Source organism: Peromyscus californicus, unplaced genomic scaffold, assembly GCF_007827085.1.
Source record: "Peromyscus californicus insignis strain IS unplaced genomic scaffold, ASM782708v3 Scaffold_19__1_contigs__length_69161282, whole genome shotgun sequence".
In the NCBI taxonomy this organism is placed as follows: Eukaryota; Metazoa; Chordata; class Mammalia; order Rodentia; family Cricetidae; genus Peromyscus; species Peromyscus californicus.
This window is the reverse complement of record NW_026294491.1, coordinates 2,042,004-2,102,951: the sequence shown is the minus strand read 5'-3', so window position 1 is coordinate 2,102,951 and position 60,948 is coordinate 2,042,004. Positions and strand designations below refer to the sequence as shown.

The window sequence follows — 60,948 nt, the reverse complement described above, 5'->3', positions numbered from 1 at the left end:
CTTGTCATTTGCCTCGAGACAACTTAGGATGGAAAGTGTATGCTGAGAATGCGGAGCCAGTACCTCTATGGGGACGGATGGGGTTGGGACTGGGGGTCCCGTGGTGAGGAGCCTCTAGAGTCTGGAGGACTGGGCATGGAGTGTCAGCCCTGTCCTGCCTGCCCCTTGTCCCCGGAGACGTGGAGGAATACTGGGCTTCACCAGGACCTAGAATCTAGAATTCTAGATGGGTAGTGCACTCGTGGAGGTTAAAGAACTGAGCGGTGGGCCCCAGAAATGCCGGGGGCACGACATTCAATAAATGAGGCTCTGAGAGGATGGCTGGGTGAGCCGCAGCGACAGGCAGAGGGGACCAAGAGGCTTTGTGGACGGATGAGGAAGCCAAGCACTTGGTTCCTGAGGAATGTGGAGGTGTGGAAGGGATGGTGGTCCGCTCTGAGGTGTTCGGGGGGCCCGGTAGGGGTGGGTAGACGTTGAGGGTGGAAAATGAAGACCCCCCTGGGGTCCTGCCCTAAAGTTGGCCCCCTCAGGCTGTCCCCCAGCCTTCCGCTTCCAGACACACGCAAACATCTTTCGCCTCAGTTTCTCCCACCCCCCATTGCCTACTTCTCCACCCATCCAGGGGGCGGGGCCAGAGGTCAAGGCTAGAGGGTGGGATTGGGGAGGGAGGGAAGGAGAGGGGTTAAGCAGTCCCTGGGTGAGCCCTCCTTCCGTCAGGCCCCCGGCTTGGGGTGCCCGCCTTCCCCATGGCTGGACACCTGGCTTCAGACTTTGCCTTCTCACCCCCACCTGGTGGGGGTGATGGGTCAGGAGGGCTGGAGCCGGGCTGGGTGGACCCTCGGACCTGGCTAAGCTTCCAGGGGCCTCCAGCTGGGCCTGGAATCGGGCCCGGGGTCGGACCAGGCTCAGAGGTGCTGGGGCTCTCCCCTTGCCCGCCGCCGTATGAGTTCTGTGGAGGGGTGGCATACTGTGGGCCGCAGGTTGGACTAGGTCTGGTGCCCCAAGTTGGCCTGGAGACTTCGCAGCCTGAGGGCCAGGCAGGAGGCGGAGTGGAGAGCAGCTCAGAGCGGGCCTCCCCTGGGCCCTGTACCGCCCGCCCCAGTGCCGTGGTGAAGGTGGAGAAGGTGGAACCCGCTCTCGAGGAGGTGAGTGAGATGGGCCTGGGACCGTCGAGGGGACGTGGCTGTGCTGGAAGGGGCAGCTGAGACGGGAATTGGGAGCCTGCATCCTAGCAAAGGAGGGGCTGTGGTGGCTGCCTATTTCTGGGAAGCAGGACAAGGTTTGCACCAGAAGCCAGAATTGCAAGAATCGGAAACCGGCCTGGATTGTTCCGGCCTGGCCCTTGTCAAGTCGCTCGCTATCTGGGCCTCACTGTCTGTGCACCAGTGTTGGGGTTCAGTTCCTTTTCCCATCGCGCTTAGCCCTTCTGGGGACTTGGGTCCCTGTCAGGACCTTGGCCTTAGGGTTAACCATGGCCGAAGAGTGAAACCACTGCTTATCCTGGAGTTATTGTTACTCCAAAGCTTGGGTGTGACTGGCTGCTGATAGGAGCTTTGGGCTGTGTGTTGAGTTGGGTCCACCTCCAGTCAAGTTTACCGTCTGCCTGTCCTCACCCATACACCGAGTGAACACCCTGGCACCTCCTTGTAGAGAGCTGGAGGTGCAGATTTGGTTCATTTCAGCTTACCTCCTTACGTTGTAAAACAACACAACCAAAATGGTAGGGGAAGTTATCTCCAGGCCATTTCTAGATCATTCTGTGGGTGCACAGGCTTTGCTGAGCGGCTGATGGCCTCCAGCCAGCCCTGGAAGCAAGTGTAAGCAATTAGCCATCTAGACTCGAAGGTGTGAGTGGACACAGATGCCAGCCTACCTCTTAGCAATTAGTGAACTGGGAGTCCCCTCCCTAAGTGCCTGTTTACTGCATTTTCTCACGTCCCCTTAGCTACCAGGAGTCCCCTACGAAGGCAGTATAGTTTATCTCATGTCTTAAGTGGCTTTACTGAAGCAAGGAACTTGAACCGTACTTTACCTTATTCCAAATCCACAAAACAGGATTTAGAGAAGCTGAGAGCACTTGGTCTTTGAGGAGCGGTTGGAGATAAAAATCAGTTTGTTTGAAGCTGATAAAATCTCTTTCCATTGAAACACCTTCCGGAAGGATTCGGAACTGCACTGGGCGTGTGCCTCGCTGGCTGCTGCTTCTGTCCCGTGGGTTGGCCAGCCTTAACTGCAGCATCTAAGACAGATCTCAGCCCTGGACCTTCGCTCTGCCAACCCGCTCCGGCCCCTCTCCTCCCCTCAAGGCTCACTTGCATCACCAAAGGACCGCCTCCTTTTCCATCTCCGGGTAGAGATAGCCTGCAATGCCTCCCGCCATTTTTGTTCTGTTCACTCACAGGCTGTATCTGCTCCTTAGAAAGGACACTTTAACCAACCATCCATTGCGCCCTCCCCACCTGGTCCCAACCACCCCTGTCTGCCCTAGCCTTAGCCACACACACCGGCGAGTGCCATTCTGTTGCTAATACATCAATTGGAATCCATGTTTTAGCTTTTATTTACTCTGAACTCACTTTGTAGACCAGGCTGGCTTTGAACAGGAGATCTGCCTGCCTCCGCCTCCCAAGTGCTGTGATTAAAGTTGTGCGTTACCACTGCCTTATCTTTAAAAAGAAAATCTGTTGTGTGCTGCTGTGTGTGCATGCTTGCCACCGTGCACCCGTGGGCGCCAGAGGCCTTCTCTCCACCGCGTTTGTTCTGGGGGTCAAACTCAGTTTGTCTGGCTAGCACCAGATCCGTGTTTTAAAACGTGAGTCAGATGGTTTTGTTTGCTAAGGCCTCAGCTTCTAAGGCCCACCTGGCTCGTTAACTGCCGTCGTCACCTGCACACCCTGCCCTCTTGGCTTCCTCCACAGCACTCCAGTTAGCGAGGGTTTTCCCTCACATATTGAAATGTCAGCTCATGAGACCAGGGCATTTGTCTACTTTGTGTGGTGTGTGGTTTGTAAAGCAGCTGAACAGAGTGGTGGATCCTGCTATCCCAGGGCTGGAGAGACTGGGGCAGGACGGCGGCTACCAAGCCAGTCCCTGTTTCAGTATCCCCACGTGTACTGTGTCATAGTTTGGGAACTTCAAAGCAAGCTGGAGAGGGTATTGAGTTTAGAATCCCATGGATCTGATGCTCTTCGGTTCTGTTTTGAGCTAGGAACTATTAATGTGGTCCTCCTGCATGTTTCTTTTTTTTTTTTTTTTTTTTGGTTTTTCGAGACAGGGTTTCTCTGTGTAGCTTTGCGCCTTTCCTGGAACTCACTTGGTAGCCCAGGCTGGCCTCGAACTCACAGAGATCCGCCTGGCTCTGCCTCCCAAGTGCTGGGATTAAAGGCGTGCGCCACCACCGCCCGGCCTCCTGCATGTTTCTTGAGTGCTGGGATTACAATGCTGGCTCTGCAGTGCCTGGCTATTTATGTCGTCTTAAAACTTACTGAAACTGGGGTAACAGTTCACCAATGGGGCTGTTTTGAGTAGTTTGTTAGCAGATAGGAATTTGCTGGGGTACTGGACAGGTGTTCTAGTGCATGGAACTCTGGGTAGTGATGTGGCCAGTTGCTGGGGAAGGAGCCGCCCCTGTCCCCTAGGGATAGAGTGAGTGACATTTAATTTTAGTGGGCAGCCTGGGGTGCTGGGATCCTTTCAGCGACCACGGGGGTTTGGGGTGTGTGTGTGTGTGTGTGTGTGTGTGTGTGTGGATATCTCAGAGGCAGAGATTGACAGCTGGTATGACTCACAAGCCCTCTCTCACCGCAGTCCCAGGACCTGAAAGCCCTGCAGAAGGACCTAGAGCAGTTTGCCAAGCTGCTGAAGCAGAAGAGGATCACCTTGGGGTACACCCAGGCCGACGTAGGGCTCACCCTGGGCGTTCTCTTTGGTGGGTTTCCCTCAGCATGTTCTGACCTCACACACAGCTGGCACAGCTCTCAGTGTAGGTGGAAAGGGAGGGTGTTTAATGGGCTACTTCTCCCTCACCTCTGTAGAGGGGGAGAGGATTAGACACTTGGACTGCCTCTGGCAAGAGGTCGAGCTCTCGAGGAGGGGGGTCTTTGGGGCCCTGCATGCTGCCTCACTTTCCCTGTCCGTCTCCCCCTCAGGAAAGGTGTTCAGCCAGACCACCATCTGCCGCTTTGAGGCCCAGCAGCTCAGCCTCAAGAACATGTGTAAGCTGCGACCCCTGCTGGAGAAGTGGGTGGAGGAAGCCGATAACAATGAGAACCTACAGGAGGTGAGGGCCCCCTGGGGTGGTCACAGTGTCTCCCAGGTACAACCCCATCTACGGCTTCCATTCCTCCTTTGAGACCCCTCTCTGGCCAGAGGCAGCGGTTCTGTGTCTTGTTTTTTTCTTTTTCTCTTTTTTTTTCTTCTAGGGCTGAGGATTGGAACCCAAAGCTTTAACATTTGCTAATCAGGTTCTCTCTTCCTGGGTCACTCTCATCCCAGGCTAGCAGCCCAAGCGTGATGGAATATGGTGTCATGGTCCCTCCCCCAACCCCCTTCTGCTGAGATCTAGGTCTCACCCACCCCTTCCAGGATTCTTTCCTTGTAGTAATCCCTGCCTCTGGGGCCACATCCAGTCAATATCCCTTAGCAATTTGCTCTTGAGTCACACCTCAGTGTGGGGTTGCTGCCCAGCCAGGTCCTAAGCTTGCTCTTGTCAATCCCTCTACTCCTCCTGCCCAGATTTGCAAAGCAGAGACCCTGATGCAGGCTCGCAAGAGAAAGCGGACGAGCATTGAGAACCGCGTGCGGGGGAACCTGGAGAACATGTTTCTGCAGTGCCCCAAGCCCACCCTGCAGCAGATTAGCGTCATTGCCAAGCAGCTTGGGCTGGAGAAGGATGTGAGTGCCCGCATCCTGACCTGTGGTACCTGCCTCCTCACTGAGGGCGGCTCTTTCCCCCGACCTCGTCTGGCTCCAGCATCCCTGAGCTCATCTCCTCTTTACCATCCATCCTAGGTGGTCCGAGTGTGGTTTTGTAACCGGCGCCAGAAGGGCAAACGGTCAAGCATCGAATATTCCCAACGAGAAGAGTATGAGGCGGCCGGGTCTCCTTTCCCAGGGGGGCCTGTATCCTTTCCACGGCCCCCAGGGCCCCATTTTGGTGCTCCAGGCTATGGGAACCCACACTTCACTACACTCTACTCTTCAGTCCCTTTTCCCGAGGGTGAGGCCTTCCCCTCTGTCCCTGTCACTGCTCTGGGCTCTCCCATGCATTCAAACTGAGGTGCCAGCCCTGCTGGGGATGAGGTGAGCTGAGGCGAGGGGAAAAAAGATAGAGAACCCAGAGCCACCACAGCTTTGGGGTTAAGTTCCTTTACTGAGGAGGGATCAGAACCACAAAAAGGGCGGGGGGGAGATGAAGTTCAGTGATGCTGTTGATCGTGAGCCCATCACTCATCATTTTGTTTTTAAATAAAAAGCTTGGGACACATGAGCTAGCTAAACTGTGTCTTCCTTTAGTTACTAGAGAGCCTGGGGATAGAGAAACCCAGTAATGGATCCTCATACCCAGAGTCCTCCAACAGAGGTGCCATTTAAACAGTTGGAGGTTACAAAATGCCCAAGGGATAGTTGGGATTGGAACCTAACCTATAGAGGAAGACATTACCTACTGGCCGAGGCTTTACTTGATCATATCTGCCAGCAGATGGAATAGTCACCTCATAGCCACCCCTCACCAGCAGTGCGCTTCCCCATGTCACTCTGGAAGTCCTAGTGGGCTCAAGCTAAGAAAAGCTAAGTCTTCAGAAAAATTGTTTTTATTTTTCTTTCTTCAAAGCAAGGTTTCTTTGTGTAGCCCTGGCTGGCCTTACACTCAGAGATCAGCCTGCTGCTGACCTGAGTGCTGGGATGGATTAAAGGTCTCACCATGCCCAGCTAAAAAAAAAAAAAATTTTTAAATTCTATCTGTATGGGTGTCTTTGGGGCTTTTTTTTTTTTTCTACATGTATGTCTGTGCACTGTGTGTAAAGGGACAGAAGAGGACATTGAGTTCCCCTGGAGTTCCAGGTTGTGAGCAGCCATGTGGGTTCTGGGAACCAAACCTGGGTCCTCTGCAAAAGCAGCCATTGCTTTTTTTTACGCCCCCTAGACAAGGTTTCTCTTGCATAGCCTGGCTATCCTGGAACTCTGTAGACCAGGACCACCTCTGCCTTTAGAGTGCTGGGATTAAAGGCTATCCATTGCTCTTAACTGCCAACTGCTGAGCCATCTCTCCCACCTAAAAACTAAGTCTTGAAGTGTTTTTTGGTGCATGTCAGCCCCACCAGAACTCTACCCTTTGTATGTGGTGTTTTGTTTTGCTTTGAAGACAGGACCTCCTGTAGACCAAGCTGGCCTGGAACACACAGTAGTATGCCACCACACTCAACTTTAAAACAGTATGTATGTGTGTGAATATTTGAGTGAGTGCCACAACATGAAGACAACTTGTGAACGTTGCTTCTCTCCTTTCGTAACGTGGGTCCTGTGGATTAATTAAGCACAGGTCATCAAGCTTGGCAGCAAGTGCCTCTACACACAGCCGTTTCTTTCATTCCCAGCCCTGTGCTTTCTCGACACCAAGGTCCAGTTGGTTCCCACAGGGGCTTCTGCTGTGGGGAATTCCATCTGTAGACCACAGCAAGCCTAGGCTTCCCACCGTTTGGAAAGCAGACTTAGACTCGTAAGAATAAATACTCCTATGTGGATGAAGCATTTTATTCTTTATTTTGATATAAAGGCAAAGCTCTGAAAAGCCAGTCACGGAGACTCAGTCAGCGGCAGCAGTAGCCATGGCATAAGGCAGTCTGGGGCGGTTTCTGTGATGGTTGCTCTAACTGCGAATACTCCGGTGTCCATGGGAACAAGGCTTTATTCCTGGTTACTGGGCATCCCAGCTCACTGGTAATTTGGCGGCAGGCAGCCACATCTTTGGCAGGAACCATCTTTTTTTGCCACCTCAACGATCATGAGGGTTCTCCAGCCTTGAGTCAGTCTATAGCAAGGCACTTTCCCCTGTGGTCATTCCCTCCTTGGGAGAAAGGAGACATTTCTTAAGATCTATTCTTTTCTAAAAAATGAGTGTTTTGCCTATATATACATATATATATGTATATGTATATATATATGTATACATGTGTGCCTGGTGGCCAGAGGCCAGGAGAGGTGGTTGGATCTCGTGGGACTGGAGTTGAACATAGGTCTTCTGTGAGAGCACTGAGCGCTCTCGATCATTCTACCATTCCAGCCCTTAAGATCCATTCTCAGGGTCCTCTGGTCTGGAAACCAACATGGCATCCTTGGGTGGCCTGGATGCTACAGTCAATGCTGGCCACGTGGTACCAGCCATCACATCAAACCCAGACTACTGTCTTCTTGTAATGGGCAGCATCAAGGGGCTGTACAGGGGTCCCCACTCCTAACTCCAGGGAGTCCTGGGAGTGTTCCTGAGTAACTTGAAGTCTGGCAGACCTTGCTTCTGGGTAACTGCTACACCTAGCTAGCACAGCCTTACAAAGGGGGCTAAAGGCCAGCGGGAAGTGGGAACTTGGGGCTCAGGATGCATGACGAGCACACAAAACGACACCTGTAATCCCAGCTGAGGAGTGACTGGTCCCCTCAGCTTCCACTCTGAATGCCCTATCCTGACTTGTTCCTTTACCTGGGGAATTTGAGGCTATCCTGGGCTACACAGTGAGACCTTGTGTCAAAAACTAATAAGCAAATAGGATTAGAAAGACAGCTCAGAGCTGCTCTTCCAGAGGATTTGGGTTTGAATCCCAATACCTATATAGTGGCTAAAAACCATCCCCCTAGTTCCAGAGGACCCAACGCCCCTCTTCTTGCCTCTGAGGGTACGTAGGGCATCCTGAGTTGACCTGCTCACTCTAGTTTTTGAGACAGGGTCTCCGTATGGGCCAGGTTGGTTTCATACTTGTCAATCCTGTCTTGTGCCTCAGCTACAAAGAGCTGGGGCTAACGGTGTTTTATGTACACAGCTGGACTCAACCCTGCTAAGTCAGGTGCATGGTAGACAATGCTCAGGACTCAACTTACCCACTGGACACCAGAGCGGCCTTCTCCACACGGAGCTTCTTCCTGGGCTCCATAAGGACTGAGAGAGGGCCCAGGGAAGCCTCGCTCTCATCATCTAGTTCTGCCAACACTCTATGAGCCGATTTCCTCCGGTTTCTTGTGGGTGGAGCGGGCGAAGCCCCCACTTCTGCAGGCTGGGTGGGAACAGCCAGGCTCTGTGGTCTGCCACCACCCCGGGAGAAGGTGAGGGGCTGCGGCTGCAGCTTGCTGAGGCTGCCGATGGAGTTGAGGATCAGTGTGGCCTTGGGGGCAGAGGACAGGGTGCTGAGTGGCCGATGGGGAGCCCCTTGGGGGGGCAGCATGGGTTGGAAACCAGTCCCAGCTTCTCCCCGAGACCGAGGGACAGTAATGGCAGCAAAGTCCTGAGGTTTGACCCGGACTTGTTGGAACATGAAGTAGAATTCCGAGGAGCTGGTTCCTGCTTGCCCTTCAGGGCCAAAGGTCAGAAGGTCACCATCGCTCAACTCCAGCCTGTGGCCTCTTGGGAGTCGGACATTATTGACCAAAGTCCCTGTTGATGGTGAGGCACAAGACAACAGAAACATGTCTAGTGAGAAGTACCGTGATTCTGCCATTTGGTTTGCAGGGGAGCATGGGGGCGGGCATTAAACTTGAGGCCCCACAGTGTATATTTCTCGCCCAGAAATGGATGGAAAGCTTCCTTGCTGTGCTCCTACTTGAAGCAGATCTACCACTACGCAACTCTGGTTCTTTTTGAGGCAGTCCGAATCTGTATCCTAGATTGGCCCAGAACTCAGAATTCTCTTGCCTCAGCCTCTGAAGTGCTAAGATCACAAGGTACATCACCACACTTGCTTCCTGCTGTCATCCTTGGCTGTAAACATCTACACACTGTAGGGCCTGTCCCCTAAGAGTAAGCCTCACTAATACCAAAACACCTCAGGTTCTCCAAACCTTGTGTCTGACCTGATAGGGAAACTAGAACTGGAGAAGGAAGAACTGTGGACCCCAGCCTCTTGAGGCTGCTTTGAGTTGGGACACAATGCCTAGGTCACTAGAACACCGCCTTAATGGGAACAAGGTGCTTCAGCAAAACTGGAAACTGTCAAGTCTGAGCCGAGTACTAGAATGTCCCACAGTGACACTTTACTGATGGCACCTCCCTCCTAGCCCTGTGTGAACTAAACCAGCCAGGCAGGTTAGTCCTGTGAAGAGCTGACCAGAATTGATCTTGCTTGTCTGCTCTCCAGAGACTGCCACGGACCCTGGGAGGCAGGTAGCAGGGTCCCAGAGGCTCCCACACTTGTTGCCAGCCCGGGGCTGCCTGCTCACCCTTACCTTGGCTGCTGTGGTCCTCCAGGCTGACCCTCCAGTCGTCTCCTTGGAGCTCAGCATGCAGCTCTGCATGGACCCCAGAGATGAGGCCCGGCTCCTGCTGGGGCCGCAGGGCCACATCACACAGGTCAGCCCTGCAGCCCAGCCGATAGGTGCAGCCTGACCTGGACGGGGGGTGGAAGGTGTAGAGATCACCGCCCCTGCCGCCCCCTATGCGCAGCAGCTGGAAGCAGGGCAGCATGGGGGGTGCCCCCTCTGCACCTCTCCCAGCACCTCAGCAGTTCATCACCTCTCCTACTCCTGGGCCAGGCACCGTGGCCGGCCTTCAGTCCTGACGCCGACAGCTGTACTGTGGGTAATGCCGACTTGAGAAGTGCAGATTCAGAGCCCCAGAGGCCTGGACATGCAGTGCGGCAGTGGCAGTCAAGATGAGACTTAGAAAGCAATTCCAGGAGAGCCCTGGTGCGATGTAAAACCAGAAGATAATCCTGCGGCACCTCCGCGAAGCCGGATCCTCGGGCCGCAGCACATCCGGAGGCTTTAACAATCTGTGCAAGGCAAAGCTACTTTAAGGCGACAGCTGGGAACATGCAGACCGGGTGAGGAGGTCCTGCTACACAAACGTGCGTGCGACACGAACGTGTCCCCTCAAGTGTAACCAGGAGCCGGGAAGCTGCTGGTCAAACTTCTTAACCCAAGCAGAGCACCCCTTCTGTCCTTCCCCCGAGGGAAGTGAGTCCGCTGTCACCCACAAGGGGAGGCGCAGACAGGTCCCTAGTTCTGCAGCAAAGTGGATCTCACCCTTTTTTCCTTTTTCCGCTGGCGGGGTAAACTGAGGAAGGGACTGCACACCCTGCGCCCCTCGCTCCCGCCGCGGTTTGACAGCCAGGAAGCCGCCCGGAGGGCGCGGCTTGGGCGCGCGCGCCGCGCAGACTCCTCCTAGGCAATTCCCGGGTCCCGCTTCGCGCCTGCGAGCCCGCCCCTCCCGCGGCTGGTCCTGATTGGCCGTCCGCCTTGCCCTCCTCCGCTCTATTGGACGACGTGCAGGGAGGAGCTGTCTAGCTCCCGCCCTCCGCCATTTCTGATTGGCCTGCACATTTTCCCGGGTTCCCGGGGTGGGGCGGGGCCGTCAGGGCGCGGAGAAGGCCTCAGGCGTCCGTCCGGGTGCCAGCGTGCACCTTTCCTCTTCCTCCTTCCGGCAGGGGAGCAAGGGTGCTCCGGAGCAGCCCGCCAACCCGCCCGCTTCGCGCATGCGTGGTCAGGGTGTGAAGCCAAGACGGGGAGCTGGGTGAGGGGCGTGGCGAGAGGGCGGATCTCGCGCTGGGTAAGGGGCGTTCGGGAGGAGTCGGTTGGGGGCGGAAAGGGCCTGAGAGGGGGTGCTAGGGCGGGTGGAGGGGGTCCACAGGGGAAGCGGGTGCAGGATCCTGGTCAAAGAACAGATGAGGGGGTCAAGGCAGCCTTAGAGCTCAGAGTCCTGAGGGGGATGAGCCAGGGGTGTGTGCAGCGGAGCAGGGGGAGGCAGGAGGAGAGGGAGCGACCAGGCTTAATTGGGTCAAGAAAAATGCAGACTAGTACTAGAAAGAGAAGCGGGTAGGAATCAATCTCGGGGTTGAGTGAAAACATATTTGAATTAGGGTGGGAGTTGGACAAAGAAGATGCTGTAGGACGCCGAACAGAGAAGGGGGTGGAAGCAGAAGGGATGGAGAGAAACTGAGGCCGGCTACAGAGAGGCTCTGATAAGATAGCAGGAAGCTGGCTTCCTGGCCACGGGCTCTGGGCTGCTTGGATTCCCCAGGGATCCTAGGGACACCGCTTAACCCCACATGTGGCCGCATTCTTGTGGGGCCAGGCCTTGGGCTAACGCTTTAATAGGAAATGACCCAGAAATCATGGCTCGGTGGTGCCTAGATGGGCTTCCCAGCGTCCCTACCATACCATGGCGAGACCTGTGGAGACGGGGCTCCCTGCGGGCCCTCTCACCTCCAGCCCCAAGCTGCAGGGACCATAGACACTTAAGGAGGAAGGTAAAGGCACCCCCCCAGAATCCTGTAAGTAGAAGCAATCCCCAAGAGCACCCCCTGGTTCCCATCTCGGTACGTTTACCTCATGGTTCGGTCTGTCAGGAGCATGGTTGGGACAAGCAAGTGGTTTGCTTATCCTCTGATTCTTAGGGAAGTAGGGAAAGAGAGGTTCAGAGCCTGGGCGGATCTGTCAGTAACTCAACGATTATGACTTTGTTATTGTAGGGCTTTCTCTTTGGAAGGTGGCCTGAAAACTGAATTGGAGTGTCCTTGTTTCTCCTATTGTCCAGGGGGACATAGATGCCTGGAGACATCTAGAGGCTTCAGATAGCGTGGAGATGTTGCCGCCTTCAGGTCAGCGAGGCCGGTCAAGGAGGCTGGGGATCGCTCTTGTCTGAGAAACTGACAGTCTTTACTCTTGTGACACCCCCCCCCCCTCAGGTTTTGCTGGGCTGGTTCCTCCCTCCCACTTCCAAGCTCGGTCCCTTCCAACTCTGCCAAGATCGGCCCCGACCTGGGCTTCAGACATTCCCCTGATCCAATCCAGGGCTGGCCAAGATGTCTTAGAGAGGCGGCTAGACACTCAGAGACCTACAGTGACCCTGTGGGAACAGGACGTTTGTGGAGATGCACAGGGGCCTGCGCGGAGAGGCAGGTAGGGGTCTGTCACATGATCCTTTACATACGTATTCATATATTCCAGTCCCTGGGTTCCATTTTTCTGTAGGTTTTCTGTAGGCCGTTGTTGGTACATAGACCATATTCACTGGGGTAACAAAATGGAGAGGCTCTGGATTTAAATTCACAGCTAACAGGGAATGTGAATGTCTAAGAGAGGAGATGGATTGCCCAGAAGCTTTTGTAATGGGAGATGACATGCAGCTTACACATGCTGACCCGGTACAGCGGCATACTGGAGCTGGCTATGCTCCGGCTATGTGTTTTAAGATTTTATTTCTGAGCAGGGCATGGCCTGCCTTTAATCCAAGCACTAGAGAGGCAGAAGCAGGTGGATCTGAGTTTAAGGCTCCTCCCTGGTCTACAGAGTGAGTTTCCAGATAGCCAGGGCTACACAGAGAAAACCCTGTCTGGGGAAAAAACAAAACAAAAACCAAGATTTTACTTTTATTTATGTGCATGTCTCTGTGTGTGAGCATGCATACTTGGAGACCAGAAGAGGGTGTAGGGTTCTCTGGACTGGAGTTCCAGGCAGCTGTGAGCCGTTGCATGTGGGAGCTGGGAACCGAGCTGGGGTTCTTTGCAGGAGCAGCAAGCACTCTGGAGCCTTCGCTTCAGCCCCTGTGTGTGAGTGGGAGTTGTTACTTCTGTTGTTTTGTGTGTCTTTCTCCCAGTAGACTGGATGCCGTTTTGCAGCTCTTCAGGGAATAAAGCATGACGACAGAGGGGGATGCCAGACAGATTCTAGGGAACTGCGGCGAGTCATTTCACTAGGGGAGGGTGCTACCTCAGGAAGGAGCCCTCACACAAGCTAGTTTAGACATGCACAACACTGAGTCATTTGTCGATGGAGTACCCCCAGACTCCCTGTACAAAGTACCAAACTGTTGTTGTTGGTTTTTTTACTCTTTTTTGGGTGGCCCGCCACCCAGCTCCCAAATAAATCACACATGGAGGCTTATTCTTATAAATGCCGGGCCTTAGCTTGGCTTCTTGCCAGCTTTACTTAACTTATCCCATCTACCTTTTGCCTCTGGGCTTTTCCTGTTCTCTTTCTTCTGTAAATCTTACTTACTCCGTGGCTGGCTGTGTAGCTGGGTGGCTGGCCCCTGGAGTCCTCCCTCCTCTGGCTGCTAGCCCTCTCCTCCCAGTTTTCTCCTATGTATACTCCCTGCTGGCCAGCCCCGCCTATCCTTTGTCCTGCCTCGATATTGGCCGTTCAGGTTTTTATTAGACTTTCAGGTGTGTTAGACAGACACAGTCACACAGCTTCACAGAGTTAAACAAATGCAACATAAACAAAAGTAACACACCTTAAAATAATATTCTACGGTACCAAACCCTCATTGAAAGCCTGCACCCAAAGGTGGGGTGTAGTGGTGCATCCCCGTAGACCCAGTTACAACGGGAGAGTCCTGAAGAAAACCAGTGCCGTGCGCCAGCATAGCGCAGGGTTAGGGACGGCCACCGCTGACACCAGAGTGGTCGGAAGGGAAACTGAAGAGACCGCCAGAAAACCGAGTGACTTTATGTTTGAATTTTGTTACGTTTATGTGTTTTATGTGTGGGTATGTGTGCAGACACACACACACACACACACACACACACACACACACACACACACACGCCTGCCGTGGTGCACAAGTGTAGCAGTGGAGGCAGGAGGATCCCAAGTGCTGGGCCAGCCTCTGCTATGTATCATGTTCAAGGTCAGCCTGGGCTACATGAGACCCTGTCTCAAATGGAACAACAAAAAGGTCTGTAGTTAACACTTGGTACCAGAAGCTCAGTCCCCCGACCCCTTCACTGCCCTCAGCTGAGGACCCAGACCCATGCACTGGAATGTGTAGTCCGTGTCGTCCCCCCCCCCCCCCCCCCCCCCCCCCGCTTCACTGCCCTTAGCTGAGGATCCAGACCCGTTTACTGGAATGTGTAGTCCCCACCCCTTCACTGCCCTCCGCTGAGAACCCAGACCTGTGCACTGGAATGTGTAGTCCCCCCACCCCTTCACTGCCCTCAGCTGAGGACCCAGACCCGTGCACTCAGAATGTGTAGTCCCCACCCCTTCACTGCCCTCAGCTGAGGACCCAGACCTGTGCACTGGAATGTGTAGTCCCCCCACCCCTTCACTGCCCTCCAGCTGAGAACCCAGACCCGTGCGTGCACTGGAATGTGTAGTCCCCCTGATGTGCACGTTTGGTGTTTAATCCGTGTGCTTACGAATGGATCTCTAGAGAGATTGTGTTCCTCACTGGGTCTCACTAGCCCTTAGGTCCCCTGAGCCCAGAAAGTGGACCTCACACACTTAGTAGGGACTTGATAGGTGATGGTGTGAATGTAGAGATCCTCCTGCCTCAGCTTTCGCCCCTGCTTCCCTGCATAAAGTAAGAGGGTTACTATTCTCTTTGCTGTGTCCACCCTCCCGGCATTACCAAGGCCACGTCTCAGCTGGGCCCACCTGTCTTTCCTTTGAAGGTCTCTGGAGCTGGGGGTCTCCAGTGCCCTGAGCCAGCAGGCTGAGCTGATCTCTTGGCAGCTCCAAGAGTTGCGACGGCTGGAGGAGGAGGTCCGGACCCTGCGGGAGACCTCCCTGCAGCAGAAGATGAGGTTGGAGGCTCAGGCCATGGAGCTGGATGCTCTTGCGGTGGCCGAGAAGGCTGGCCAAGCTGAGGCTGAGGGCCTGCGTGCCGCCTTGGCCGGAGCTGAGATGGTCCGGAAGAACCTGGAGGAGGGGAACCAGAGGGACCTACAGGAGATCCAGAGTCTGCACCAAGAGCAGGTGAATGTGGGGGTGAGAGGGGCTTAGCAACGTTTCGAGGTGAGCTTTCCAGCAAATTGCAGGGAGCGTCAGGGGCAGCAGAGCCATGGGATCTTGGAAGGAGAACTTGGGTGGTTTGCTCTTCCTCAGGCTGCACTTGTTTCTTGGGAGTCATGTGATCTTCGCACCATTTGAAACTCTCCAAAGTAGAATTTCTCCCTATTCTATGCCAAGCACTCTTCCAGGAACATGGTGGACGGAGGGAGTGAGGAAGCGGGGTATGGGTCCTGGGGAAGTCAGGGGTGCCCAGTGCTTCTCTTTGCCATCCGAGAGGGAGGAGCTGGCTGGGCATTCAGTGACCAAGTTGCCTGAGTCTCTGCTCTCATGAATGGAGCCACAGCCTAGTGTGGGTCACACTTAATGTGGCTGTAGCCAGCGGGCAGCTGGGACAGTGCCAAAGGGTGCAGGAGCACTCCTGTGGTCTAGGGGCAGGAGCACTACTGTGGTCTAGGTGCAGGAGCACTACTGTGGTCTAGGGGCAGGAGCACTAATGTGGTCTAGGTGCAGGAGCACTAATGTGGTCTAGGGACAGGAGCACTACTGTGGTCTAGGGACAGGAGCACTACTGTGGTTCTAGGGGCAGGAGCACTCCTGTGGTCTAGGGGCAGGAGCACTACTGTGGTCTAGGGGCAGGAGCACTCCTGTGGTCTAGGGGCAGGAGCACTACTGTGGTCTAGGGACAGGAGCACTACTGTGGTCTAGGGGCAGGAGCACTACTGTGGTCTAGGGGCAGGAGCACTACTGTGGTCTAGGGACAGGAGCACTACTGTGGTCTAGGGGCAGGGAGCACTACTGTGGTCTAGGGGCAGGAGCACTCCTGTGGAGCTCAGGGGCAGGAGCACTCCTGTGGTCTAGGGAGCGGGAGCACTCCTGTGGTCTAGGGACGGGAGCACTCCTGTGGTCTAGGGACGGGAGCACTCCTGTGGTCTAGGGGCAGGAGCACTCCTGTGGTCTAGGGCCAGGGACGGCCGCCGCCCGGCGATGAAGAGTGGGACAGGAGGCTATAAAGAGGAGGTTGTGTTTGTGATATTGGGGCAGCACCGGCTTGCTGCCCGTGAGTCATCGCTGAGGAGGCCCTGAATTAGTCGCTTCACTGAGCAAACGCCCTGCTTTGATACCTGATGATAACCTGTATAATTGGGACCCTGTTCAGAAGTTGACTCCACAGTCACTGTGAGTGAGATGAACTGCTGATAGGTCAAAAAGTGAAAAAATAGAAGGTTTTGAGAAACTGGGAATAGGGGCTGGAGAGATGGCTCAGAGGTTAAGAGCACTGGCTGCTCTTGCAGAGGTCCTGAGTTCAATTCCCAGCACCCATATGGTGGCTCACAACCATCTGTAATGAGATCTGGTGCTCCTCTTCTAAATGAATAAATCTTAAAAAAAAAAAAAAAAGAGGAGGAGAGAGGAGGAGGAGGAGGAGGAAAGAAACTGGGAGTATAGCTCAGGGGTAGAGTGCTTCCCTGGTATGTGCAGGGACTATAGGCTCAACCCCAGTGTCCACCAGAAGAGAAGGTTCGTTGTGGTTGTGGTTGTTGAGTCAGGGTCTCACTGTGTAGCTCTTGACGACCTGGAACTCACAGATCCTCTTGCCTCTGCCTCCCAAGTGCTGGGATCAAAGGTGTGTGCCACCACGCCGGGCTCCAGAAAAAAGGCAGGGAAGCAACACCATCAGATTTGTATTTTGTGTCTAAAAAGACTTTGTGCTTCCTTTCATGTACTTGTGTGGAGACAGGGCAGACCCTGCCTGAGGAAGCAGGGCAGACACCTTACCTGTTGGCTCCACAACTCCTAGCTGCTCTGATGCCCCCTGCACTGCTTGGGGACTAGTGAGAAAGGCCCTCCCTCCTTAGAGAGTCCTCGTGAGCACAGGCTGAAGTAGGGTCAGCTGGCTGCCAGTGCTCAGAAAGCTGCAGGTGGGGGAAGGGTGAGAGGCCTTTGGGGGCGGGGATGGCGGGGGGGGGGGGGGGGGGGGGTGGTGCAGCACCTGCACACAGGGAGCAGCGGGGAGCCTCAGGAGGGAGCTTGGGGAAGTGCGGTTGCCAGGCAGCAGGCTTTGTGGGGTCTGGCAAGTTTGTTTTTAGGGGTAAGAGTGTTAAGGCAGGGTCTTGATATGTAGCCCTGGCTGGCCTTGAACTTGAGGCAGTACCCCTGACTAAGACATCCCAGTCTGGGATGTCTTAGGGGTTTATAGTCCTGTCATAAAGCACCGTGACAAAGAGCGACTTGGGAAGGAAAGGGTTCCTTTCCTTTGGCTTGCGTGTCCCTGGTCACAGTCCCTGAGGGACACGGAGAGGTAGAGAAGCGAACTGGCAGGAACCTATGGTTGTTTGAAAGTAACTGAGAAGAACCAGATGTGGAGAACCCTCCATTTGCTTTGTACCAGGGTGACCTATTGGGTGGTTCTGAGAGATAAGGCCCCAAGGGCGGGATGAGCTGCCCCCTCAAAGATTTATTTTTGTTTATGTGTGTTGTATTGGTGGAGTATGTACCACGTGTGTGGGGCCCCCAGAGCCAGAAGAGGGTCCTCTGAACTGCCTGCTGTGAGTGCTGAGAACTGAACATGAGTCCTGGAAGAGCAGGAAGCGCTCTTGGCTGCTGAGCCTTCGCCAGCCCCTCAGGCTGGCCTTCTCTGAGTGTCCTCTTCTCCACAGCTGTCCTCCCTGACAGAGGCTCATGAGAAGGGCGCTTGCTAGTCTGACCAGCAAGGCCGAGGACTTGGAGAAGTCTCTGAAGAGCTTGGAAATGAAGCGGGCAGGAGAAACCAAACAGCTGGCCGTAGCCCAGAAGGAGGTGGAGCTGCTCCGCAGTCAACTGAGGTCAGTGGGCAGGGGCGGCAGGGAGGGGCGTCTGGGCCGTGCCACTGCGGACTGTCCCATTCCTGCCTCCACCCTAGTAAGACCCAAGGGGAGCTGGAAGCTCAGGTGGCCTTGGTCGAAAGTCTGAGGAAGTACGTGGGGGGACCAAGACCCTCCGGAGGTTCATAGCCAGACACGGGAGCTGGAGCGGAAGGAGCTTCTGGACACCTTGCAGGTGAGGATGGCGGGCGGTGGCCGGCGAGGAGAGAGCGCAGCCCTGGGAAGGGAGGCCGTGCCCTCCCAGGGCTTAGACTGCCCGCTGTCTGAGGGTAGCATGGAGACCCTGACTGTGTTCTTCCTCCTAGCACTTGAGGGAGGACAGGGCTGACCTTCAGGGCACCGTGGAGTTGCTGCAGGTTCGGGTACAGAGTCTCTCACACATGCTCGCCCTGCAGGAAGAGGAGCTGACCAGGAAGGTAGGACCCTCTCATCTGCCAGGGCTTTCCTCTGGGGCAGTCGCTGGTGTGCTGCCCAGACCCACTAGGATCCTTTTCCTCCAAAACCCCACTTCTGCTGCTGCAGAGACAACAAAGGTCACCCCTTCGTGCTTCCTCAGAAGTACTGTCTCCCTCCTTCCCACGTGCAGATTCAGCCGTCAGATGCCCTGGAGTCCGAGTTTCCTAAGAAGTGCCATTTGCTGCTGCGCCGATGGCGGGAAAGGGTGTTTGTCCTCATGGTACAGCTCAAGGCCCAGGACCTGGAGCACAGGAACTCCATGAAGGGGCTGAGGGACCAGGTCAGGGGCTCTGTTTCTCATCATTCTACACTCAGCGTCCCACACAACGATGACAGCTATTCTTTGGGTGATTGCCACATGCTGGGCATGGGCCTGGAACAGACAAGAACGTGCTCTCATGGAGCTTTGGTTCTGAAGGAAGAGGATTGAATAAGTAGAAAATGGGTGAAGTCCAACAGTTCTGTGTGCTATGGAGAGAAGGAGGTGACGGTACTGAAGTGGATGGGTAGGATGGTCGGGGTGGCCTCTGAGGAGGGTGACAGCATCCATCAGGGCGTGGCGTGGTCACGGATCAGGATGGGTTCTCAAAGTGTGGGCCCATGGAACGTGAGTTGGAACAAAGGGCTCCGCTGTTTGCGGCTCCAGCAGCTCGTTGACCTGTGTGGCACTCCCTCAGAGACCGCTGCGCTTTTCGTTTTCAAGGCAGGCTTTCTCTGTGGAGCCCTGGCTGTCCTGGAACTCACTGTAGACCAGGCTGCCCTCGAACTCAGTGTTTTGCCTGCTTTTCCCTCTCTCTCTAGTGCTTGGGTTAAAAGCATGTTCCACCACACCCAGCTTTCTTTTCTTTTCTTTCTTTCTTTTTTTTTTTCAAGACAGGGTTTCACTCTGTAGTCCTGGCTGTTCTAGAATTCGCTCTCTAAACCAAGCTGGCCTAGAACCCAGAGATCTGGGGCTGGAAAGATAGATCAGTGGTTAAGAACACTGGATGCTCTTCCAGAGGGCCCAGGTTCAATTCCTAGCATCCACATGACAGCTCACAACTGTCTGTAATTCAAATTCCAGGCAATCCGACACCCTCACACAGATATGCAGGCAGAACACCAATGCACATAAAATAAAGATTTAAGAGAGAGGCCGGGTGGCTGTGGCACACGCCTTTAATCCCAGCATTCGGGAGGCAGAGCCAGGCAGATCTCTGTGAGTTCGAGGCCAGCCTGGTCTACAGAGTGAGCTCCAGGATGGCCAGAGCTACATAGTAAGACCCTGTCTTAGGGGGGAAAAAGAAAGATGTTTTGATTTTATGTATAGGAATGTTTTGCTTGTGTGCGTGTGTGTATATGTACCATGTGCCCATGGAAGTCAGAAGGTGTTGACTCCCCTGGACAATGATTACAAATGATTTTGAGCTATCATGTGGGTAGAGAGAATTGAACTCAGGTCCTCTGTAAGAACAACCAGTGCTCTTAACCACTGAGCCAGACTCCAGCCCCATTCAGAGATTCCTGCCCTGTCTCCTTCATTCTCCTTTCCCTGTGTTCTCCGTGGCTTTGGCTCCAGGCTTCCCTGCCCATCTCCCTCTGCTCCCTCTCTAGGTGGCAGAGCTCCAGGAACAAGTGAAGACCCAGAGCCAGAAGCAGGCCATCTTGCAGCGTGCCCTACAAGACAAAACCGCAGAGCTAGAGATGGAGCGGATGAGCACCAAGGTCTGAGCCAGGAGACTGGAGGGAGGGTGAGGAAGACCCTGGCCAGGGTCTGAGGGACAGGAGGCTTCAAAAAACACACACACACACACAACTGCATCTTTACTAGACCCTGCAGCTGGAGCTGACTCGGGCTCAGGAGGGCAGGCAGAGGCAGGAACAGCTGTCGGCCTCTGCCGAGGAGCAGCTGAAGTCGGTGGTCAGCGCTGTGAACAGGTATCTTCCATGGGGCGGCAGGTGCTTTCCTAACTTCTGGGCACCTGAAGAGCCTCGGGCGGGAGCTGCTGGAGGGTGCTGAGGGGGAGCACCTCTCTCACACAGCATCACCCACTGTGAACTTAGCTGTGGTTGGACTGGAGCAGGGGAACCTGCTTCCTGCAGTTCAGTCTAGTAGCCTTTGAAGCTAAGCAGGGCAGCTGGGCGGAGCTGCGGCTCCACAGCGGCCTCACAGCTCCCCCTCCCCGTCTCTCTCCCTCCGTCCTTCCTTTGCACTTAGGACCTGTCTAGCTGGGGAAAGTGTCTAAACTGTACAGCCAGCCTGGTCTGTAGACCAGTGCAGCACTGGCCTAGCATTCAGGAGTCCATCGTTTCAATCCCTAGCACTGAAAAAAAAGATGGAACTTTTAAACTTGCACAGAACCAGACTCGTCTGGAAGAGCCACTGCCCAGATTCAGAGCATTACACGGGCCTCCTGCCTCCAGGAGAACTGAGGGTGTGCCATGGACGGGGGTTTTACTTCCTGCCAGATCAAAGACATGGTTCTTGATAGTGATTTACCACCAGAAAGCCGTTCCGGGCTTTGAGCACCCAAAACCCCAGTTGAGGTAGACAGTACCAGATACCAAGTACCTGGAGCCTGAGTGGTGGCCTGCAATAAAAGTCTCACTCAGTTAGAGCTTGGCCATCCTCGGTGCCCACTGTTGGCCCCTGTAGAATTGTTGCTGAGCTCTTTCCTGGGCTACAGAATGCATATCCAGGTAGGCTATGACCCCGTGAACCTTGATAGTTCCTCACTGCAGGGCAGTTACTAAACACACCGCAGGCCAGGCATGATGGTGCGCGGTGGATTTAAACCAGCTTCAGCTACTTGGGACTCTGTCTCGACCCGAAACATCCCTCCCCCACCAAACAAAAAGAGATCAGGAACCAAATGAGACAGACACTCTAGGCTTGGTGTCAGGAGTTTGTTTTCAGCTGGATCTCTCTCTCTCTCTCTCCCTCCCTCTCTCTCTCTCTGTCTCTCTCTCTCTTTCTCTCTGTCTCTCTCTTTCTCTCTCTCTGTATCTATCTATCTATCTATCTATCTATCTTGTTTTTTCAAGACAGAATTTTGCTGTGTAGCCCTGGCTGTCCTGGAACTCTGTAGACCAGGCTGGCCTCGAACTCACAGAGATCCGCCTGGCTCTGCCTCCCGAGTGCTGGGATTAAAGGCGTGCGCCACTACTGCCAGGCTAGGCTGGATGTTTTTACCTGACAGTCACTAAGGCTTAAACACTTAGGTATCTTTAGGTCTGCTAAGGAGCTTGACTGACCTGCTGTGACCTTCAGGGTCTGCTAAGGTCTTGTCCCTCCTGGTGGCTCCTGGTTTCCCTTTTCTTGCTGCTCAACAGCCACCTCCCCACTCATGTACCAGTACAAGACAGATGTGTCCTCTGCACACACCATGCAGGTCTTTCAAAGATGAGGAAGGGTGGAGGGTGAGTGACCTGTGTCTTTTCCAGCACTCAGACCAACCTCCACAATATCATGACCAGGGTGGATCAGGCTGTAGCCCGGATCCCCAGCCTCAGCAACCGACTCAGCTATGCTGTCCGTAAGGTCCACACCATTAAGGGTACGCAGAGCAACCGTGAGGTTTCCAGCCTGTCTCCACTGGCCTGGCCCCTTTCTCCTAGCCCTGGATCTAACCCCATAGCTATCTTCTGTTGCCGTGGTAACCATTGCTGTGCCCTGTGCTGCTGCTGTCCTGCTGTCCTTCTGTCTGTGCATCACTCTGTCCTGTGCTGCTGCTGTCCTTCTGTCCATGTGTGCCCATCTCCCTGTCCTTTGCTTTTCCTTCTCAGGTTTGGTGGCTCGAAAACTGTCCCTTGCTCAGCTGCGCCTGGAAAGGTGAGGTGCAGGCGCATGGAGGTGGAGGGCATGGTGGATGTCGAGGGCGGTCCGGTATTGGTTGCCAGGACTCAGAAAGGATCAAGGAGGGATGGAGGCCCTGGTCATGTGGCTGCTGAGGGAATTTTCTCTATCATTTCTGTCCCAGCTGTCCCCCACCCCCACCCCCACCGGATGCAGACCTGTGCCTTGAGTTGGAGCAGCTACGGGAAGAACGGAACCGCTTAGATGCTGAGCTGCAGCTGAGTGCCCACCTCATCCAGCAGGAGGTGGGCCGGGCACGGGAACAAGGTATGTCTGCATGGATGGATGGATGGGGCTGGAGAAGACTTGGGGTCTGAGGCTCAGGTGCCAGGAGAGGTCATGTACGACCACAAAAACTTCCTTTTAGGGGAGGCAGAGCGCCGGCAGCTGAATGAGGTGGCCCAGCAGCTGGAGCAGGAGCTGCAGCGTGCCCAGGAGTCCCTGGCCAGCGTGGGGCAGCAGCTGGAGGCAGCACGTCAGGGCCAGCAGGAAAGCACAGAAGAAGCTGCCAGCCTCCGGCAGGAGCTCACACAGCAACAGGAGATCTACGGGCAAGGTGTGGGAGTGTGGCAGTGCGTGCCACCCTGCAAGGTGGGCAGCTCCCCTGACACTGCCTTGTACCCTCACTACAGCCTTGCAAGAGAAGGTGGTCGAGGTGGAAACTCGGCTGCGGGAACAGCTCTCAGACACCAAGAGGAGACTGAACGAGGCTCGGAGGGAGCAGGCCAAGGCTGGTAAGATGTGCTGGGGAGGACTTGGCCCTTCAGGAAGCAAGCAGCCTTGAGACATAGGGCTGTTAACCCCATCCCACCGCAAACCTTTTTGAAGCTTTTATTGACACATGCACGTAGTGAAGTAATGGAGGAATGGTATAGTTGAATTCTTACTTAGTGCACACACTGCACCTCGTACCAGATCAAGAAACAGGCGGTGGTGGCGCACGCCTTTAATCCCAGCACTCAGGAGGCAGAGCCAGGCGGATCTCTGTGAGTTCCAGGACAGCCAGACTGTTATACAGAGAAACCCTGTCTCAAAAAACCAAAGAAAGAAAGAGGGAGGGAGGGAGGGAGGGAGGGAGGGAGGGAGGGAGGAAGGAAGGAAGGAAGGAAGGAAGGAAGGAAGGAAGGAAGGAAGGAAGAGCACGTGGCCTCTCTGGCTCCTGGGCCTGTGTCAGTACCCTCAGCAGACACCACTGGCAACTGCCATCACCAGAAACTTAACAGTTGGATGAGAGAGAGTTGTAGGATGGATGTTCATGTCTTCCCTAAGTAGAGGTGCAGTCAACACCCCTCTCTTACCTATGCAGCACAAATCACATGGGGACTAGTTACAGGCGCTCTCACTCCAGCCCCTGTCCAGGTCTTGCCTAAGGAACTGGTGTCAGGGATGAGGAAGGCACCTGGGGTTCACAGAGCCCAGGACCCCATGACATCAGCCCACTCATGGTGTGGAAGAGACCCTGAGAGCCAGAGCTGAGAACTCGGTCTCGTTGTTTGGGCTCCGGGCTGACCCACTCCCATCTCCTTAGTGGTTTCCTTGCGCCAGATCCAGCACAAAGCCATTCGGGAAAAAGAGCGCAACCAGGAACTCAGACGCCTGCAGGATGAGGCCCGGAAGGAGGAGGGGCAGCGGCTGGCCCGTCGAGTGCAGGAGCTGGAGAGGGACAAGAACCTCATGCTGGTAAGGCACAGCAGGGAGCGAGGTTGTGGTAGCTGGTGGGTAAGGAAAGGTGGGGGCGGCTCGGTGGCCAGTGTGGCTGACGCTCTCCTTCCCAGGCCACTCTGAAGCAAGGGGGTCTCCTCTCCTGTTACAAGCAGCAGCGCCTGTTGGCCATGCTTCCCTCGGGGAAGGAGAAGTCCGTGGGGTGCAGCGCCCGGGCTGTGGAGTCCCCAGAACCCAAGTGTCCAGCAGCTGCACCATCCAGGGAACCTCCAAAAGGTAGTTTACATTCTAGACCTTCCCCCACAGGCCAGAGCCCTAAAGGCCCTTAGCCTTTCATCATGCTGCAGTGTGCCCTCCCAGCCTGTGCAGCCCCGTGCTCGGGGCAGCACGGAACCTGCTCTCACCCTGGTGTCCGTCCTGCAATGTTTTTTGAATCAGGGTCCCTGACTGTCCTGTTTGAAAACCTGCAATGCCTGAGCGAGGCCATTTCCAGAGAGGAGGCTGTTTGTCAAGAAGATAACCAGAACACTTCAGACCACTGCTGAGCTGGAGCTGCCAGGAGCAACAGTGAAGCCAGCTGGAGCTGGATCTCCCAGGAGGGATGGATAGGGAAGACGTGGGGCAGGGGCCAGCCTAGACTGTTCCCCAGCAAGCCTTGGGGCCCTAGCTTCCACCAAGTCTGAATTCTGCAATAAATAAAGATGACTGTAGTGGAGCTGTTGCTTGGAGATGGCTGGGAGGCTGGGTTCTTTCTAAAGTCAGCTCATGGGGCGTGGGGCTGTGGGAAGCATATCCTCCCACACCACCCTTCCTGAGTGGTACCCGCTTCCTAGCTGCTCTGGACCTGTTTTGAGAGGTTCCCGGGTTTGGAGGTTTTGTTTTTGTTTTGACTTTTGAGACAGGGTCTCCACATAGCCCTGGCTGTCCTGGAGCTCACTGGATGTAGACAGGCTGGCTTTGAACTCAGAGATCTCTTACTTGGCTCTATCTCTCAAGTTCTCTCTCTCTCTCTCCCTCCCCTCCTCTCTCTCCCCTTCCTCTTTTTATGTAGCCTTGGCTGTCCTAGAACTCGCTCTGTAGTCCAGGCTGTCCTTGAATTCAGAGATTCACCTGCCTCTGCCTCCCAAATACTAGGATTAAAGGCATTTGTCACTGCTGCCTGGACCAAGTTTTCTTTACCTTCACTTTTTGTTTTAGAATTATTTTCTTTGGGTGATGATGAATGCTTGGAGCAAAATACTAAACATTCAGCATTCAAGAAGAGTCTCAGGCCTTCCTAGCCCAGGACCACTGTGATGGTGGCGTCAGTAGGGGAGGGGATGGTGGGCTCAGTGGTTCAGGACAGAGGATACAGTTGGATTTTACTCCAAAGCTGGTCCAGATTGTGTTGTAAAGGGATTTAGAGTGGGTTGGAGAGGTGGCTCCGTGGTTAAGAACACTGGCTGCTCTTCCAGTTCTGGTGGGTCCAGTGCCTTCTGACCTGACTGCATTGCATGCATGTGGTGCGCAGATATACATGCAGGCAAAACCCACTCATGGGACTGGAGAGATGGCTCAGTGGATAAGAGCACTGACTGCTCTTCCAGAGGACCTTGGTTCAATTCCCAGCATCCACATGGCAGCTCACAAATGTAACTCCAGTTCCAGGGGACACAACACTCATGGTAAAACACCTATGTACATAAAATAAAAATTAAAAAAAACACACCCCTTTCACATGAAAAAAAAAATCGCCGGGCGGTGGTGGCGCACGCCTTTAATCCCAGCACTCGGGAGGCAGAGCCAGGCGGATCTCTGTGAGTTCGAGGCCAGCCTGGACTACCAAGTGAGTTCCAGGAAAGGCGCAAAGCTACACAGAGAAACCCTGTCTCGAAAAACCAAAAAAAAAAAAAAAAAAAAAAAAAAAAATCTTGTCTGGGTGTGAGTAGGGAGGAAGAGTAACTGGGTTAAAATCTTGGGAGCCTGAATGAGATGGTCCAGGGTCAGGATGGGGCCCAGGTGAGTGCTATGGAAACAGAGCTTACAAGTGATCAATCACAGGCAGTGTTTGGGGATGGAGTTGTCCTTCAGATACTCAAGGATTCTTGAGGAATCTCTGGGGGGAGGTGGTCGGGGAGCAGGACCCTGGTGCTGGGGCCATCCTGAGGAAGGAAGAAGGAACTAGATTACATGGGGGAGCGTCTTTCCGAGCCTTAGCGGTTGACGCAGTCATCTCTGCATGGGGTCAGGAACCAGGATATCCTGGCTTCTAGTCACCCAGGTGGCTCCCGGTGGAATTCCTTAGATGTCACTGCCTGGGAGGTCCTTTTGTAGTGAAGAGACACGCCTGAGAGCAGCCTGCACCGTCCAAAGGAGGTGGGGGAGGGGGCTCTGAGGCTGTGATGAGAGTCTAGGGATGCTCCTGACCCAGGCGTCCCGCCTCCACCTGTAATTACCACGCTTCCCCACGCGGGGTTTGCCCCCGTTCGGTGGCTTCCAGTAACTATCAGGGATGAAAGGTGGCCTTCCCTGTGATTATGGAGGTGACAGGCGGGTACTGAGGGGTGCAGGGTGTGGATGGAGGGGGTGTGAAAACTGGGTGGGGCCTCCTGGGGTCTGGGTCACTGATAGGGAGACCTGGCTGATGGGACCTGGGCTGGGGGACTGAAGAGAAGTTACCAGCAGGTTCTTTGTAAACGGGTCTGACCAGTTGAGCTCTGATGGGGATTCCTCACGTCACTGGGCTGGCCCCTCCCCACAGGCTGGTCACCTCCTTTACCTCCACTATAAAGCCTCTTGGGTTCTCAAGCACTTAGACTCAGAGCACCCTACCCTGGGGGTCAGCAGACAGCCATGATGCTCAACTGGAAGCTGCTGGGGCTCCTGGTCCTTTGCCTGTGTGCTGGAGGTGAGTTGGAGAGGCTAGGAGCACATCTAGGGTGATGGAGTCAAAACAACTCACCCTTAGGGAGGGGACCCCCAGGATCGAAGGAGCAAATGGAATGCAAGGAGCAGAGGAATTCCGGGGGGTGTCCAGCGAGGAAGGCGGGGCCCCTCGGTTCTCACTATGTCGCTAGGTCAGGTGGAGGGATGTGACAGGAGCTTGGGTGTGTGGAGTCACTGGAACTGGGGTCTGTGTTGAGGACTGGTTATAACAGAGATGAGGCCTGAGTGCCATGTGGGGCCAAGACCACTTTGGGGGCAGTTCCAGTGGGGTATCTCGACCTAGGTTGGACAGAGCCATTTGGAGGCTTGATCACGTGGGTGGTCCCGATGAGCCTAGGCTTTCACATCATGTGAAGATGGCTTCAGTACTTGGGAAATCCGTGGGAGCACTTTGGGGAGGTTGGTTCTAGGGCCAGCTCAGGCTGTGCTGCTCTAAGGGGGGCTCAGCCTTTGGGTCTGAAGCTGGGTGAGGAGTGGTCTGTGACTCCATCTCTCTCCTTCCTCTTCTACAGGCATCTCAGGCAGTGGGGACCCCTCTCCCAGACCCACAGAAGCCCAAGAAGAGGAGGACTCCTCGGCATTGCCCCTGGGCCCCCCAATTCCTGGGGACCCCTGGCCAGGGGTCCCTCCTCTGTTTGATGAACCTCCACCCCCAGGCCCCAACCGTCCCTGGAGAGACCTACCTGATGCTGGTGTCTGGCCCCCAGAGCCCCCTAGCACCAATCCCCCTCAACCTCCTCTGCCTGATGACCCCTGGCCAGCAGGAACCCAGCCCCCAGAAAACCCCTGGCCACCTGCCCCTGAGATGGACCATGGATCTCAGGAGGAGCCAGACCTTGACCCACCCCAGGAAGAGTACAGATAGGGAGGAGCCCCAGGGAACTTGGGTGAGCGTCCTCAGAACACACCCAAGCCCACCTCTTTCCTCTGCTGCCCCCTTAGAATCTCAATTTTTCCTAATTGCTTAGCTCGCTACCTAAGGCTCTGGTTGGATTGTGTTCAGGTGTCTATGTTCTGCAACCCCCATCCCCCTCACCTTGAGGTCCAGGTTCAGCCCCTAACCCCCCCTCACCTTGAGGTCCAGGTTCAGCCCCTACCCGCTCCCCCCCTTCACCTTGAGGTCCAGGCTCAGCCCCTAACCCCCCCTCACCTTGAGGTCCATGTTCAGCCCCTAACCCCTCCTTCACCTTGAGGTCCATGTTCAGCCCCTACCCCCCCCCCCTTCACCTTGAGGTCCATGTTCAGCCCCTACCCGCCCACACACACACCTTGAGGTCCATGTTCAGCCCCTACCCGCTCCCCCCTTCACCTTGAGGTCCATGTTCAGCCCCTCTACCTTTCTTGGTCAGAGTAAAGTAAAGCACACTCCTACCTCATCCAACCTGTTCCTGCTTCCTCTTCCCAGGCGTCTAGACCTCAACCTCCAGGGAGGGCCTGAGCACTGTGCTCCCTACTGCCTCCTGGTGGCCTTATCTGGGAAATGACAGTTGACCAGGATGGTGCTTCCAATAAGAAAATACAAGCCGCCTTTTCTTCTGTACTTCTGAATCTAGGTTGCTTCTTCTTTGTCTTCCTCTTTTTTTTTCCCCCTCGGAGACAGGGTTTCCCTGGCTGTCCTGGAACTCACTTTGTAGACCAGGCTGGCCTAGAACTCATAGAGATACGCTTGCCTCTACCTCCCAAGTACTGGGATTAAAGGCATGCACCACCACTGCCCGGCCCATTTTCGTGATTAATGATTGTTGTGGGAGGGTTCAGTCCATTGTGGGCTTTGCCACTCTGGGCAGGTGGTTCTGGGTTGTGCTTTTCTGTCTCAAAAAAAAAAAAAAATTAGGGCTGGAGAGATGGCTCAGAGGTTAAGAGCACAGGCTGCTTTTCCAGTGTGTCCTGAGTTCAATTCCCAGCAACCACATGGTGGCTCCAACCATCTATAATGAGATCAGGTCCCCCCTTCTGGCCTGCAGGCATACATGCAGGCAGAACACTGTATACATAATTAATAAATAAATCAAAAAAAAAAAAATTTAAAAAAAAAAAAAAAAAAAAAAATTTAAAAAAAAAAAAAAAAAAAAAAAAAAATTAAAACAAAAAGGATTATAAACCTGCTTCCAGCAGCAGGAACGTGGAGCCAGAAGGGACAGGATTACTAACTGACAATAATGACGCCCACAACCCACCGGCTATGTGAGTGCCAAAGCCACGTCCTGGCAGGAACACCGTGGGTTCAGGGGAGTCACAGTGAGGGAGTCACAGCCACGGCAGGACCTGGAGCAAGTGTGGGCCGGAGCCGGAGGGTCCCCAAAGCTCAACCCGGAGCCTCAGGCAGGCAGTGCAGACAAAGAAGCTGCTCCGTGTTCTGTGCCCTCACCTGACGCTGCTGCCGACTGCTGTCCTGGCAGGGCCCAGGAGACACCGTCCTGGGCGAGAGAAAGGGGTAGGGCCTGGAGGAGGGCAGTGACTCCTGAAGAGCATGCAGGAGACAGCTAGGGAACTCAAACCCTGGTTGATGTTGCACTAACCACTCTAGTTTTGAATATTAAACTACATCCATTTGGGAGCACCTGGCCCACAACCCAGTCTCTGAGCTGTCCTGAATCCTTAGTGCATGCTTAAAAAAATAAAAGATTTATTTATTTTTATGTGTATGTATCAATGTATAGCTGTTTTATCTGTCTGTCTGTCTGTCTGTATGCATACCCTGTACGTGCCTGGTAACCCAGAGGTTTAAAACAAAAAAAAGGCACGAGACCCCTGGAACTGAAGTTAAAGAGGATTGTGAGCCACCATACAGGTGCTGGAAATCAAACTTAGGTTCTCTGGAAGAGCAGCCAGTGCTCTTAACCACTGAGCCATCTCTCTAGCCCCATAATTCATATCTTACAAGTAGCTGAATTCACCAACAAATGGCAAAAGTGGATTGAAATGGTAGCTGGCCTGGCTTTGTACCTGACAGACAGACACTGTTGGATAGGCTGAGGATATTAGGGAAGGCCTTGGGGCCAGAGTCAAGGTCTCTGCTCTCCCCTCCCCACTCCGCTCCTCTCTCCCCTCTTTTCCCCCTTCTTCCTTCTCTCCCATCTCTGTTTATTCATTCTCTTTGAATTCTTTTTTTTTTTTTTTTTGAAGACAAGTTCCTTCTACATAGCCCAGGCTGGCCTGGAACTGCTATGTAGACCAGGCTGGCCTCACACTCACAGAGATCTATCTGTCTCTGCCTGCTGAGGGCTGGGACTAAAGGCGTGTGTCAATATACCCTGCCTGTTTTTCCTGTTTGAATTTTGGAGTCTCTTCCATCTCCTGAGCGTTAGGGTCACAGGTGGTCACCACCATGCCCAGTTATATCCTAGGTTTCTAGCCCAGGGCTTTGCGTATGTCAGACAAGCGTATCTACCATCGGAGTTACATTCCTAGCCTCCTCCTCAACCTTTTTTTTTTTTTTTTTTTTTCCTTTCAATTAATTTTTTTAAGCAAGGGCTCCTGTAGCCCAGGCTGTCCTGGAACTCCAGGTTTTACAAATACTGAGATTACAGTGTGCCAACCTTCCCTGCCCCTCAGACTTTCCAGGGGAGATTTTTCACTGAGGGACATTCTCAGCCCATTGGGGAAATAAAAACCAATGCTAACCTCTTATAAGGGAGGGGGATTAAAGGAATGGAACAGTCCCTCAGGCCCGGTGTGGCCCAGTTAAGGAGTGAGGGCTCTTGATGTCTCTGACTTTGATGCTGGTTATGCTGGTTTCTATGTCTTTCCTTCTCTACTCAGTATGGGGTTCGAAGCCGGGCAGTGGTGGTGCACGTCTTTAATCCAGCACTCGGGAGGCAGAGGCAGGTGGATCTCTGTGAGCTCCATTCCAGCCCAGTCTACAAAATGAGTTCCAGGCCAGCCAGCCAGGAATTTTACACAGAAAAACCCTATCTTGAAAATCAAATCAAAACAAAACAAAACAAAACAAAAGAATGGGGTTCCTGAGGCAGGCTGAAGCTTTCTGGCTTTGTATCCTTTTTCTGTTCTGTAATACTTAGCCAAGAGTTGTTCAACAAAGCAAGTTCTTAGCCCCATTTCAGAGGTTAGGATACTGCGCTGAAGCCAGGTGTAGGTGGTGCATGTCTGTAGCCACTTGGGAGCCTGAGGGAGCAGGACTGAAGGTTTGATACCAGCCTGGGCAATGTAGTGAGATCCTGTCTCAAGGAAAAGGAAAGCAGGAAGGAAGGAAGGAAGGAAGGAAGGGAGGGAGGGAGGGAGGGAGGGAGAGAGGAAGGAAGGAAGGGAGAGAGGAAGGAAGGAAGGAAGGAAGGAAGGAAGGAAGGAAGGAAGGGAGGGAGGGAGGGAGAGAGGAAGGAAGGGAGGGAGGGAAGAAGCGTGTTGGGGGGGAACAGGACAACTACATTGAGCAATGAGAGATAACTCACCTGCCCATGACACACCAGTGTGGAAGTCAAGGCCGCGCAGGGCTGCCTGGCTCCAACCCATTCTCAGCTGGATGCAGCAGGTGGACGGTGGACGAGTGGGATGAGGTAACTGGGGGTTTCAGTTCCTATTAATAGGCTGTATTTGCATTGACACATGGTATGTTTTACTAGCTGGGAGGAGACTGGGTGGTTAGGAGTCCTCCACACAGGAAGAGCCATTGTGCTGGTCTCTGTCACTTCCTCCCTGTATACCTGGTCTCACCAGAGAGTGCGTGCAGTGGGCACATGGACTCTTGTGTCAATAGGGAGTCATGGAATTAAATGATGAAACCGAACGGCAAGTTTGCATAACAATAGCGAGGTGTGCATGAGAGTCAATAAATGCTTGGCCAAGGACGGAAAAGAGCTCGATAGGTTCACCGGGTAATCTCATAATGGGAGCGGGGCGCCCCAGGAAGCATCAGTACAGACTCCAGGCGGGAGAGCGTCCTCCTCGAACGGTGAGGAGAGATGGTGTCATCCTGCTTTGGAGATCTCAGGCAGGGAACTCTAACCACTCATTTCTTCCTGTTTCTACACATTCAGCATTTACTGAGACTCTGTCATGTGGGGTGCGGGTGCAGTGACAGACCCAGGAAGCAGTTTCTGTCCTCCCTGCCCTCAAGGAGCTCTGTGTCTAGGGAAAAAAATAAACACATCAATCATGGTGGCCATAAGACGTATTCCAGTTAAGTTAGAGAGGAACCCCAAGCGTCTGCCAGCACTGTCTCAAATTCTCCTGCCTATAGACTTGCTTTGCCCTGAGCTCAGCCTCTCTTACTGATACTGTTTTGTCCCTATTTGTTCTTTTCTTACTTTTTTTAAGGTCTGGGGGACGGTTCTCAGGACCTCATACACGGGTCACACTAGTTAAGTGCGCTACCCTTGAGCTACGCCTTACGCCTCACCCATTATGATGCTTATGATATTTATAGTTTGAGACAGGGTCTCATTTGGTCCCAGGCCGTCTTTGAATTCCCACATAGCTAAGATACCTTCAAAGGCCTGATTCTCTTGCCTCCACCTCCTGATGCTGGGGTCACAGCTGTGTGTGTGCACACTACCACCCCTGGTACTAGGCCTTGAACGCAGAGCACTCTACCCACTGAGGCCCACCCCAGGCTTCCTCCTATTTGTGATTGTTGTTGTTAAGGGAAGGTTCTGCTCTGTTGCCTAGGGTGGTCTCAAAACCCCAGGATCAAAGGACACTCCAGCCACCAGTCTGTGGCAGTGGTGGCACACGCCTTTAATCCCAATACTTGGGAGGCGGAGGCAGGTGGATCTCTGTGAGTTCAAGGCCAGCCTGGTCTACAGAGTGAGTTCCAGGACAGCCAGGACTGCACAGATCTTGTCTCAAACAAAACAAAACAAAACAAAACAAACAAACAAACAAACAAACAAAAGATAGTCCAGCCTCACTCAGTCCCCAAGTAGCTGGATCTAGAGCCTGCAAATATACAACATAGCACTCACTTGCTCATTTATTTGTTTATTTATTTTGAGACAGGATTTCACTATGTAGCCCTGCATGGCCTGAAACATACTCTGTAGCCCAGGCTAGCCTTAAACTCAGAGATCCACCTGCCTCTGCCTCCTGAGTGTTGGTATTAAAGGTGCGTACCACAATACCTGGTTTAAAGTTTTATTTTTGTTTTGGCAGTCTCTTGATTTGTAGCCCAGGCTGGCCTTGAACTTGTGGCCAATCCTGCTTCAGCTACCACATGTAGCTTTTTATTTTGTGTTCTGAGACTCCGTCTTACATAGCTCAGGTTGGACTTGAAGTTGCTATATGATGAGAACTTCTGATCTTCCTGACTCCACCTGGGAAGTGCTGGGATTACAGCCTGCACCCCACCCAGACCAGGTTTCTCTGAGAACCCTCACTTCTCCTGCCACCAGAGGGCAGCCTAGAGTTTCTTAACCCGTGTTTTTCTAGGGAGCTCTCCTTTGTTCTGGGCGGTTGTCAGCAGCACAGGGGGAGTCCTCTGGGCCACCAAGGTGACCCCTCTGAGTGAGCCAGGCAGCCGAAGTGAGGTCAGAGAAACTGGAGACTTCAGGAAAATCCTGAAGCAGACTACTCGGCTTCACAGTTATTCTTTTTATTTCCTCTTCCATTTTTCGTGTGTGCGTGTGTGTGTGTGTGTGTGTGTGTGTGTGTGTGTGTGTGTGTGCGCACGTGTTGCGTGTGTGTGTGTGTGTGTGTGTGTGTGTGTGTGTGTGTGTTCACAACAGAATCTGTGTTCACAACAGGATCTGAGCCCAGGTCCTCACACTTGGACACCGAGGGATCTAACCACTGAGCCATCTTTCCAGACTATTTCTTACTCTCACCCATTACTTCAATTCCTTCAGAAGTCAACCCTAAAGTTGGCGACAATGGTTAGGGGCTTGAGAGTGGCCCTGCTCTCCTAGTGGGGTATGTGACTACAAACAGATGCATAAAGGTATTTGTGACAGGACATCATGTAGTGGTAGATGCTATGAAGTTCAGTTGCACATATGAGCACACACACACAGATACACAGAGGAGACAGAGACAGAGAGACAGAAACAGACAGACAGACACACACAGACAGACAGACACACACACAGAGGAGACAGAGACAGAGAGACAGAAACAGACAGACACACACACACACAGAGGAGAGACAGAGAGAGTCAGAGAGACAGACAGACAGACAGACAGACACACACACACACACACACAGAGCAGCGAGATAGTTCTGCAGTTCAGATTCGGTGGGAATGTGGTGGCTAGGACACACTTTCACGATCATTTATTATGTGTGTGCCACAGAACGTGTGTGGAGGTCAGAAGGTACCTTTCAGGAGAACGTTCTCTCCTTTCACCTTGTTGAGGCGTGGTCTCTCTTGTTTCTGCCATGGCAGCACACTCTAGGCTGTCTAGCTGACAAGCTTCTGGATGATTCTCCCTCCCTACCTCCTGTCTCCCTGTAGCAGTGCTGGGATTGAACTTGGGTTGAGCCATCTCCCAAGTCTTGACATATTTTTAAGTAGAAAAGTCATGGAAGACCCATCTGAGGTGCTGGCAGGTGACAAAACCAGACTGGCCTGAGGGAGCAAGGCACCATGGGAGCATCTGGGAGAGGCAGTAGCTCTGTGTAGCACAGCACAGGTCAGTGATTCAGGGTGAAGTTCCAGGTCGGGGAGTGGGCATCGTGCTGATGTTTTGAACTTAGGTTTGTGACTCCAGAGGGGAAATTCTCCATCTCCTGGAGCCACAGAGAATCTGGGGACCTGACGGTGAGGGTGATTGGATACTGCAATGGCCAGGGACGGGCTTTGTTCCCTGACAGTTCTCTGGGGACCTGACGGTGAGGGTGATTGGATACTGCAACGGCCAGGGACGGGCTTTGTTCCCTGACGGGAGGTTGTTGTGCAGCCCTGAGTGCGGTCCCTCCAACAACAGTTTCCCCCCTTACTGCACACCTGGTGTGCTAGCTGACCTACCAGACCCAGGGAGAACTGTCCAGAAGAGCTGAGAGTCCCGGGATGGCCCACAGGGATGCCATACAAGCCCCTCTCGGTACCAGTCCTCTCAGCCTCCCTGGAGGCCATGAAACCACGTGCAGACTGTGCTGTGACCCTCCCTCCCTCCTGCCCTCCAGCCCCTCTTGTGTGTCTGCTCTGGCTGGGGAGGGCATTGGCGCTCCGATTCTGGGTGACCAATAATAAGCATTAATGGGCACAGTGGAAGAATGACTGTTTAACAGGCATGCTAATTGGCAGGCAATGAGCGCAGGCTTCCCTGGTACTTGTTCCACAAAGCAGACAAGAGAAAAATATTTTGTATCCCGAGAGCTGATCACACCCTCTTTCTGTGTCTCCTCACAGGGTAGGAGTGGTGGCTAAATTAGATGTCACTTAAATGGGGCCATGTACTGAGCTCTGGGAGCATGACTGTCCTTCAGAGAGTAGTGTGAGGGGACAAGAGTCCGGGTGCAGGTAGCCTGGTGTGTGGGGCCCCCACTCGCCAATTCTTTCTCTTCCAGACTTCAAGACGCGCCTGGCTCTGACCCAATCCTCACTGTGCTCCCTGAGTCCCCTAGAGGGGTGAGTGGGCAAAGGAAAGCATAGGTGTGGGCAGTGTGAGAAATGGAGGTTCTCCAGGCTGTGCTCACAAAGGCAGTCTTGGAGGAAACAGAGGTGGTAGGGGCTGAGGAGCAGAAGCAGGGTAGATATGACAACAGCTCACACCACAGAACCTTCTGAGGGAGGAGCACAGGCGCCCTTGGAGTGTGACTCCCAACCAGGGGCAACATGTTACTCAGGGAGGGGGCACTCACCAGAGCCCCTGGGGGTTTACAGTAGTGGGCACTGCCCTACCTCAGCCCAGCCTCTGACTAGTTCATGGTCCAGGGGAAAGCCCGCATTTCCTCATCACAGCCACGTGAGCATTGCTGTGTGTCAATAGAGACATGCATGTTGCATTCCTTGGGGGAAATAATATAATCCTTAGGGATAAGAGTGGCTTAAGGAAGTCAGTCATCTGGGAGGAATGAGGGTGGCACAGACGGAGAGCCAGCAGGGAATCGGTGGCTAGGCCTGGGTCCCTGCTCTCTGCTCTCCACCACAGCAGGGGGGGTCCTCCTCAGCACCTCGGGGACTTCTCCTGTGGCAGGAAGGGAAGGGAGGTGTAACAGAGGCTCCGTGTACTCTTGAGGAAGCAGCAAGAGGCAGTGTGGCTTGGACACAACCCACACTCCAAAAACACATCACCAACGACTGGGCTGGGGAGATGCCCAGTCAACAAAATGCTTGCTGGGCAAACACAAGGACCTGTGTCTGAATCCGCAGCATCTACATAAAAGCCTATAATCCAAGAGCTGAGGAAGTGTAGACAGGTGGATCCAGCCAGTCTGGCCAATTAGTGAGCTCCAGGCAACTGAGAGACCTTGGCTCAAATAAATAAATAAATAAATTTTTTTTTAAAGGTGGATGGCGATTGACTCAATGTAGACCTCTGGCTTCCATGTGCATGTATATGAACACACCTACATGAACATGTATATAACACACACACACACACACACACACACACACACACACACACACATCACCATGTGCCTCCCAAGGCTGAATGCTGGGAACTCAGGAACACACACATGTCACTCACCGTCACCGAGTCTGAGGTCCAAGGGAAAAATGTTTCCTGTTTAGAAGCCTAGACAACGTGTTGCAGGGTCTGTGTGCGGAGAGAGTGAAGCATACTGGCTGTCAGTCACAGGGCAGAGTGCTCCCAGGAGGGAGGCTGAGAAGAGATGAGGACCTAGGAGTCATTTTCCTGTCACAGAGGGCCTAGTCTGATAGGGACTCTGCATGCAGATAAATCCTGTCCCTCTGCGTTTAGTCCTGAGAGCCACCAGGTCAAGACTGTGGGTGACTCAGGGTCACCCATCCGCACTACAGGAAAAACCGCTCAGAGGACATGCCCAGTGGGAGCGGGCCAGGAGTGTCACCTTCGACTCGAGGGAGAGGAAGGTATGTGACTAGAGAGGAGTCCACCTGGGCAGATGGGTGATGGAGAAAGAGGGGACAGAAGAGGGAGGGGGAGGGAAGGAGGAGCCCTCCTATCTGGGCGGCCTCAGGTAAACCTTACACAGATAAGGCCCCCCCAGCCTTTTCTCTTCATCCACTCCGTTTCCTTCTCCACAGCCTGAGCCCCAGGCTGACTAAGACCCCCCCCCCCCCAATGGAATTTTTATTCTAGAATTTCTGCTCCGGTGGCAGTGCAGGGCCCGTGAAGGGGCTGTCTCACCTCGGCCTCCTCTTGGCGGTTCCGTTCCTCCCATCCACATCTCCCTAAGGCTGTGCAGTCTGGGCTGCTGGGATGAATAGAGTTCTCTCATTCTTTTTGTTTGTTTGAGACAGGGTTTCTCTGTGTAGTAGAGAAACTGGCTGGCCTCGGAGTTCTCCTATTCTTGTGACCTGGACTTTCTACCTGCCAAAGGCTCATCCTTTGAACTTGGATTTCCTTTGGGGGCGGGGGTTGCTGCCTATCACCCACAGTTCTCACCCTATCAATGTATTGCCCTGGGCACTCACTCTCCAACATAGAGCCCAGATCTTCTACAGCCACGTGAGCAGCCTCCAGAGGTAACCCTGGGCTGGGCAGACACTCAGCCTAGCCAACTCACCAGCTTCCCTTGTCTCCTCCACTCCTGAGCCCCAGCTTTAAGGTTTCACTGTCTGAGTTGACAGGAAAGGTTATCGGTGACCCTGAGAGACATGGCAGCGGTACAACCTAAGAGCCTCAGGATGCCTGAGGTAGCACCAAATCCTGCCTGGGTTGTGATGCATCTTGTATACATAGACTATGACGTTTAAGTCATGAATTAGACCCAGTAAGAGATAAACAGTAAAGCAGGACAGTTATAACAATATAATACATTGAAAGTTATTTACAAGTAACAAATTGCTTATTTCTGGAATTTCCAGATGCATTATTACTATTTAAACAATATTTATTTAATGTGTATTGGTATTTTGCCTATATGTGTATATTACTGCACCATGTGGGTGCCCCCAAAGAAGCCAGAAGTGAGCGGATGCCCTGGAACTGGAGTTATAGACAGTTGTGAGACTCCATGTCGGTGCTGGGAATCGAACCGAGGTCCTCTAGAAGAGCAGCCAGTGCTTTTAACCACTGAGTCATTTCTCCAGCCCCTTTCATGCATTAATTTCAGGCCCGTGGGCAATGGACACAGTAGGGAGGGAAACTGGGTAAGGGGGAACAGACAGTAAGAGCACAGAGAGCTGACTGGAGCTTCTAGGTCCCAGATGTGGGCAGGGCAGTGGGGGATGGGAAGAGGGTGGACCGAGAAGACAGGAGGAGAGAGGCCAGGTGAGGAACGTGACCGTGTGGGTGTCTGGAAGCTGGCAGGAGGCCAAGAGAGACTGTGCCTCCTCCAGCCTGGCTGTCTTGGCCAAGGTCTGACAGCAGCAGGAAGGAATGTGAAGAAGAAAACAAGACAGACAGATGGACAGAGGATGCCTGCTCTGATACTGGAAAGCGCTCTGTTTTCTCCCCACCCATCTGGGGATGCCCACATTCTCAGACCACAAAGACTCCTTTCCCTGCCTTGTTCCTGCTGCCTCGGCCCCACTCCTTCCCCAGGTCCTAGCTGGGGCCTGAGAGTCTAGGGAGGGGTTGGGGAGTCACCACAGGTTCCAGTATTCCTGTCTTGGGGGTGAGGACTTGGGGTGAATGTCTGGCTTGCCTTTCCAAAGGGAATTCATAGGTGAGAGCCACCCTGCAGGGGACCACACCCTGGTCCCATTTAATTTACTCTTTCTGATAATTTCCTGTTTGATCTTTACAAACCTTTGAAAGCAGGTAATATTTAAAAATAATCCCAGGGAGCTAGAGAGGTCTCAGTAGTTAAGACAGCTAACTGTCTTCCAGAGGACCTGGGTTTGATTCCCAGCACCTTCCCTGGAGGCTGACAAACATCTATTAACTCGGGTTCCAGGGGATCCAATGCCCTCTTCTGGCCTCTTCAGGAACTACATGCAGGGGTTGCACTTGCACACACGTGGGCAGAACACACATACACATAATTAAAACAAAGCAGAAATTTACAGAAATAGTCCCAGTAGAAAGAGACGGAACTCATGCTAGGTCACACCTGACCCACAGCCCAGCGTGTGCCCCCCTACCCACCCTTCTCCCACTCTACAGGTGAAGAAAGAAATCTAAGCTTAGAGAGGCTTGGTAAATCGCTCGAAGCCCCGGGATTAGGCGGGATTTAAAGCCCCGTCATCTCAGTTCTAAAGCCACCGTGGTTTTGGCGGTCACTGTCCACTGCCCATCTCAGGCTTGTGTTCCGGTCACTGCAGGGCTCCCTGGACCTTTGTCCCTTCCCAGGCCCTCCTCTAGGCACCAGCAGGAAGTGAAGGACTAGATGGCAGCCTGCAGCTGCACGTGGTTGTCCAGACTTAAACTTAAATAAAACAAAAGACTCAGTGGGTTATGCCAATCCCATTTTAAGCTCTTGTGGCCTGTGTGCCATGGAGAGAGCTGGGAGAACACAGGCCACGGGCCAGAACTCAGGGCAGGGCAGGGAGAAAGGGAGGGACCAACCCCAGGGCTGGAGGGACAGAGATACCCTTGTGAAGAAAGGGACATCTGGAAGGAATTTGGGTGAGGGGAGGAGGGACCAAGTGAGGGCAAACTCACTGAGGGCCTTCCTCCGATACTGATACTCCCACAATCCCAGTGAGCAATCGGCTGGGGTGGGGCCTGGGCTGCAGCAGAAGGGAGGGACATTAGTGCTGGAGAAACCACCTCCCTCCCGCTGGGTCCCAGGGTTCTGACCCTCCTTCCTTCAGGGACTCAGGAGCTGGTTTGGCCCTTCTTGTCCTACTCAGGCACAAACCTCTGATACTTTCTGTTTGTCCATCCAGGCCCAGGAGTCGGTAATGGGCAGCCTGGCCACCACCTTCCCAATTAGCCTCATTGGCCTCTTGCTCATCCTCCTGAGTCTGGGTCACTACCATGGGATAGGGACTGTGAATGGCCTGTGAGTCACTGAGGCCCAGCTATGACAGGGGTCCCAACCCAGGCCTCTCCCTAGTCCAAGCTCTGGTAACCATGGCCCCTCCCGCCTCCCATCAGCTGCCCCAAGACCCCCCAGAAAGGAACCCTCAGGTTTTCAGTGTATGGATGTCATTTCTGAGAGGGGAGAAAAAGGCTTGCTTGGAACGGGACACTTTATCAGGCCCGTGGCAGGCTGGTGCTCGGGGCAGTGGCTCTAAGGGAATCCACAGTGGGGGCGGATCTTCAGATCTGAAGCAGGAGGAGAATGCTCAGTGCTGGAATCGCAAGGAAACAGGCAGATAGGGTTACAATGTGAGCCCCAGCAAGCTGCGTGGTGGGGTGAATTGGGGGTGAGCAGGGGCGGGGTGCTTCTTGGGATCAGGAGGGAAAGCTGAAATGTCCACTTTTCTTCCAGTGGAGGGACACTGGGAGGATGAGACTTGGCAGGCCAGGGAGGGAAGAGCTGGGTGACTGAGTCCCTGGGTGAGAGCGGCCACCCTCGAGGGGGTGGCCCCACCAGGGCAGAGCGCCTGGTTCTAGATTAGGCAAGGAGGAACTAGGGAAGGCCAGCCTCGGTAGGGGCTAGTGCCCAGTGGCCTCAGGTCTCCTGCGGCCACCGCTGCTGCTGAGTAGGCACATGTGATACCCGATTGCTTCAGCCTCTCCTGCCACACCAACCTCCCTGAGGCAGCCTCCCCCTCCACCCCACCTCCTCTCCTCCCCACAGTGACTCCTGCCCAGAGAATGTCCAGCCCCGGCATAAAGGTCCCGGTGTCCATGAGCTTCTGTCAGTCAGGAGGCCACGCCGTGCACAATGAGCTCCTCTCGGGCACCCGGGATGGGGCGTGTGGGAGGGCACGGGCTAATGGCATTGCTGCTGGCCAGTCTCATTCTACCAGGTAGGAGTCTGGGGCCTCGGGAGAGGGACAGCGTGGGACACAGGCCCTAGGTCGGGGAGGCTGGGGGCATCCAGCACCTGCAGCCCAGGGTCCAGGAGAGGGGCACAGGCAGGGCTCTGACCTTTCTTTCCGGGACTGCTCCTCATCCTTGCCTGGCTGCCTCTGCTGGTCACTGCACACAAATTCTTTTTCCTTTGCTCCACAGTGGCTGAGCAGGCACGCACTCTGCCTCTGAGCCATCCTTAAGAGTCCTATGTACATGTTCTGAGCTTGTTTCTGAAACCTAGAAACGAGGTTAATGTCATCTAGCCCCAGTCTCTGTCTTAGATTAAATAATGCCTGTGACACAGCTTCAGAAGTTCTAGATGGCTATATGAACGGTGGTAGCCCCCCTAGAAGATATGATCTGGCTACTTTATAGGAATAACAATTGTTACCATTTTCAGAGCTACCTTTTATACACATTTGAGATGTATTAATTAACTTGCATTTATTTATTTATGTATGTATGTACTTATTTATTTAATTTTGACTGAGGTACTGGGAGTTAAGTCCCAGGCTTCATGGTTGCATGCTTGCTAAGTGATCTACTACACTCTCAGCCCTCTTTGCTTTTATTATTTATTATTCATTTACTTTATTTATTTTTTGAGACAAAGTCTTGCTTTGTAGCCCAGCCTAGCCTCAAACTCAGCCTCCTGAGAACTAGGGCTGCAGGCATACAATTTGCAGGCATACGCCACCACATTGCTCAGCATAGAGCCTCTTTAAAGGCTAGCCTGTAGCTAGCACTTTAAATACATTAGCATTTTGAGACCTGTGTGATAGACTTGCTATCCCCACTCTGCAGCTGAGGATCCGGAGGCCCGAGGGTTCAGGAAACTGGCTTCAGATTGCTGTTAGAAGCGGGCATCCAGGATTCCGAGCCCAGGCTGGGTGGCGTGTGTCCAGCGCAGAGGGGTGAAGGGACAGCAGCAAGGGGGGTTTGTTGTGGGCAACACCGTGGGTTTTTCTTTTCGAGATGAGGTTGGGGACATTGCAGGTGATGGCAGACTGGCTGCTGGCGGATCGCTCTAGCATGAGTGTTGATTATGAACTTTGACGCCCAGAGAGATGATATTATAAGGCCTTCACGGTAGCTCTGTGGGGAGCGCACGGCAGACTTTGCCTCTTTGAATATACAAACCAGAGAAGGTCAGTCACTTGCTGATGTGTGGCTCTGAAGGGGCTGGGGTGGGCAGGAGGCACTGAGGTAAGAGCTGCAGACAGGCTGAGGCAAGAGGAGGCCGGGGTTAGGAGTGGAGAGTCGGTGGAGGTTAGACGTGGGTCCACGTCCAAAGACGACGTGGGGCAGAATGGGGGCAGCGGTACGCGTGGAGGCTGGGTGGGGAGAGAGGGAGGCTGGCAATGGTCATGGGGAGGAGGGTTTCATGCTCTGTCCCTGGGCTGGGACAGTGAGCAGGGATGGCTCGGGTGCGGTGTCCTGTCACACTGGTACTGGCAGGTTCTGAAGCAACAGGTGAGTGCCCCCACATCCTGGCTCCCACCCAGGTTTACTGGCATGGCCAGAGCTGGGACAGGAGGCAGGGACTCCTCTGACCCACCCCTTGCCCAGTCTGGACTCTCACTCGGGAGCTGGTGACAGAGTATCAGCTATGAAGTGTGGTCCTCTTCTGTAAGCCGGCACCTGGGCACCAGCTTTCTCTTTTCCTTCCTGTCTCGGCATGCCCCTCCCCCTTTTTGGTGGTAATAGGTGATCAAGTCTACGGCCTTGTGTGTGCTAAGTCAATCCTCTGCCCCCAACCCCTGCTTTGCCTTTTACATTCTGTTTGGTTCTATGGTCTGACCTATGAGTGCCCTGCCCCAGAGCTCCAGCCTCCTCACGGTCTTGTTTCTGACCTATCTGTTCCCTTCTCCACTATCCGAAGGGGACTCCTTCAATGCCTACCACTTCAGAGTTTCAGCATGTTTTTCTTGAAGACATTTGACCTGCCCTCTCAACCCCCTCTGCTAGAACAATGAAACTGGCCTGATTCGGCCACCTTCATTTTCTCCACAGACAATATCCAGTTCTTCGTTTTTCTAACTCTGAACTTGCCTGGGTTCCTCTTGGGAAACACGGAGCAGACGACTGGGATGGGGTTAATGCAAGGGAGGGGGGAGCCCCTGTCCCAATCTAGTCCTTACAGACCACTACTCTCCTCCAGGAACCTTGGCTAAGAGCATTGGGACCCTCTCAGACCCCTGTAAGGACCCCACGAGGATCACCTCCCCCAACGACCCTTGTCTCCTTGGAAAGACTGGTTCCAAGAGCATCATCAGCGGCCAAGGTGGATCCAGCAGCTCCCAGGGAAGTTCTTTAGGATCTGTGATATTCAAACCAGGAACAGGGTCGTCCCAGATCAGCTATTCCTCTGGGTCTGGCTCCTCCCAGTCGGGAAGCAGTGGCTCTCAGTCAGGAAACAGCGGATCGCAGTCAGGAAGCAGCAACTCCCAGTCGGGAAGCAGCAGTTCTCAGACCGGAAGCAGCAGTTCCCGATGGGTAAGCAGCAGTTCCCACAGCAGCAGCTCTCAATCCGGAAGCTCAGGAAGCAGCCGGGAGGGACCAGGACATGGCTCTGCTCTACCGACCGATGACAAATCTTCCAGCCAGCCATCAGGCACCTTCCAGTCTGGAGGCTCTTACACTTCCCACAGCTCTGTGGTGTCTAGCAGCATCTCCAACCAGAGGCCCTGTAGCTCCAACGTGCCCGACTCTCCCTGCAGTGGGGGGCCTGTCATCACGCACTCCGGGCCCTACATCTCCAACTCCCACACCGTATCCGGCGGGCAGAGGCCTGTAGTGGTAGTGGTGGAGCAACACGGCTCGGGTGGCCCTGGAGGGTTCCAAGGCATGCCCTGCAGCAACGGTGGCCCCGCAGGCAAGCCCTGTCCTCCCATCACCTCTGTCCAGAAACCCTACGGCGGCTACGAGGTGGTGGGGGGCTCTGCCAACAGCTACCTGGCCCCAGGCATGACCTACAGTGGGGGTAAAATCTACCCCGTGGGCTACTTCACCAAGGACAACCCTGTCAGGGGCTCGCCAGGGGCCCCCTCCTTTGCAGCTGGGCCCCCAGTCTCTGAGGGGAAGTACTTCTCCAGCAACCCCATCATCCCCAGCTACAGCTCCTCCAGTTCCAACATCTACCCATCCTCGGGCGTCGTGTTCCAGCCCGTGGGCACCGGCGGGGTCCAGCCCTGTGGCATGGGTTCTAAGGGGCCTTGCTCTGGTACGAGAATCCAGATCACCTCCGGCAGCTCCAGCACCTCCTACCAACCCTGCGGCGGTGCTTCCCAGGGGCCCTGCTCCCCACCAGGCACCGGCTCCATCGGCGGGGGAAGCTCCTCCCTCTCCACCGGCAAAATCGTCCTCCAGCCCTGCGGCAGCAAGTCTAGCTCTCCCGGCTACCCCTGCCTTTCTGTTTCCTCCTCCACGCTGAATGGAGGTCTGAATGGCTCTCCTCAGCTGGTCCCCTCCGTGGTGGCCAAGCCCTGTGGCCTCAACAGCCCTGGAAGGGTGCCCTGCCGTTCCATCCGGGACATTCTGGCCCAAGTGAAGCCTCTGGGGCCCCAGTTAGCAGATCCTGAAGTTTTTCTGCCGCAGGGAGAACCGCTTGACAAGCCTTAAGTCACACACACGCCAGCCGCCGTCTCCCGGCTGGAAGATGCTCAGCGGCCCCAGTCACCTTTGTTCGGTGCCGGCAATGGTGAACTCCATCCCTTTCCTCCTCTCCTGTGGTGCCCTGTCTGCCTGATGGGAAGTCCTTGAAACACTCCTCAACCTCGGATTCCTGGACAAGTCAATCGTGCCTCTGCCCATCTTCCAAATAAGGCGAAATCCAATCCATCACCGCACACTTCTCACTGACCCATCCATCCATCCATCCATCATGACTCCCCACACCCTACCAGATCCATTCCCAACACACCCGTGCCTCCCCCGCTCTCCACGTCAGCCCTTGCCTGGTGACCACTTCACCCAAAGCACAGATGTTATGCTGTGTGTGTGGACGGACACAGGGCATCCGCAGAGTCTGGCACAGACTCCTGGCTCTCGGGATCCTGGACAGGGTTCAATAAACTTTGTGAACTTTGTGCAGACTTTTTGCCTTCTTGGAGTCCTGTGTCTCTTCTTTCGTACCTGGGTAGCACACCTCCTGACCTCTAGAAGGCCCATCTCCCCCCCCCCCCCCCCCCGTTTCTATTCGTAATTTGGCTCAGTGTTTTTTTGTCTTACGCCTCCTCCCACGGAGAAGGAAAACAATAAATATTGATTGAACTGACTGCATGCAGAGTTGCCCGGTGTCGGGATCCTTCCTCTGCACGTTTCACTTCTCAGCTCCAAGAAATCTGTTCCCTCTCTGCTTCCCACTCACAATGGAGTCCTCCCCTCCCCTTTCCCTCCAAAAGACCCTCATTATTTTCTTCTCTCCCACCTAGGCTTCTCCTGCATTAGTGTGCCTCACCTTCTAAACTCCATGCTCTCTGGCAGTCCCTAGAGTCGATCGATCTTGAGTTTCTGGGACGCTGGACCAGCCCAGGCAAGATTCCTGGAGACTGAGCAGGAGCATTCTGAGAACTGGGGGGGCGGGGAGAGTAAGACAACATCCCAGTGTGATGCAGTGCACCAAGGCTGGTGACTCACTGGCCTACTTAACAAGGCTCTGTGATAGACTGAGACAACAGTGTCCTCTGCACCTCCTCACTAGCCCAGTAAGGACAGAGGGCTGTGGGTGTCCCTGTAGGAAGGAGAGAGCGGGTGCTGAGGCCACAGTGACAGGCTTCAAGTCCGGAACCAGAGGCTTCCCACTGACCTGGCCACAGACGTCCTGGGGAGCCAAGCCGGCCTTCAGGGGCCACTAGGACAAAGCGGGCTCCCAGGCAGCCCTGTTTCTGTGATTACATAAGGGTCATTAGTCCAGGGGCTGGAGACATGGCTCAGTGATTAAGGGCACTCACTGGCTGCTGCTCTTCCAGAGGACCAGGGTTCAAATCTCAGCACCCACAGTACAGCTCATAGCTGTCTGTAACTCCAAGATCAGACACTCTCACACACAGACACATCTGCAGACAAAACACCACATAAAATAAAAGTGAAAAAAAAAAAAAAACAAAGAACTGAATTTAAAAAAAAAAAAAAGAGTTGTTGGTTCAGACAGTGGCAGGGATCAGTCAGAGCCCTCAGAGGGTCCTAGGATGGGAACTGCAGGAGAGGCTGACATTTAAATGGGACTCCTCTAGTCTCTGGTGTGATCCATGTTAAAAACAGGCATGGTGGCACACACCTTTAATCCCAGCACTTGGGAGGCAGAGGCAGGGGAATTTCTCTGAGTTAAGGCCAGCCTGGTCTACAGAGTGAGTTCCAGGACAGTCAGAGCTACAAAGTGAGACCCTGTCTCAAAATAACACACATACACACACACACAAAAAAAAAAACCCAAAGTCAACCCAAAGCAGGGGGCCAAACTCTAAGGTTCCCTACTGGCCAGTTCAGGGAAGAACTTGTTACTCTTCACGGCTGGTGGGGTGGGAAGGGTGGGGCTAGAGAGATCAGCCAACAGTCAGAGTGTCTCCTCAGGCAGACAGGGACATCTGCCTGAGTTTTCTAGGCTGAGAGAACAAAGGCAGTTAAGGGGGCAGGGTGGCTGGGTAGGTAAGGATGCTTTGCCCTGCGAGGCTGCTGACCTTGAGTCTGATGCCCGGAACCTATGTGAAAATAAGGAGAGAGGGTCTGGAGAGATGGCTCAGAGCTTAAGAGCACTGCTTGCTCTTCCAAAAGTCCTGAGTTCAATTCCCAGCAACCACATGGTGCCTCACAACCATCTGTAATGAGATCTGGTGCCCTCTTCTGGCCTGAAGGGATATGTGCAGACAGAACACTGTGTACATAATAAATAAATAAATCTTTAAAAAAAGTTCTTTAAAAATAGGGAGAGAACCAACTCCACAAATTGTCTTTGGACTTCCACATGTATGCTGTGGCCCGTGCACACAATAATAATAAATTCTAAAAATTAAAAAGGCGGCTGGGCGGTGGTGGCACACACCTTTAATCCCAGCACTTGGGAGAGAGAGCCAGGAGAATTTCTCTGAGTTCAAAGCCAGCCTGGTCTACAGAGCAAGTTCGAGGACAAGCCAAAGCTACACAGAGAAACCCTGTCTAGAAAAGCCAAAATAAGTAAGTAAGTAAATAAATAAATAAATAAGGCAATTAAATACTTTTTTTTATTTACTGTGTCTGGTGGTATAGCCTGTTATCCCAGCTATTTGGAAGCCTGAAGCAGGAAAAAGGCAAGTTTGAGGCCAGCCTAGGTTTAGTCAGACCTTATTTTCACAAAGTGAAAAGGGGGTTGGGGCACAGCTTAGTGGTAGAGTGCTCACTGGGCATATGGGTGGACCTGGGTTCAATTTCTAGTAGTAAAAACAATGAAACCCTTTTTAATTATAAAATTTTATAATACATGTCTATATTATTTTTATTTTTTGAGATAAGATTTGACGTAGGTCAGCCTGGCCTTGAACCCCTATGAAACCAAGTGTCCTGGTTAGTTTTATGTCAGTTTGACACAAGTTAGAGTCATCAGAGAGGAGGGAGCCTTAATTGGAAAAATGCCTTCATAAAACACAAAACTGGCCTGGGGGCAAGCCTGTAGGGAATTTTCTCAATTAGTGATCAATGGGGGAGGGTCCAGCCCATGGTGGGTGGGGCCATCCCTGGGCTGGTGGTCCTGGATTCTGTAAGAAAGTAGGCTGAACAAGCCATGAAGAGCAAGCCAGTAAGCAGCACCCCTCCACGGCCTCTGCCTCAGCTCCTGCCTCCAGGTTCCTGCCCTGTGAGAGTTCCTGTCCTGACTTCCTTCAATGATGAACAGTGAATTGGAAGTGTGAGCCAAATAAACCCTCTCCTCCCCAAATTGCTTTGGTCATTATGTTTCATCACAGCAATAGAAACCTGACTAGGACACCAAGGTTGACCTTGAACTCCTCCTCTCCTGCCTCTACCTCCTGAGTGTTGAGATTACAGGTGTGCACTACCATGTCCAGTTTTATGTGGTGCAGGAATGGGATGCAGGGCACCATGCATACCAGGCAGGCACTCCAGCAACAGAGCCATACCCCCGTCCCTCAAATGTATTTGTATTAGTTCACTTTCTGTTGCTGTAATAAAACACCCGAGACCTGGAAATGGGTAACAAGAGAGGTCAATTTAGCTCACAGGTCTCTGTTTCTTTTCTTTGTCTTCTTTTTTAGCTCAGTTTTCAAAGTTCAAGAACATGACTCCAGCACCTGCCCAGTTCTGAGCATGATGGGGAGATTGAATGAGAGGAAACGTCTCAAGGCAGGGTAGGAAGCCAGAGGGGTTGGGCTTACTGTTGGTTTATTATTATTATCATCATTGTCATTATTTTATGGGTTTTTTGTTTGTTTGTTGGACTGGTTGTTTTTGTTTTTGTTTGAGACAGGGTCTCTCTATGTAGCCCTGGCTGTCCTGAAACTTGCTATATAGACCAGGCTGGCCTCTAACTCACAGAGATCCACCTGCCTCTGTCTCAGGAGTGTTGGGATTAATGGTGTGAGCTACCATGCCTAGATGTTTTTAATTTTTTTGCAGTGCTGGGGACTGAATTCTTGTATGCCAGGGAAGGACTCTGCTGAACTATTTAAAAACAAAAACAAACAAACACAAACCCCAAACTCCCAAAACTTTAAAAAGTATTAGTATTAAGATTTATCTTTTTCGCTATAGGTACAGGTGTATGCCTGTGTGGGTGTGTGCATTATGAGTGCAGGTACCCGAGGAGACTGGAAGAGGGGATCAGATCCCCTGAGAGCTGGAGTTACAGGTGGGTGTGAGCCTCTCCATGTGGGTGCTGGGATCCAAACTCTTGTCTTCTGCAAGAGCGGTATGATCTCCTGAGCCATGGGCCATTGCTCCAGCCTTCTTTTCTCCCATTTTAACCATTTTCTTTTGAGACAGGGTGTCACTAAGCTGCCGGAGCTGCTCTTGACCTCACTCTATAGCCCAGGTCACGCTTGAATTTGTGACTCTCCTACTTCAGCCTCCAAGAAGTTAAGACTATAGGCCTCAGACAGCAAGGCTCCCTCTTTCAATAGCAACCCTTTCCCACAGATGCTAATTGACTCCAGCAAGTCCCGCTAATCTCCCCAGTGATTTACCTACCTCCCACTAGACCCGACTCTTTTTCTTTTCTTTTATTTTGCAATACCATTCAGTTCTAAATATCAGCCACGGATTCCCTTGTTCTCCCCCCTCCCGTCCCCCTCACCTTCCCCCCAGCCCCCCCCTCCATTCCCACCTCCTCCAGGGCAAAGCCTTCCCCACAGACTGAGGTCAACCTGGTAGACTCAGTCCAGGTAGGTCCAGTCCCCTTCTCCCAGGCCGAGCCAAGCGATCCTGCATAGGCCCCAGGTTTCAAACAGCCAACTCATGCAATGAGCACAGGACCCGGTCCCACTGCCTGGATGCCTCCCAAACAGATCAAGCCAATCAACTGTCTCACCCATTCGGAGGGCCTGATCCAGTGGGGACCCCTCAGCCATTGGTTCAGAGTTCATGTGTTTCCATTCATTTGGCTATTTGTCCCTGTGCTTTATCCAACCTTGGTCTCAACAATTCTCGTTCATATAAACCCTCCTCATTCTCGCTAATTGGACTCCCAGAGATCCACCCAGGGCCTAGTCATGGATCTCTGCATCCAGATCCCTCAGTAGTTGGATGAGGTTTACTCTTAAAGATCCCACATTTCTCAATATCCCCACACTGGAGACTGGTGAGGGACACTCTCAAAGCATATGCAAACCATAGCATCTCATCTACATTTAAAACCAGACAAATCACCATTGAGGTCCCATCACCCCAGTGCAAGGTTGAAGTCAGCATTTAGCTGTCCTTCTCTGTGAGTGCTTGGATACACCACTGACTCTGAGTGTTCTTATATCCCCTCCCCTCTCTTTTTAGATTTATAATTTATGTGTATGAGTGTTTTTCCTGTATGTATGCACACACAACATGTGCATGCCTGGTGTCCACAGACACCAGAAGAGGACATCGGATCTCATGGAACTGGAGTTAAGGGAGGTTGTTGGCTGCCATATGTGTGCTGGGAACAATTACCTTTAACCGCTGGGCCGTCTTCCCGCACGTTTCTTATATTCTTTGGTTTTGTCTGACCACCTGCATTAGGCAGAATGGTGTCTCCACCCCAACGCCACCAAAGATGTCACCATCATAATCCTTAGAATTTATAAATTTGTTAGGTTACTTGGAAAAGGGAAACAGGGTTTCTGATGCAGTTCAAGTCATTAGTCATCTGACCTTCCCATAAAGGGATTATCCAGGATTATCTGGGTGGGTCCAATATAAACATGGTGTTCAAAATGTGGGCTTGGGAGACAGAAGAGGAAGCCAGATGATACAGTGTGGGAAGAGAGTCAAGAGACCAGAAACACAGGTGGCCCTGGAAACTGGAAAAAGCCAGAAGTGGACCCTCTCTAGAACCTTCATAGCAGCAGTCAGTCCTTCAGATCCCTTTATAACTCAGAAAGACCCATTTTGGACTTTTGTTCTAAAAAATGATAACAGGGCTGGAGAGATGGTCCAGTGGTTAAGAGCATTGGTTGCTCTTGAGAGGAACAGACTTTGGTTCCCAGCACTGACATCAGCCTCCTCACTACTGAATGTAATTCCAGAGCTAGGAGCCTGACACCCTCTTCTGGCCTCTCTGGGCATTACACTCACATATACATCCCATACACAGGCACACACGCATATACATAATTAAGAATAAAATAAGGAGCTGGGCAGTGGTGGCACAGGCCTTTAATCCCAGCACTCGGGAGGCAGAGGCATGTGGATCTCTGTGAGTTCGAGGTTAGCCAAGTCTGCAAAGTGAGTTCCAGAACCACGTGGTGGTTCACAAATGTCTGTAACTTCAGTCCCAGGGATCCGAAGCCCCCTTCTGACCTGGGAGGACACCAGGCAGGTATGTGGTGAGTATACATGCAGGCAGGCAAAACACTCATACATATAAAATAACAAAATAAATAAAATAAAAATTTTTTAAATCTTTTACAGGCTTGATTACAGGAGAGCTTTGACAGCACATGCCTGTCATCCCATACTTGGGAGGCTGAGGCAGGAGGATTGTAAGTTTGAGGCCAGTCTCATAGTGAGACTCTTGTCTTAACCTGCCCCAACTCCACACCCCCCACACACAAAGAAAACCAGACAAAATAGAAAACAAACAAGCAAATGAAACAAAATAAGACAAAATGAAAACAAAATCCACAGTATTACATGTGTTGGGAATGGTTAACTTGTGTGGCTTTGTTACAGGAGCAATGGGAAATTAACACATCATGTTCTAAGGCTGGGAAATAAGCCCGTTTCTTCAGACTAAGGGCTTCACCTAGGAGCAGCACCTCTGATGGGAAACTTTTGCACCCCAGGATGTCCAGCTTGTCAGAATCCAGGGGGAGATGTGGGGATACATGCTGGAGTCAATGCTCTAGATCCCAAAGGAGTCAGACTGCTGAGTGTTGCTGATGCTGAGACACGGTGAAGGCACCAGCATCCCAAGGCAAGCCAGGGCAGGGCTGGCAACTAGGGGTGACCTGTGGACCAGGGCACCTGGGTGAGGAAGGGGCAGGGAGTATGTGGAAAGGAGCCAGGTGAGGGAACACCCAGTTCCTCTGGGACATTCAAGTGCCACCTGTTGCCACAGACCGAATCAAGAATGAGGGTGGAATGGGCAGATCTATTGTCTCCACAACCACTGGCCCAGCCTGTTTCTGTGTCCCCCACCCCACCAATGGGATAAAGCCTGCTGTCTTGGAGCCCAGGGAGTTGCTGGAGCTGAGCAAGATGCAAGGCCTCGCAGGTGGGAGCCGGGCTCCCCTGGGCCTGCTCCTGATCTGTCTGTATCTGCCAGGTATGGAGGGCACTGGGGTCCTTGGGTAAAGGCGGGAGTGTGTGCACTTGAGTCCCCAGGGAAGTGAGAAACCGTGAAGGGGGCCAGGGAGTCAAAGGAGTGGCTGTACCAACTGTGATTCACTGACTGCCTTATCTTCTTTTTTCCTTCAGGCCTCTTTGCACGTAGCATTGAGGCACCAGAGGAGAAAGTCTCCCTACATTCGGGAAAACCTTCCTTCACCAGCCTCTTCAGCTCCGGACAGCCTCAGCCCAAGCCAGACCTGGTGAATAATGAATTACCAAGGGTTCTTCCAAGGCTTCCTGAATCCTCAGAAGATGGCACTCTACCTGAGGAAGAATCTGAGATGCCCAGTCAGCCTCCCATCTGGGGGTGGTCCCCCATGGAGTACTGGCTCTCCGAGGACCCTCAGCAAGGGATGGAGGCTGCTGCCGAGGACCACCTGGAGCAAGTGCGGCCAGAAGCCCTGCCATACTTTTCCTCTGCATATGAGGCTTCCGGCCCCGAGGACTCAGAGCCTACACAGCTGCCTGGTTCCAGTCCACTGAGAACTGAGGCAGAAGCCTTTGCCCAGCACCCATTCTGGTTTTTCATCCACAGGTTATTGCCTGGTTTACCCTTGGGGATCCTAAGTCCCATTGGATCTTGGGGAGGCGGAGGCGCAGGAACTGGGTGGGGGAGAAGGCCCATGCCTTACCCTTCTGGAATATGGGGTAGCAATAGTCAATTATCAGGTACCAGTTTGGGAGTTAATGGTCGGCACCCAGTAGTCAGTTGGGGGACCAATAGTCCGTATCCTGCAGGAAGCTGGGGGGGTAATGGTCCCTATCCTGCAGGGAGCTGGGGGGGTAATGGTCCCTATCCTGCAGGGAGCTGGGGGGGTAATCGTCCGTATCCTGCAGGCAGCTGGGGGGGTAATCGTCCGTATCCTGCAGGCAGCTGGGGGGGTAATCGTCCGTATCCTGCAGGCAGCTGGGGGGGTAATCGTCCGTATCCTGCAGGAAGCTGGGGGGGTAATCGTCCGTATCCTGCAGGAAGCTGGGGGGGTAATCGTCCGTATCCTGCAGGAAGCTGGAGGCCCAATGGTCGGAATCCGCTTCCTCCAGGAGTCCGCCCTCCTGGTCGGAATCCGCTTCCTCCGGGAGTCCGACCTCCTCCTGGTCGGAATCCACTTCCACCCCGAGTCCGCCCTCCTGGTCGGAATCCACTTCCTCCCGGGGCCCGACCTCCTGGCTCTTCTGGGAGCCTCCCAAACCTCAGTTTGCAGTGAGGATATAAAGGTCAGCAGAAGCTCAGTCAGGCTCGGTCACATGGTTTACCCATTTTTAATGCTTCCTCTGTTGACCTAAGCTGGTCGCCAATAAACACAAGCAGTTCTTGAATTGGATGTGTCTCCGTGTCTTTGTTTCTGGGAGTCATGGCCGTGCACCTGGGTCTTCCTCATTTCTAGCCACCCTATGTCTCTCTGGGGTCCCCTGTAGAGCTAGAGCCCATCTTGTTGTCCCCATCTTTGGGGGAGAAAGGTCACAGCCCAGGTACTTGAGGACGGGCCCACTCCATGCTTTCACCCCTGTCCAGGAGGGAGAGCTGGTTCCAGAATGGTCCTGGAGAGGAAGGATGGTAGAAGAGTTGAGAATTCACCCGAGGCGGGAGGGAGGGAGGAGGGAGGGAAGGAGGAGGTCCACCAAACTGGCACCAGACCAGGAGGGACAAAAAAACCTTTCCATTCACAGAACACAGGGCCAGGGAAGGTCCTATGGCCTATGCTTATCTTTTATTGCTCAGACAGTCAAGCTTCTTGGAAATGAAGGGTGCATGGGTCCCCTCCCTCACACGCATCACTTAGCGCTTTATGTGCAGAGAGCCGCAGACTTTGAACATCTGCCAAATAAACAGCAGCCCTGGTAGAGGAAGAGAGAAAAGAGAAGCCAAGCCTCTGAGCCAACAACCACTGTGACGGATCCGTTGCTTTGTTCTCCTGAGCTCACACAGCCCCTTCCTTTGGTTGAGCTGTGGTCTCCCCCTCCAGCCTTCTGTTTGCCCGGGAACTCAGCATCCCTGCAGGACAGTAGGGAGGGCAGGGGTGGGGTGGGGTGGGGTGGGGGTGGGGGGTGTATCTATCTACAAAAGCGAAGTCAGCGGGGACAGACAGGACTGCCTTTTCTCCACTGTGTACTTTGCCCTCCCAGGACCAGGTGTGTGTACCCTTAGGCAGCCTGGCATCACCCCAGTTCCAGGAGGCTAGACAACTTGTAGGAGAGAGGCAGGTAGCGCCTGAGGAATGGGAGTCACCTGCCTGAGTGGGACATGCTGTCCTGGTGTCTGTGATGAGAATTCCTAGTTGGAATACTTCCTCATAAATCCATCTTTCCCCTCACCAACCACACCTCTTCCCCATTGCCTCAACCCAATTCCCTTCCCTCCTTGGACTCTTGATTTTTCTTAGTCCTAGGGTAAGACTAGGGGACTGTTTTTAGCTTTTCTTCTAGACAGGTCCAAGGTCATTTCAGGCTTCCAAGCTACATTTCTTGTTCTAGTTGTCCACCTTGCTACAGTCACTCCTAAACGCATTTTTGAGTTATGTGTCTATCTCACAGACCTGTTTTAACTGTACCAGTGAGACACGGACCTCATATGTTCGCTGTTGCACCTCTCAGTGTCTGGGCCAGGGTAAGCACTCAACAAACACTGAATGAGTGGGCAAGTCCTCTGTCTATTCATCAGTTCATCCATCCATCCATCTATCCATCCATCCATCCATCCATCCATCCATCTATCCATCCACCCATCTATCCATCCATCTATCCATCCATTCATCTATCCATCCATCCATCCATCCATCCATCCATCCATCCATCCATCCATCCGTCTATCCATGCATGCGCCTACCCATTCTCACCCACCCACAGGCAACACTGAACTAGTGTGATCTCCAAAGGCCCATGTATTACATACAGGCTTGGTCTCCAGCCTGGCACCCTTAGGAGGTAGTGGAAGTTTTAAGAGATAAGGCTTAGCAGGGAGGACCTCAGGTCATTGCGGAGGGGTCCTGTTAAATAAGATTGTAGGACTCTGCTGTCCTCTTTCTCTCTTTGCTCCTTGGTTTTCCGTGAGGTGAATGGTTTGGTTCAGTAGCATGCTCCTGCCTAATGGACTGCCTTACCACAGGCCCCAAAACAACAGGGGGCAATCTTCAAAACTGTGAGTTCAAATAAAGCTGTTCTCTGTAAGCTGGTTATCTCAGATGTGTTATGGTAGCTGTCGACTAACACCAAGTCTCCACGGAGAACTGCTGCTGTGTCCTTCCCTGAGCCTCATGAAGCTGGTCTTGGCTCACGCAACATTTATCACTTCACCCTCGATATTACCTATGACAAAAGTATTTTACGATTCTTTTTTACCAATAGGGAAAGAGTCAGAGACATGAAGCAACTCACGCAGGCCATGAATGACAGAGGCGGTGACTTCAGCCTCATTTTCTCATCCATCCAGGGAGTGTTCAGATACAAGTGCAATTAGCAGAAATACCAACTAACTTTTATTATGTGTGCCAGATCATGGACTAGGTGTTTGTATACACATCCTTCCAACTAATCTTCCCAAAAATCCCCTCAGGAAGGCGCTGAAGTGCCCCTTGTACAGGGGAGATACTGAGGCACAGACAGGGTGGGCCGAGGGCTTACACACAGGACAGGCAACAGTGAGAGAAGCGGGTGAGCTCGCCTTGGCAAGAGTTGCTGATGACTCCTAAAATCTGGAAATGCAATGGTAGAGGGCTCTGAGTAGCTGTGGTCAGTCATGTCAGAGAGGTCTTAAATTTTTTTTAATTTTTATGTGTATGAGTGTTTTACCTTCATGTATGTATGTGCTCCACAAGTATGAGGTACCCAGTGAAGCCGGAAGAGGGCGTCAGATCCCCTGGAGGTGGAGTTATAGGCAGTTTATTTGGCTTATATTTCTACATCACAATTCATCACTGTAGTGGCTGGTTTTGTGTGTCAACTCGACACAAGCTAGAGTCATCAGTGAGGAAGGAGCCTCAGTTGAGGAAATGCCTCCGTGAGATCCAGCTGTAATGCATTTTCTCAATTAGTGATCAATGAGGAAGGGCCCAGCCCATGGTGGGTGGTGCCATCCCTGTGGGCAAGCCAGGGAAGCAAGCTAATGAACAGCACCCTCCATGGCCTCTGCATCAGCTCCCGCCTCCGGGTTCCAGCCCAGCTTGAGTTCCTGTCCTGACTTTCTTCAGTGATGAACAGCAATGCTGAAGTGTAAGCCAAATAAACCCTTTCCTCCCCAATTTGCTTTTGGTCATATGTTTCTCCACAGCAATAGAAACCCAAACTAAGATGATCACTGAAAGTCAAGGCAGGAATTGAAGCAGAAACCATGGAGGAGTGCTGCCCACTAGCTTGCTCTCCCTGGCTTACTCAGTTTGATTTTTTTTTTCTTTTTTCTCAAGACAGTGTTTCTCTATGTAGTTTTGGAGCCTGTCCTGGAACTCACTCTGTAGCTCAGTCTGGCCTCGAACTCACAGAGATCCACCTGCCTCTGCCTCTTGAATGCTGGAATTAAAGGCATGTGCCACCACCACCCAGCAAGTTTGATTTCTTATACAACCCAGGACCACCTACCTGGGCAGGGCTGGCACCACCCACAATGGGCTGGTCCTTCCCACATCAATCATTAATCATTAAAATGTCCCATAGACTTGCCTACTGGCCAGTCTGTGAATACACCTAAACTCCCTGAGCTGTATGCTTTAAACGGGACCCGAAGCTCCTGTTATCCACCTACCACCCTCAATCCTGATCCAAACAGGCCCTCACGACCAAGACAATACCCTGCACCTGACAAACATTTCTGTGAGAAAGCGTGTAGCCACACATTCCAGGTGTTTTCACAAGTCTCTTGAGAGAAAAAGGAGAAGGCCGACCAGCGGACGGAAGCAGACAGAGGGTACCCACCCTCCCAGCTGAGGAAAAGGAACAGACATAGGTGCTGGTCTACAGACAGGCAATACCAAAGCCAGACTGCTGGCCTTCCGCTGACATGAGCTATGGGTGAAAATGGCCTGGCTGGAGGAAGGAGTACTGTCTGGGCCAGTGAGTCTCCGCACCTCTGTGCCAGTTGCCTTCCTGGGTTTCAGCGTTGAAAGTGTCTGGTGGCTTTGCGACCTGGGACTGGCTATCTGTAAGAGGGAAATCACTGGACAATCCTCATGCTGCCAGAGAACTGAGGTAGCCTTGTAACATATTCAGCTCATGGTATACCGAGGATGGAGGGAGCTATTATCACCGCGTAAGTGAAAACGTCTGACACTGAAGTTGGCCCCGCACTGGAGAGTGCTGAGGAAGGGTTCCTGGAGAGGAAACCAATGTGCAGACCAAGGGAGCACAAGACAGATTTGGGACCCTGTGGGGTCTTTAACTCACTGTTATCTGGCCAGGCCCTCTGAGGGCAGCCCTTGCCCAGCTCTAGGCTGCTTTCTGTTCCTGTGAATTGGTCTATCTGAAGCATTTCATGTAAGTAAAATCACACAAGACTTTATCGACTGTTAGCACAGTGTCTTCCGTGTGTCAGTACTTCATTCTTTTCTTGTCAGATTATTATTATTATTGAGTCAGGGTCTTGCTATGTAGACCAACCAGGCTGACCTTGAACACGTGATGATCCACCAGCCTCTGTCTTCCCTGTGCTAGGGTTACAGGCTAGTATTAAAGACCTGTAATGACAGGCTATCATAGAATTCTTTTTAGATACACAGCTTTCACATAGATTTTTAAAAGCTTGCAGTCTACTCTCTCCTGCTAAAATGAAATATTTTAGAGTCTCCCTTGGGCTGTTAAGATGATTTGTTGGGTAAGGGCTCTTGCAGTGGAACCTGATGACCTGAGTTCAATCCCATGGTGGAGGGAGGGAACTGACTCTGAAAGCACCGCCCTCCACACATGTGATGTAGTGCATGAATGCACACACACACACACACACACACACACACACACACACACACACACACACAATCACATTATTACTAAATGTGAGAAAAAAATTTTTTTTTTTGAGACAGGATTTCTTTGGTAGCTTTTGCTATCCTGGATCTCGCTCTGTAGACCAGGCTGGCCTCAAACTCACAGAGATCCACCTGCCTTTGTCTCCTGTGTGCTGGGATCAAAGGTGTGCACCACCACCACCCAGCTTGTGAAAGATATTTTTAATTTAAGTCTCCATTGGCTATCATTCTATAGTCCATTTCCTCTTTGAAATGTTGACTTGATCAATTAACATTATTAAGTATACATTTCTGGTTTGCATTTTGCTATAAATACAGTCGTTTAATGTTGTAGGAAATAAGGAGTTGAGTTGACTTGGCCAGCTCTCCTGAGTGATTTTGGTGTACATTTACCGTCTTGGTATCTGTTTACTGAAGCTGCCTTCTCTTTCATTTTTGCCTTGGATATTATTTGTCAGACATCTTTTTAAAATTTTTTTTTTTTTTTTTTTTTTTTTTTTTTTGGTTTTTCGAGACAGGGTTTCTCTGTGTAGCTTTGCGCCTTTCCTGGGACTCACTTGGTAGCCCAGGCTGGCCTCGAACTCACAGAGATCCGCCTGTCTCTGCCTCCCGAGTGCTGGGATTAAAGGCGTGCGCCACCACCGCCCGGCCTTTTTAAAAATTTTTAAAAAATATTTGTTAGATTTATTTAATTCATGTGTATGAATATTTTGTGGACCACCTGCATCCCTCGGAGTTCAGAAGAGTTACAGTCAGTTGTAGCCACCATGTAGGTGCTAGGAACTGAACCAGGTCCTCTGCAGAAGCAGCCGGTGCTCTTAACCACAGAGCCATCTCTCCAGCCCTTGCCAGATGGTCGTATTTCAATGGAAGTTCATACTAAAAGCGGGGTTACTTGGCTTTCTCGCAATTCCCTGTAGGTAGGTTTCTTCTCTGTTTGCAGAACTTAAAATAAGTGTTCCCTCCACTCCCGACACTCAATTAGCAGGGAGACAAAACCCAACGGGTCTTCATTGTTCACGTCAGTTCTGAAGACGGCTCTTCCTTCTGTCTTCCGGGCCCTTCTCGTGAACAGTGTCTTTTGAGTATTATAATCCCAGGGGCTTTCAGAGCCTTGGTTTACTTCAGTTAATTAACCGTAATTACCGTTCCTCCCCCTAGGCTCTCCTGCTGACGTGTCTCCACTTGAACAATGGCAGATTCTTTCAGACCTGTTGTTCTTTCCAGCACTTTCTTTGGTGTTCTTGAAGACACCTTTGCTTTCTGGAGAGGACGGAACATTCCGGTCCTGCCCTGATCTTCCCTGAGTGGTGAAACCAGCCATCGCCCGAGCCGTGCATTCTAAGCCTCCCCCCTACCCCCCCCCCACCCTTTAAGATTTATTTTTAGTTAAGATTTCTTTTTCTTTCTTTCTTTCTTTCTTTCTTTCTTTCTTTCTTTCTTTCTTTCTTTCTTTCTTTCTTTCTTTCTTTCTTTCTTTCTTTCTTTCTTTCTTCCTTCCTTCCTTCCTTCCTTCCTTCCTTTCTTTCTTTCTTTCTTTCTTTCTTTCTTTCTTTCTTTCTTTCTTTCTGTTTCTCTCTGTAGTTTTGGTGCCTGTCCTGTCCTGGATCTTGCTCTGTAGACCAGGCACAGCGATCCGCCTGGCTCTGCCTCCTGAGTGCTGGGATTAAAGGCGTGTGCCCCCGCCGCCTGGCTAGTTAAGGTTTATTTACACATTAAAAATTAACTTTTATTTTATGTGTTTGAGTATTTGGCCTGCATGTATGTCTGTGCACTGCCTGTGTGCCTGGTGTCCACAGACGTCAGAAGAGGATGACAGATCCCTTAGAACTGGAGTTACTGATGGTTGTGAGTCACTTATGGGCGCCGGGAGCCAGACCCCTGTCCTCTGCAAGAGCAGTAAGTGGTCTTGACTGAGTCATCTCTCTGGCTCCATGAGACACTCATCTCTTCAGGTGGAGACTGATTTGAAACCACAGAGGAGGCGCTGGCATCTGAATGGAGTCGGTGGTCGAGTGCTTTTCTCCTGGGAAGTAAGGAGACAGCGCAGTGATAGAACACTTGCCTGGCATGCGTGAAGCCTCGACTTTGGTCTTCAGGATTGGAAATGAGAAGAGCTAACTCATCTGTTGTTGACGACCTTTCAATTAGACAAATGATTTCAAATGACTGAATGTGCTGACCTAAGGGTATGTATCGAATCCTCCTTAACTTCGTTTTTGAGGCAGAGTATCGCATAACCCAGACTGGCCTTCCACTGGCTGTGAGGCTGCTAACTACCAGCCCTCCTGCTGCTACCTCCCATGCATCTATATGTTATAGATTCTTTAAAAAATTTACCGGGCATGATGGTGCATACCTCTAACCCCAGCACTCAGGAGACAGAGGCAGGTGGATCTGTATGAGTTCCAGGCTACCTGGTGAGACCTTGTCTGAAAATTTTCTTAAAAAACTATTTTGTGTATACATGTGTGTCTCTGTGTGTGTCTGTCTGTGCACCACATGCATGCAGGTGCCTGTGGAGGCCAGACGAGGACATAGGATCTGTGAGAGCTGGAGTTGTAGGCAGTTGTGAGTCCCCCGATGTAGGTGCTGCATCTGACCCGGGGTCCTCTGCATTACCCATTCTCAACTGCGGAGCTGTCTTCTGATCCCACGTTTACCTTTGCAAACGATTTCCTGAAGGGGATGAGAGGGAATAAGTGTGGGTGGTCGAGGAGGCAGATCGGGGTGCTCCCAGCATCTTCAGTAGGGACCGTGCACTATGTGCACCCAGGACAACTGAGGTACCTAAAGCCTGCCAGGGGCCGACTCCAGCGGAGCAAGTCACGGGAGGAAGTGACTCCTCAGATGTTTCTGTAGGGCCTGGCCTGGTGCATGCGTGAGGGAGGTGTCTTTGTTTAATTATTAAATTTGTTTCCTGTTTATGCCCTTCTTTCTCACATGGGGATCCTTGTGACTCCTGCCCGGAGCTTAGTCAGTCTCCTAATTGTCTCACACAGACAGGCTCTGTCTTCTCCAGTCCTCCAAGCTAGCTGTCATCACACTCCCTGCTTAAAGGCTAGCTGGCTGTAGACCTGGAGCTCACACAAAACGTCAGGCCTGTGCAGCCAGCCACCTGACCCTCTGGACTGGGCTGATTTTGCTCCTTCTCCTCACCTTGGGCAGGCATGGCTATCAGGAATGGCACTCCAAGTGTTCGGTGAGTCAAAGAATCAGTGTGTAAATGCTGCAGGTACCTGCCCACTGACCTGCCTGCTGTCCTACCCCATGGCCTGCCCTTAAAGCCGGGATCACTTTGCACCCGACTCCTGTCATCCACCCACCTCTTCCTCTGTCTAGTAAATGGTCCATCCAC

At 52.7% G+C, this 60,948-nt stretch overlaps 6 protein-coding genes across 7 annotated transcripts; 5 read left to right on the top strand and 1 right to left on the bottom strand.

Annotated features, from left to right (window-relative positions):
* The first annotated feature begins 709 nt into the window (after positions 1-709).
* Pou5f1 (POU class 5 homeobox 1) lies at positions 710-5,487 on the top strand. The gene is made up of 5 exons (XM_052743830.1): positions 710-1,145; positions 3,808-3,928; positions 4,149-4,279; positions 4,735-4,893; positions 5,011-5,487. Exons 1-5 carry the CDS (start codon positions 747-749, stop codon positions 5,275-5,277), a joined length of 1,077 nt encoding a protein of 358 aa, XP_052599790.1. The 5' UTR covers positions 710-746; the 3' UTR covers positions 5,278-5,487.
* Positions 5,488-6,739: 1,252 nt separating this feature from the next.
* Tcf19 (transcription factor 19) lies at positions 6,740-10,371 on the bottom strand. 2 transcript variants are annotated; one of them, XM_052744162.1, is made up of 4 exons: positions 10,228-10,370; positions 9,430-9,974; positions 8,092-8,641; positions 6,740-7,066 (listed from the first exon to the last, which is right to left on the bottom strand). In XM_052744162.1, the coding sequence occupies exons 2-4, from the start codon at positions 9,665-9,667 to the stop codon at positions 7,057-7,059; spliced, it is 798 nt and encodes a 265-aa protein (XP_052600122.1). In that variant the 5' UTR covers positions 9,668-9,974; positions 10,228-10,370; the 3' UTR covers positions 6,740-7,056. The 2 variants fall into 2 exon arrangements, with proteins under 2 accessions (XP_052600122.1, XP_052600123.1); XM_052744163.1 differs by lacking the exon at positions 6,740-7,066 and having other exon boundaries at positions 8,088-8,641; positions 9,430-10,371.
* Positions 10,372-10,569: 198 nt separating this feature from the next.
* Positions 10,570-24,911, top strand: Cchcr1 (coiled-coil alpha-helical rod protein 1). The gene is given in 20 exon segments (XM_052744161.1): positions 10,570-10,750; positions 11,738-11,801; positions 11,889-12,102; positions 14,601-14,904; positions 17,598-17,627; positions 17,629-17,762; positions 17,840-17,900; positions 17,902-17,976; positions 18,107-18,217; positions 18,388-18,537; positions 19,851-19,961; positions 20,068-20,174; positions 21,681-21,793; positions 22,023-22,068; positions 22,217-22,359; positions 22,460-22,648; positions 22,725-22,826; positions 23,621-23,772; positions 23,868-24,030; positions 24,193-24,911. Coding segments are annotated over 19 exon segments (2,328 nt in total). The 5' UTR covers positions 10,570-10,750; positions 11,738-11,785; the 3' UTR covers positions 24,300-24,911.
* Positions 24,912-26,504: 1,593 nt separating this feature from the next.
* On the top strand, positions 26,505-27,756 carry Psors1c2 (psoriasis susceptibility 1 candidate 2). The gene is made up of 2 exons (XM_052743829.1): positions 26,505-26,641; positions 27,192-27,756. The coding sequence occupies exons 1-2, from the start codon at positions 26,587-26,589 to the stop codon at positions 27,542-27,544; spliced, it is 408 nt and encodes a 135-aa protein (XP_052599789.1). The 5' UTR covers positions 26,505-26,586; the 3' UTR covers positions 27,545-27,756.
* A 12,745-nt stretch (positions 27,757-40,501) lies between these two features.
* Positions 40,502-44,724, top strand: Cdsn (corneodesmosin). The gene is made up of 2 exons (XM_052743828.1): positions 40,502-40,586; positions 42,794-44,724. Exons 1-2 carry the CDS (start codon positions 40,502-40,504, stop codon positions 44,251-44,253), a joined length of 1,545 nt encoding a protein of 514 aa, XP_052599788.1. The 3' UTR covers positions 44,254-44,724.
* A 6,786-nt stretch (positions 44,725-51,510) lies between these two features.
* CUNH6orf15 (chromosome unknown C6orf15 homolog) lies at positions 51,511-52,847 on the top strand. The gene is made up of 2 exons (XM_052744031.1): positions 51,511-51,577; positions 51,730-52,847. Exons 1-2 carry the CDS (start codon positions 51,511-51,513, stop codon positions 52,845-52,847), a joined length of 1,185 nt encoding a protein of 394 aa, XP_052599991.1.
* The last annotated feature ends 8,101 nt before the right edge of the window (positions 52,848-60,948 follow it).

What these genes read in the sequence shown, in the direction of transcription:
- Pou5f1 (XM_052743830.1), top strand. Translation starts at nt 747, where the DNA reads ATGGCTGGACACCTGGCTTCAGACTTTGCCTTCTCACCCCCACCTGGT. An exon ending in CACCCTGGGCGTTCTCTTTG is followed by an intron (nt 3,929 to 4,148) that starts GTGGGTTTCCCT and finishes TCTCCCCCTCAG; the next exon opens with GAAAGGTGTTCAGCCAGACC. An exon ending in ACAATGAGAACCTACAGGAG is followed by an intron (nt 4,280 to 4,734) that starts GTGAGGGCCCCC and finishes CCTCCTGCCCAG; the next exon opens with ATTTGCAAAGCAGAGACCCT.
- Tcf19 (XM_052744162.1), bottom strand. Translation starts at nt 9,667, where the DNA reads ATGCTGCCCTGCTTCCAGCTGCTGCGCATAGGGGGCGGCAGGGGCGGT. An exon ending in GGAGGACCACAGCAGCCAAG is followed by an intron (nt 8,642 to 9,429) that starts GTAAGGGTGAGC and finishes CACCATCAACAG; the next exon opens with GGACTTTGGTCAATAATGTC.
- Psors1c2 (XM_052743829.1), top strand. Translation starts at nt 26,587, where the DNA reads ATGATGCTCAACTGGAAGCTGCTGGGGCTCCTGGTCCTTTGCCTGTGT. An exon ending in CCTTTGCCTGTGTGCTGGAG is followed by an intron (nt 26,642 to 27,191) that starts GTGAGTTGGAGA and finishes CCTCTTCTACAG; the next exon opens with GCATCTCAGGCAGTGGGGAC.
- Cdsn (XM_052743828.1), top strand. Translation starts at nt 40,502, where the DNA reads ATGAGCTCCTCTCGGGCACCCGGGATGGGGCGTGTGGGAGGGCACGGG. An exon ending in GGCCAGTCTCATTCTACCAG is followed by an intron (nt 40,587 to 42,793) that starts GTAGGAGTCTGG and finishes ACTCTCCTCCAG; the next exon opens with GAACCTTGGCTAAGAGCATT.
- CUNH6orf15 (XM_052744031.1), top strand. Translation starts at nt 51,511, where the DNA reads ATGCAAGGCCTCGCAGGTGGGAGCCGGGCTCCCCTGGGCCTGCTCCTG. An exon ending in GATCTGTCTGTATCTGCCAG is followed by an intron (nt 51,578 to 51,729) that starts GTATGGAGGGCA and finishes TTTTTCCTTCAG; the next exon opens with GCCTCTTTGCACGTAGCATT.